The 72,089-nt window shown below is 44.3% G+C and overlaps 1 protein-coding gene across 2 annotated transcripts; it reads right to left on the bottom strand.

The window, feature by feature from the left end:
• Positions 1 to 20,688: 20,688 nt before the first annotated feature.
• On the bottom strand, positions 20,689 to 71,011 carry LOC148501593 (uncharacterized). Of its 2 annotated transcripts, XM_088450281.1 has the most exons (4): positions 70,553 to 71,009; positions 58,048 to 58,559; positions 21,413 to 21,548; positions 20,689 to 20,722 (listed from the first exon to the last, which is right to left on the bottom strand). In XM_088450281.1, the coding sequence occupies exons 2-4, from the start codon at positions 58,551 to 58,553 to the stop codon at positions 20,720 to 20,722; spliced, it is 645 nt and encodes a 214-aa protein (XP_088306407.1). In that variant the 5' UTR covers positions 58,554 to 58,559; positions 70,553 to 71,009; the 3' UTR covers positions 20,689 to 20,719. The 2 variants fall into 2 exon arrangements, with proteins under 2 accessions (XP_088306407.1, XP_088306408.1); XM_088450282.1 differs by lacking the exons at positions 20,689 to 20,722; positions 21,413 to 21,548 and adding an exon at positions 57,570 to 57,740 and having other exon boundaries at positions 70,553 to 71,011.
• Positions 71,012 to 72,089: the final 1,078 nt, after the last annotated feature.

The following is a 72,089-nucleotide window of genomic DNA, read 5'->3' as shown; positions in this document are numbered from 1 at the left end:
GCTCTGGTCTGGTTGGTTTTACCCACTACGGCTGACGTGGGATCCAATATACAATGGCGTTTCCCCTCTCACTTAGCCAATTCTCATAAATATTGGAGCAAGGGGGAAACTTCCTGCCAGGATTATAAGCATGATCTTCTCACCTATTAACTTATTTTGGCAGGCTTTCAAATCAGTAATACACACGAAGATACTAACTCCTATACTGCTCATACCCGGAAAGGAGTTCTAAAACTTTACAAAAAAATTGACCCTACAGGCCCTCACAGATTCTTATCAAACCTATAAAAACTCCCGTACACAGGCCCATAAAACAGATTACATTGCCAAAACATCTAATTTGAGGATGTTTCGACACATATGGGGGATAGTTACTCATTCCAACAGGATTACGAATTCCACAAGTTTGGCAACAAGAACGGCCACCTCCTGTCTAATTTATTAAGTGGAGCTTGTCCCCCCCCACACTCATTAAAGCTAGTCTAACAACTGATCGCTCACACATCATAGACCTTTTTAAATATGTTATGAAAAGCTATATTCCCCAAAACCTACTAACTAGGTTATCAAAATCTTATTTTGGAATGGGTTGTCTATCCCTTGTCTTTCCGACTCCAGCGCTGCCACTCTGATAGAACCCCATCACTAACCAGAATGTGCAGAAAGCCATTAAGTCACTGAAACCTAGTGAAGGTCCTGGCACTGATTGTCTTAGTGGTGGTTACTACAAATTGCAGTCAGCCAGGATCTCTGGCACTATTTTAAAAAACACACCACTTCCTAGTTTTTTTTTTTTTTTTTAAATTCAGCTACTATTCAAATTTTTTATCCAAAAGTAGGGAGGAATATTGAATACCTAAATATTATAGGCCTAAAAACTTTTGAAAACATATACCTTTGTTAGGGGCCCATTTATCAACAAGTTTTATCAATTGCAATGAATGATACAATTTGTTGCGTATGATAAATGGTGCTCAGGCCAATCAGCTCCTAACAGTAATTTTTCAAACAGATGACAGTTGGGAGCTGATTGGCTGGTGCACCATTATCATATGCAACGAGTTTTAAAACTCATTGCGTGTGATAAAACTTGTTGATAAATGGGCCCCTTAGTATGTTAATGTATGAATAGGTCTTTACAGATACTAGGAATTTTGCATTTGGTGGGCCAAATAATTCATCTAACCATCACTTTCAAAACTCTGTAAACATTGGGGTTGGTCTTCTAAATGGCTCATTGACCCTGCTTTAAGAGTGTTGAAACTGAATTGTGAAGAGAAAGTAATCTGACGAGAGTTCAGTTTCTATACCTACTGTGACACAATCACCCCAATTTAAACTTGTTTAGGGTTTTCATGCATGATTGAATGTGTTTTTTTTTTTAATGTTAAAATATATATGGCAACAGACTACTCAAGCAAAGTGAAGTTAGTCTGTTGAATGATTACTAGAAAGTACTACACGCTGCTTAGCCCCTTCACAGTAGTTTGATTTTACCTTAAAAAGGATAACAAACCAGGGTTATGCATCACTGCTATACTTCCTGTGTTAGCCCGGTATGAACAACAAGTTATGTATCCTTTCCCTGGGCCACGGCCCAATCTGTATTTTGTTCCCCGTTATTCCTTTTATCATTTTTATGTGAAACTTTCAATAAAAATAAATAAATGTTGAAAAAAAAAAAAATCCTGGCTGATTAAAAGTGGCTTCATTTGGGTGCTTCATTATGTTGTAAATATTTGCAGGGTTCTTTTAGCGAGTCACTGGCTCCACTCCTCAGGGAATATCGAATTGAATGCCCTTCTTTCCCATGATGCGGAAAAAGCATTTGACCTGATCTTCTGGGACCATCTTTTTGATACACTAGACCACTTTGATTTATAGCTGTACTTTTCTGGCAGAAGTCCAAACTCTACACTCAGATTCTACTTCCCAAGTCTCCTGCAATGGTTAGCTTTCTATGCCACTTGTTATTCAAAGTGGAACTAGGCAAGGCTGCCCTTTGTCTCTATTGCGGTTTGCGCCATTAGAATGATTGGCAATAGCTCTATGTCAGTCCCCTACAATTCAGGGAATTCGGGTGGGTCAGGTTGAAACTGAAATTAGCACTTTTTGCTGATATGTTATTTAGCTCTGACCCTGCCCGTTCGATTTCATCAATGTTGGACATCATTGAATGGTATGGTTCCTTTGCAGGCTACAGTATCAATGTGGACTTATCTGAACTTATGCCTGTCTCTGGTTCTCATATTTCACCCCATCCCTCTCCTCTTTTCGACTGACTATTTTTAAAATTAAATATTTAGGGATTTATGTTACCTCCAAAATAACTAACCTTTACTCTAATCCTTTTAAACCAATCCTAAGTTTGCTCAATAGCTCGAACTCCCTTACCTCTCTCTTTACTGGGAAGAATGGTGTTTCTGAAAAGTATTACCGTTCCAAAACTTTCCTATGTAATGCAAATGTTACCATTATTTCTGTCCAAGACTGACCTTTCCTATTGCTCCAAAACTATTTTTTTTTATTTATAAAGGGAGGGGGGGGGGGGGGGAGAAAACCAAAACTAGGCATGGCTAAATAGACAGTCCTTTTGATGGTGATCTGGGGGTCCTAAATTTAATTTTTTCCAAGGCAATCTTCCAAATTATCTCAGATTGGCTTTTGGGAGATATTTACACCTGCCATTTGCTAGATGAGGATTTACTGACCCCTTATTTCCTTAGTGCCTTGCTACATACCCTACGTTTTTCAATACCCTCCCATATTCTAACTAACACCCTATTCAGGGATGAATATTTTGCCTGGGTAGCAATGAATTATAGACTGGGCCAAAATTTTACGAGCTCTATTTATAAATACCTGCAGGGGGAACCCTACCTTTCGCCTGGCCCTGGACAATATCTGGTTTCTGACATGGATAGATATACATGTACAATCCTGTAGTTTACATTGATATATTTGTAATGTTATTAGTCATCCATCTAATATTTCCTCTCCATGCATTTCTCTGTATGTTTACGTGATTGGGGTTATTACCCCCCCTTTTCTTTTTTTTTTAGCTACGTATGACTATTTAGGAGTTGTCTGACCTATTTTGTTGTCTACATTTACCTTGTTTGTAAATTGTTGAATAATAAAATAAAAAAGATGCCTGAAAAAAACAAAACAACCAACACTAACCCCCAAAAGTGGACATGGACACAAAATAAATATTTGACTTTTAAAATGCAAATTCTAGACTTAAAATGTTTTCTGAATATTTACCACTACAAAATAACAGACTTTAGATGTCTATACAGACAACATACTACAAAAAAGTTATTAGAATATGTACATCTATACAGATATGCCATAACTTTATTGGGGAGAGTGTGAAGTTAAAACAATTTTTCCAGCACATCAAAACAGCACTTCTTTAGCAGCAATTTAAAAACCTGGCAGAAAAGGGATTATTCAGATTTTGCCTTAAAGCCCTGTGCAGATTGCTATAAAAATAGCATGTTGCTACCCGGTGGCTAAATTCAAGGTCACTAAATTTATGTCGAAAGTCACCGAATACATAGCAAAAACCATATGTAATATTTCAAGATTGAGTGCACAGAAACATAAGAAAATGCACCCTATACATGGAAACTGATTTACTTATAGGTCACAGTGGAATTCACTTGCTGTAACACCAAAGGTACAATGTGTTAATAGAATGCTCATTTGAAGACCTCATGAAATTGCAAATATGAAAACGCACGTTTACCTCTTTCATGTGTTTCTTTTACAATATTCATGACAAACCAGAGTTCACAATTATGTGATGTGTCCATTTCACTACGACACAGAAAAGAACATATTTAAGTTCTCCCACCTGCTAGTAGTTTACCACATCTACATATGTATTTGCAGAATTTCTCACAATGGAGAAAGTAGGGAATTAACCTGGACAAAGTTTGGGTCGTTGCATAATTTTTTGTGGCTGGTACAAAACATGCACCATTTTCCTGGTGATCGCTTTACTATGCACGCGCAGCTCCCCAGGAAAATGACACGTGCACAACTTTCCATATGATTTCTGTGGAGCCGACGTGTGCGGTATGGGCTCCCCTGGACCCAGGGCCCATGTCCACTGCACCCTGCTCCAGTTATATATACACGTCACTGGAACAAAACATATACTGCACCACAAGACTGTCGTAAACCAGAAGTATATTGAGCAGGGGGGTTTTTTATGCCTTAAGTTTCCTTTTAACAAGGGGTGCATAAGTCACGGGACGTTTTTGTTACAGCACTTCAACCATGCAAATTATGTACAGTATACGCAATGTCAGGTATTCAAAAAAGAACTTTTGCATATCCACGTAAACTGGACCCGAGTTTCTCAGTAGAATACTAGTTTAGGAACCCATGCTTTAGCACTAAGCTGTGTACAGACAACAGCTGACGTTATACAGTAGATGTGGCGCACACAGTAATCATTACAGTATAGTTTTATTATTTGTCTGTCCATTTTCATGCTATTTTCACATAGTACAGAACCAGATTCACCCTATAAGTGACAGGTTGCACTCAATTTCTTTTTCATGGAATCCTGCGGTCCATGTCCTAATTAGTCTCCTTACCAAATTTGGTAACATTCTAATGGTTAGATCAAGCTACAGACAGCTCTGAATACGGGAAGTTTAATTATAGCTACCCTGTATGAGGAAACCGTGTCATTGATAACAATTGCTGTCAGAAATCGTTAACTGACAATACCCTCAACTTCAAACATTATACTAAAATTATCTGCAACACCTCAGTTTTGCACCTAGCTGGCCCAATGCAGGCTATTTGCATTGCATAATAAGTGCAGTGTTCTATCATAGTCACTGTATATAAAGCTCTTACAAAAAGACTCTCCATAAACCAGAAATAAAAAGGTGCCATTCTGTACTTGTACCTTACAATTCTAATTATTAAATCAGAATGGAGTTTGCAGCTGAGACACTATACCTTTCAACCCATAAAATGTACTTGAAAACAGCAGCAAAACATTCTGTACATTGAATTTTTATACTGAATTATGACAAACTAGAAAAATCTACAAAAGCAAAGCTTCCACTTGACATCATCCAGAACGCGCTTTATGCAGCTGAGTCGAGCATGAAAGTACTTTCTGATGGAAATTAAATGGACCTCGCTTTTCAGTGCAAAAAAATATATTACACAGAATGTGCAACGTAATAGGCAGTATGCAGAATAATCCTTACCGTCAGAAGTATAAACTTATAACTCATTTTGTCACTAGTTTTTAAACAGATTGTGGAGATGCAGCTTAAATCCCGACACCAGTCAGAATCCCGATGCCAGTATTCCCCCCTAACCCCACTACTTACCGTCGGTGGTTGGAAGGTTAGAAACTAAGAGGGGGTTAAGTTTAGGCTGCGGGGTGGGTTAGGTTTAGGGGTATGGTTCTAATACTTACCGGCAGGTGTTGGTATCCTAACCCTGTCAGGATGCCTGAGTCGGGATTCTGATAGCCGGGATCCCAAGTACCGGCACAACCCTGGTTGTGTCTTATGGGAAGACACATTAGGTCAGTGGATGTATAGTGGAATTACCGACAGAAGTGTGGGCACAAACCAAAAACTGCCGTCTTCATTTATATTGCCTGAAATGTACAGGTGTTAGGCGAAAGATTCCTGGGGAAGTTAAACATGTGTGAGAAACGCACCCTAGCAACATGTATGCAAAATTGTACAGGCAGAAATAATGTACAGTGGATTCTGGTTAGTGGTTCTTCTAACAAGCTAACCTGATTATTTTGATAGTACTGAATGCAGAAGTGGATGAGATGCCAAACACCTCCCAGGAACATTTTTTGTTTTCATTATTGCAAAGCGCATAACGAATTATGATAAATAAGGGACTGGAAAAACTTGCTGCTACCTATATAAAATACTAAATTCTTATTACAAAGTGACTTTTAGATTTCTAAGAATAATATAAAAGAATAATGGTGATTTGTCTTTCAAGATGGTACATTGAATATGCAAGTGACAACTTTTTAGGCAAACATTCAATACCAAATCATCACCAAAAAAGTAAACTTTAAAACCAGACCATCTCAGATTTTCGTGAAAATTGGTAGGATGGTAGATGACAAAGTAACTTTCATATGTAAATTGTAGCCCTCAGTGATACACGGTGTTAATGCAAAAGGGTTGCAAATAGGACAACTAAAATTAATCATAACTTTGCTTCTAATTGTGATAGAACTTTCATGTTAGTCTTGTTTTCAAGCAAAGGCACAATTATTTTATAATTAAATATTGACTTCTACATTTGAAGGTCACATGTGACCTTTGACCTTGAATATCTAAAAAAAAAAGTGTATGTTAAATTGTTTTTGTACATAAAGTACGTTATACAGTTAAATATAATCTTTCTTTGATACAAGTTTAATTTTTTATAGGTTTCATTTTGGGAAGCCTTTGGGAACAGGAGTAAATAAAAAAAAATAAAAAAAAAAAAACACCCACATTAAATACAGCAGTTGAACCCTTCTTGCAGAGATCACTGAGGTCAGGGAATTTAAATCACACCACAGCACTCAGGACCTCAAACAGTTCACATTTTCCAGGTCACCCAGCAGGTGCACAGGTGTATTCATCACTCACCGACTTGAGGAGACCTGGAAAACATGCACGGTTTGCGGCCCTGAGGACAGAGTTTTAGAACCCATGAACTACTCAAAGCACAAGTACCTTTTGAAAGAGTAAAACACAAAAAATAAAGACACCCACACACAAAAAATGACTACTTGACTCTACTCCAGAATAATAGCCCTTACAAGAAAACTTAAGAGGCATATGTTCCCTGATTTAGTTTCCATCTTTGTACGTAGGAAATACTGTTTATATTGATGTTCTGTAATCGCTCAAGCAAAGAATAAGAAAATATCTTGTAAACAATTTAATTGGATAATTAAATGATAATGACTTAATGATGTTCTCTATTTTTACATAAAGGCAACATATGAAGACTTCTAAAAATTATTTTAGGTTTTCACTACTTAATTCATGCAGTCAAGAACAAAAAAAATCCAATAAAATTAAATTAGAGACATTACTTTTTTTCTGTTGTATTTGTTTTAACATAGCATAGTGTTCTGTAATGTATTTTACAGCATTGCATATTATGCAGTTGGACTTTCTGTATGTACTGTAAGAGCAGTTTCCAACAGCCCAGTCCAGACACCAATTGCATTTGACGGTGTATTTCTAACTTTTTCCCCAAAAAATATTGTAACAGAGATATTACAAACCCCCTTTATATTATGCATAAACCACAATAAAAAGTAGCCACTTACTGCAAATTACTCTCTACCTGAAAAGTCCAAGCACTTTTCAACTAACAGATAACCTATAGATGGGCACTCGCCATTAAAGGTTTCTGCAGACCTGTGCTGCCCAGTGGTCTGTGCTAGCAGGGAAACCACACAGCTTGTTTTCATTATTGTTAAAATATTGTCCAGTGTGACAAGGTCTAGGCCTGGTGGTTTATACTATTCATGGGGTTATCTTTTTTTTTTTTATTATTACCAGCACAGGCTCTACCTCAAAAGGAAGACCTGTGACTCATTATTGGAAACTCCCATAGGAGACCTTATTATCTGGACAGACTTTTTTTTTTTTAAATCCACCGAAAAACAAAAATTGGTTTCTGGTAAATGATTTTGCTGGTGGTGCAGGAGACATTGTGAGCAGGGAAACTGCTGGCAATTGCTCGGGTTATGAGGAACCCGTAGGCAGGAAAATATAGAGACTCGATTAAGCATAAGGTACTGTTTCGGAATGTATTGCATTACACATTGATAATTTTTGCTTAAATGGCAAAACTAAGCAAGTTGCAATGGGACAGAGCACTTAAATTGTATTGACCACCATGTGTTACATGAAATGCATTCCAATGATATGGTGGTAACATAGGTAGAAGAAAATTGCAAAAATCGCTATCTGAAAATAACAAAAAAAATTTGTGAAGGAGGATTTACTTATCTTATGATTTCTACACCCCTGAGCATGGCGATAAGGAACCTGGGTATGTACAGAGTCAATTCCATGGTAATACAGGGCTCGACAAATCACAGGCACCAGGTCACCTTGGCGACTAAGATTTTAAAACTGGCAACTGGATTGCAGAGACCCCATCAAGTCAGTGATGAGAGTAGTTTTGTTTTGGAAGCGAAACTTCACTCTTTCCACTCAACTGCATGACTATCGCATCCAGCGGTAGTTATGCAAATGAGGATACACCCAGTTTCAATATTTGTGCAGGTCCTGCAGGATGTGCTGCAGCACCAGCTAGAGTAGTGGCCCGTGGGTGATTAACACACAGGACTCACTAACCCAGGAGACACGTGTTAATGTATTGATAGACCCACAGCACCTCAGCTCATTGGTCAGCGGCTGAGAGAACAAAGCATGCCTGGTAGCAAGACAGCACTCCCATTGCATATAGGGAGCCACTGAAGTGCTTCACTGCTCTTAGTTGCTAGCTGCTGGTGAAGTGCTCACAGCCCAGCAGGATAAAGGACATATGGCACATTCCCTCAGGACACAAACAGCCACCCCTACTACCGTTTCTATAAATAGACCCCAGGACTGTGGAGATTAACATGGACGCTGCAGCATCCCATTAATCATCCCAGCTAAAGACACACAGGAGTAACCCTGATTGTGAACACAGTGGTGGACTTACCGGTAAGTGCCACCAGGCAGCAAGGCGTCACACCCGTTATCTATATATATTACGAACACAATGGGGGCCTGCTTTTAGATACATAGTAGCATAAAGGACGTATAGCTAGAGAATTAGTCCAAGCTATACAAGGAAGGTATTCCCTACAAAAAGCTCCTTCATATTAAACTACCCCATAGGTGTTAATGCTTCCACATTGGGACACTTAACAATTTGATCTAGTCCACACTTGTGTAAATGCTTTATCAGGACCATTATAGTGGATATATAATAATCTAATATACAAATCTAGATTTATCTTTATTAGTGTTTACAGTAATACATATGTGTCCACATACATCTATCCTCAGGGCGCTACAAGTCGCGCTACACACCGCGTGATCTCCGTGTGACTCGGTAGCGCCATAAGTCTTTTCGTGTGACTTGTTTACCTTCAAATGAGTCTTTGCACAGAGATGGAAATAGGTAGCACAAGCAGCTTCTGCTGACTAAAAGGATATGCAGCATGCCTATGTTCTGTGTGCGACTGCAGGTGCATCTGGATGAGACATGCTACGTTACAGTGTTACAGCCGCTGACAGCAACGTAGCATTTCGCATGCAGATACACCCGCAGATGAACACTAAATACAGGCATGTTGCATATTTTAATCAGCAGAAGCTGCTTGTGATACCTATTCGCTGTGCGAAGAAGATGCATTTGAAGTTAAATTGTTGCACGAAAAGACACTCAGCGCTACAGAGTCACTACACGACTAGAAGGGCTGTTTAACGCGCAAGGAGGCTGGATTTAGGAAGACATATCTGTGTATACGCATAGTACAGTAAGGTGACAGTGCTTTAACTGATCCATTTAACCTTAAGAGTATTAGACATTTTTTTGGCACTGTGGTGTGGCATATTATGTACTGGATGCACTGTGGTGTGGCATACTATGTACTGGATGCACTGTGGTGTGGCATACTATGTATGGGGACACTGCAATGTCATACTATGACTTGAGTACTGGAGGCTGGCAGTATCCGGGTATGATGGCATGTAGGGAAGCCTGAGGTGCATCAGTGGTGTTCTATAGAAGTTTTCATATATTTAGATTTTTCAAAATTTGTCAAGCCCTGACTTAATGAAATTGCCAAAGCCTAGTAATGGGGTCTTATTCCAGAACCTACCTGAAATGTGGCAGGAGCTTAAATATAAAACCAAATCTCATGTAAACACTATTGCACATTATTCTCTTCAAACAATGTAAAACTGGCTTAAATTTGTAGCCACCATTAAACTCCACAACAGAACCTAGTGTATTGGAGGCTGGTTAGGATTATAAAGAAATCCCAGTATCCCTAGACAAGAGAAGACTGGGTGCACACTAAAGCTGGGTACACACTATACCATGTGTCGCTCTATATATCGTTTAGTCGCGGATCGGAAAGATATATCGTACGGATCGCCCAATGTATAAGCCTGATGCGTCGTTCATTGCATCGGCTGTTATGCACAGCAGACGGGACGATGCAATGAACGACGTCATGCTGCTACATGCAGCAAGAAATACATCAGGCAGTCATACACTGGATCGTGTAGTGTGTTTACGGTGCACACAATGTATTGTTACAGCGCGTTGTTCCGTCGCTGGGTACACACATCGTATAGTGTGTACCCATCTTAACAGTAACAACCTGGGGAATGGTTGCATTGAATGAGGAGTGACAGAGTGCCCTATAAATGGATAATCAATGCATCTACCCTTTGTGAAGGGCAGAGGTAATCTGCGGAGCATCTTGACAAGAGGAACCTGCACACAGAAAAGAAATATTTTGCACAAATTTCAGAAGGCAGCCCATCCCCAATTTTAACTATTCAGTTGCATTTTTGCTCAGAATAAGTTGTGTGACCAGCTAATAAGTACAGTCTTTTCCCCCCACACTATGCAATCAGACAAGAGTTGACCACACATTTCTGAGAATTCAGGTAAGAACTCGAATGAGGAGAATAAATATAGATGGAGACTAACACATGGTCAAATCTTTATAAAATAACTACTATGTTATTGTAAAATATGAGGTAGAGTTTCATTCAAGAATAGTAAAAAGAAAAAATCTATAACCAAGGCGGAGTAAGCACCATGACCATGTTGAGTCTGGCTTCTTGGAAATGGCCTAAGAAAGGACAAAATATGGTACAACAGTAACATGGTGAAGGAAAAAATAATTGCTGCAAGTATAACTGGTTCAAGATGATATGGAGTATACAGTGTTCCAGAAATACTTAAATATAGGCAAAAAAGATGAATACAGTAGCATTTAAACATCATATCTTTCTCTTCAATTGTTATTAATCTACTTGTAGTACCTTGTACTTCAATTTAACATACCATCGCAGTAAGTTGACCTGTTGCCTATGATTTATCAAAGTAAGTTATATTGCTCATTCACTGGTCTTGCATGTTCATTTGCTGCCTTTGTTACAATTATACTACTTTCAGACATACAGCTAAAACCCAGGTTTTTGGACGTGAACGTGTTTTAGCTGTGTGTGAACAGAAACCACCCGGGTCGAAGTCCTGGGTCCATGACCCTGCTCTGTACCAGGGTTTTTCCCAGGGTAGGCTCTAGTGTGAATACATCCAACCCAGGTTTTTAGACGCAGGTTTTAAAAAAACTCGCTCATTGGCTGTTCCATGCACCCTGCAGATGACATCAATTGCTGGCATCCGGACCACATGGCTGGGGAGCAAATACATTTAAGTGTGTATTATTTTATGTTTAGCTTTATGTGAAAATTTTGTCTGCGTCTTTGTATAGACAAAAACTTTATATATATTATGGTCATTACTGTGAACTACAAAAAAAAAAAAAAAAAAAAAAAATAGTCCCCTTTAAATCCACACAAAATTCCAGGGCAGACCCGGGTTCAGTGTGAATGTATCCGACCCTGGTATTTCCTGGGTTTCGGTGTAGTGTGAATGGGGGTCTCAGACTAAGGGGTCTATGTTATCAAAGCTTGATGAGAGAGAAAATTGTGAGATATAAATCACCAACCAATCAGCTACTAACTTACATTTTATAGGCTGTGTTTAGAAAAATTACAGTTAGGAGCCGATTGGTTAATACTTTTTCTCTCAATTTTATCTTTCATCAAGCTTTGATACATAGCCCCCTAAGACCTGGAAATTTCCAGGGTTGATAGATCCAGGTATTTCCCGGGTCTTATGTCTGAAAGGGGTATAACTGGTAATTTCTGAACCCTTTTTGTTTTTTTGGTTGTAAAATTCTGACTATTACTACAATCTTTAAACCACAATTTCTTCAAAGAGTAGATAAAGTAATAATGATGGTACATATCTCAACATTGAATTTATGTTGTATCTGCTACATACACCATCAGCTTAAACAAGACAATCTCCTTAACTGTTCATTCACTGGATGATTCACCCTACTTTATTTTCTTACATTATGGAATAAAAATGTACTCCGAAAAAAAAAAAAAAAAAAAAAAAAACATTATCAAGGCACTATATATGTCCAGTCAAAGCCCAGATGTCAATTCCATTGAAAATGGGTGGCATGAATGCAAAATGGTTGTTCGGCAATGGCCCCATCAATCCCGACAAAACTTAAGAAAATATCAGTGGTCAAGTATTTAAATCTGGTAGAGATGTTCCCAGTTGATTCTAGCAAGAACTGAAATACTGTACTTATGTAATCATTTTGTCTATTCTTTCCATTTAGGAACTATAAAAAAAAAAAAAATGAAGTGAGCGTGCCCCATAGTATGCTCCAGGACGTGGAAAAATAAATTAATCTGAGCAAGGACTTCCAATGTACGTTGTGCAATGAGAATACCCCGAATATATAGGAAAGATTGAAGAAACTATAATAGGAAGCAATTTAAAGGAAATATATGGTGCACCTAGTCACAGCATAACAAGCTACTGCTTCCCCATATGCTAATTAGCATTGATGGAGAGTGAGCGGTGCAGTGCTGGTGGTGACACTAGAATATAGTGTAGTAACGTGGAATGAGCGTGTCATAAGTTGGTGGGGGGCTCTGATGTCAACAGATATTGCAGAGATCTCACCCACCTCAACTTATTGGGAAAACACAAAGTCCACTGAGAGAGTGAAAAAAAAAAGTGTACCTGTCAATGTTTTGATAAGATACATTGAACCATGAAGGCCTGGGTATGACAGAGGTATCCTAGCTCCACTCAGCTAAATTGTGCTATGTTGCCGCTCTCCCTGCGAGACTAAAGCTGACCATCCACTACACAATTTTCTGCCAGATATCTGTCCAATCTGGCTGGTTGGAATGAAAACCTGGTAATGTATGGGAGCAAATGACGATCATATTGTTTTAAACACTGAAAAAAAAGGACAAAAAAAAAAAGTTCTTCAAATTGGTTAAATTTGTGTGTTTTAACCAATTTGTCTGAACAACCATTTTTGGCTATTTTCCAGTGTTTGTGAGCAAATGGGCGACTGTCATTTGCTCCCATACATTACCAGGTTTTCATTCCAACCACCCAGATTGGACAGAGATCTGACAGATAATTGTATAGTGGGTGGCCAGCTTTAGATTTCGGAACCTCCAGTATCAGAGAAGCCGTGACGTGGCCTGGAGGCTTAGCCATATTTTTGCAAATATATGCAACTGAGATCCAATAATCTACCACCATGTAGTTTTTCAAATCTTATCGCTGATATTCTGAGTCCTGGAGGATTACTTTTTGTTGCTTCTGGTTTGATTTAATGACTGATTTACTGTATAAAGTCTACATAAGCGATAACGCTTACTAGATCACTATAGCGGTAACTCCTGCAGATCTAACAGTACAAAGTTATATTTTTATTCAGAAATGTATGACAATCAGCGCAGATTTGTGTCTCATGTATTGGGACTATGCTGGCAGCCTTGTAACGGGAGTATTTGTACTTCTGAAATTAGAATATATTGCCAATAATATTTTTTTACTACTTACTAAACCTAATCTAGAGCTTTATTTGCCAATAATATTTTGTTGCTTCTTACTAAGCCGAATCTAGAGTTTCATTGTTGTTTTTACTCCTGTATGTCTATATGTTGGTATAAATATCCATATATTTTAATAAATTAGATTAAAAACCTAACTTTGAATATATACGAGTACCCCCAAACAAAGTTCTTTTCGTCCCCCTTTTTTTATTATTTGGCAAAAGTCTAGTATATTTATAATTACTTTAACAATAACTGACTATAGTAAAAGTACCTGCATAGTGTGTACTTTATAATTGTCATTTATGTGGCCTTGCACAAGTTTCATGGCTGGAATCATTAAAAAGCATCTTACTGCCTTGACTGTTCCAAAATGTAAAGTGTACTCTATGAGCAAAGAAAAAAAATGACCCAAAAGTCTAATCGCCAGTATAAAAACGCAATGGTTTAAAATATGCAAATAAAAGAAAAAAATTACATCCTCACTAAACACTGCATACGCAGCTGGAAAGTGCGTTAAATACCACACATGCAAGACCTACATTTATATTTAGAGGTCTCTAAGATGCATTGTGAAATGGATGTGCTGTGCTCTCTTACGGGTATACTTACTAAAGTGAGAATTTTGAGAAGTGGAGATGTTGCCCATAGCAACCAGATTCTAGCTATGATCTTTTAGAATGTGCTAGTTTAATGTTAAGTAGAATCTGATTGGTTGCTATGGGCAACATCTCCACTTCTAAAAACTCTCACTTAGTATATATACCCCTTAAAGCCTAAGGCAGAGTGAGCTCATGTGATTGTGCATGCTTTCAGTACATTGGCTGTGAACAAAGGAACTAAATGCTAGCAAAGACAAGCTATGGAGAAATGGGTACCAGAGATTTAAGCTGGGTACGCTCTTAGAGATATATTGCTCATTCTATCGAAGAGCAACATGTCCATGTCCTGCTTTGTATTGTAAGTCACTGGTTACTTATTTGTTCATGTACTTTGTAAGGCGCAGCGGAACACTTGTGGCGCCATATAAAATAGGATTTTGGTACTTACCGATAAATCCCTTTCTCCGATTCCACAGGGGACACTGGAGCCTCAGTACAATAGGGGTATAGGAGTGTGTTAACCGGGAGCTGGCACCTTTAAATAAAAAAACTACTGGTAGCCAGCTCCTCCCCCTCTATACATCCCCCCCCCCCCCCCCCCCCGTCCTGAAGAGGCAGTGGCCACGGCTCGTCTATTAACAGATTCTGTATCTGGGAGTACCACGCTCGTCTGGGCCAATCTGGTGCTATCAGAAGCACCTTGATCCCTTTCCGCTTGATTCTTTGAAGAAGGCGCGGAATGAGCGGAAACGGAGGGAATAGGTAAATGTAATGAAACTTCCACAGAGTGCGTCCACTGCAGCTGCCCGTGGATCCCTTGTTCTGGAGTAGTAAACTGGTAGTAGGTGGTTTAATCTTGAGGACAGCCCCACCTCAGAGTTAGTTGCTGGAACACCTGAGGATTGAGTGACCATTCCCCTGGATGAACGTCCTGCTGACTGAGGTTGTCGGCCTCCCAGTTTTCTACTCATGGCATGAAGATCGCAGAAAGCGCTACTGTGAATTCCTCTGCCCAAAGCAGAATCCTGGTTACCTCCCTCATGGCGGCTCTGCTTTTTGTGCCGCCCTGCTTGTTTATATACGCCACTGCAGTGGCGTTGTCCGACTGGACTCTGATTGCCTGCCCCTCCAGCAGCGGATGCGCCAGCTGGAGAGCATAAAATACCGCTCTCAACTCTAGGATACTTATGGGCAATCTGGCTTTCTGCTGCGTCCAGTGCCCCTGAAAATGCTTTCCCAGAGTCACTGCTCCCCAGCCCCTCAGACTTGCGTCCGTGGTGAGGAGGGTCCAATCCCACACCGCAAACCTCTTCCCCGTCAGCAAGTGGGAAGGGTTCAGCCACCAAATGAGAGATGTTCGAGTCTGAGGCGCCAGGAGAACTCTCTGATGGAGAAAAAGGTGGGATCCTGACCACTGGGAGAGGAGATCCAATTGAAAAGGACGGGCATGAAATAGTGCATACTGAATCGCCTCGAAGGTCGCCACCATCTTCCCCAGAAGGCGGATACAGAGATGCACAGACACTCGGCGATGTTGTAAGACCAGGCGCACCATATGCTGAATGGAGGCAGCCTCGTCTTGAGGCAGGAAAACTCTTTGCTGCACTGTGTCCAGTATCATTCCCAGGAATAGTAAACGCTGTGTGGGGATCAGGGAGGACTTTTTGAAATTTAGTATCCAACCGTGTTGTAGGAGGATGCTCTGAGTTAAGCGAATGTACCTTAACAGCCGAGCTTACGAAGAAGCCTTTATCAATAGATCGTCTAAGTATGGAACAATGACGACCCCCTGACCATGCAGTAGGGCCATCATTGCCGCCATAACTTTTGTGAAGACTCCGAAAGGTAGGGCCTGGAATTGAAAATGCGACTCTAGGACCGCAAAATGAAGAAAGGCCTGATGGGGGGGCCAGATGGGGCTGTGGAGATAAGCGTTCTTTATGTCTAAGGACACCAGAAACTCGTTCCTGTTGAGACCCGCTATAACGGATTGGAGAAATTCCATCTTGAATTTGAAAACTCGAAGATGAGGGTTTAAATCCTTGAGATTGAGTATGGGTCTCATGGAGCCGTCCGGCTTGGGCATCACAAACAGGCTGGCATAAAACCCTTGACCTCTCTGATGAGTCGGAACATTCACTATTACCTGGGACAATAACAGTTTTTGTATTGCCCCTAGAATTTCTCGTTTTTCTGCAACCAGAGGTAAACCGGTTTTGAAAAAACGAGAAGGAGGATGGGCCCTGAAGTCCAATTTCAGGCCGTGAATAATGATGTCCCTGACCCAGGCATCCTGGCAACACTGGATCCAAATGTCCTTGAAACGTAAAAGGCGCGCCCCAACCCTGGGATCCCCCAAATGAGAAGGAAGGACGTCATGCGGCAGGCTTGGCAGCTGCCTTGTCCTGCTGAGTATTGGAGGCGGCTGATGCTGAAGCTCTACCTCGGCCTCTGGAACCTCTGGAAAAGGCCGGACCTCCTCTGGAACGCCCCCTAAATCTTCCAGAGGCACGAAAGGATCGAAAGGAGGGACCTGCCAAAGATCTTCTAGTAGGAGGAGGAGCTGCAGATGGTAGGTAAGTGGATTTCCCACCTGTAGCTTGTGAGATCCACTTACCTAATTCCGATCCGAAAAGTACCTCCCCAGTAAAGGGAAGGGCCTCTACCGCTCTCTTGGACTCTGCATCTGCCTACCATTGACGCAGCCACAGAGCCCTCAGATATAGCTAATGCTGAAGATCTGGCGGATAGATTACAAATGTCCTTAGACGCTTCTCCGAGGAAAGCAGCCGACTCTGCGATCTGTTAGGCTAACTGAATTAAGTTGTCAGATTGCGTACCGGTCTTAATCCCCTCAGCCAGCTGCAGCGCCCAGGCTTCAATGGCCTTATTCACCCAACAACTGACTAGTGCTGGACGCATCAAAACCCCTGCAACTGTATACAAGGATTTCAATGTGTGTTCCATCTTCCTATCCGAGGTTTCCTTTAGGGAAACCGCGCCAGGCACCGGAAGCACAGTTTTCTTGGAAAGACGGGCTACTGACGGGTCCACTGCTGGAGGAGTTTCACATAATCTCCTACTGTCAGATATTTCTTAGAAATGTGAAATTTTTTGTCTGGGTGTTTCCATGCGGAAAAAATAATCTCATCCAGCTCTTCAGATGCTGGAAAGGTAACAGACTGGTTTAAATCTTTTACCAAAAATCGATGGTTTTTCAGTAACCTCTAAATCCTCTACATGCAACACCTGGCGTACTGCTGAAATTAAAGCATCTACGCCCTGAGATGCAGGTTCGGGGTCTTCAAGACGGTAAGTTTCCTCTTCCTGAACCTCGCCCTCTTCAGTGTCCTGCAACTCCTCATCTGACTCATCCCAGTGTAAGGGATTATGAATCAATCTCTTACTAAGGACTTGAGCAGGAGAAGAAGAAGCAGGTGGGGCCTGGGACATTACTTTTGTAAGTCCCTCCACAGATCTGGCCAGAGAGCAAGCCCAATCTGGTTCAGCTGCTGTTTGTGTCTCCCTGTCCTTACGAGCTGATTCCAGCTCTGATTACAGATTTGATATAACTGCAGTCAATTGTTCAGACCACCTAGGCTGTACTTCAAGATTAGTATCCTGAGGTAAAGACACACATTTATCACACAGTAAGGAAGCATTAGATTGTCCCTGTGTGAATTTTTCACCACAAGTCTTGCATGAAAAAGACTTCTGTGCTGCTTTAGACCCCTTGGTAGACTTACAGACACCACACCCACACAGAGAAAAGGACAGTAATGCAATAACAGATTTTTCAATCACACCACACAGAGACCTGAAAGGGACACAGAGGGAGATAAACTATAATGCTTACAGCGCTAAGCGAATAGTGCTGATAACAAGAATAAAAAATGCAATTGCTGATACAGAGAGTACTAGCCTGACTCCTGCACAGCTCTCTCTCCACCCTGCAGTGCGCGTGCCTTGTGCTTAAAATGTCCACCAGCGTCCTTATGAAAGCGCTGATGCTGCTGGGAGGCAGGAGCAAAAGGGAAACTTAGGCTCCGCCCCCCCCCGCTATGGCGCTCTCAGCACTAAGAGAGCGCACTGTGAATGCCCGCCTAAATATATGTCCTGGCTCCTCTGCTAACCAGGGAGCCAGGAAACACTAACCTTAACCCTGCCTGTGCTGCCGGCGGCGGGCATATACTACTGGGTCCCGCGACGTGCACTGCATGCAGCGCGTCTTTGGGAACCCTAGAGACAGGTCTCTGTAGCAGGAGACTTCAGCGCAAACCGCATGCAGCAGCGGTGAGGATCTCCCCGGCAGCTCCCTCGTCGCAGACAGACAGGGGCAGTAGGCTGCCTGTCTGTCCTCAATGCTTGAGTATTTTTACGGAGCCCTAAGGAGGCTTACGTCCAGCTCCCAGGGCACATTTTTTAGACTGGCCTGGGGGGGTATAGAGGGGGAGGAGCTAGCTACCAGTAGTTTTTTATTTAAAGGTGCCAGCTCCCGGGTAACACACTCCTATACCCCTATTGTACTGAGGCTCCAGTGTCCCCTGGTGGATGAAGGAGAAATAAATTATAATATCGTGAGTGCATTGGCGGGTGTGTACACCCAATAAGTCTGAACAACATCGTTCATAGACATATCAGGTCGGCCCTGCAGCACAGCAGATGCCGATATATCAGTGATGGTAACGAGGCTCCGCCTTGAGCAGTGCTCACATAATCAATATGACAACTGCATACCACAGAATACATAGTTTCATTTTGACGCAAAAAAGTTGACAGTAGTCAGATCACCAGCACATAGTAGAGGTAGCATTTGAATTAAGAATAAACTTCAGGTTATTGTGACATATTAGATAGAAAATAAAAAATAAAGAAAATCTGGACTGAAGCAAACAAACATATTGTGGGCTCATCAGGTTCTAGAACAGAGGTCATAGGGAATAGCAAATTGATTACAGAAAACTACAGTGAAGTGTCGAGGAAGTATGCAAGAAAACAAATGATGGAACAGCAACTACTCACAGGCATTAAAAAACACAAATAAATTGGAACAGAACGCACTTACTGGACTTTTCAACATCAAAAGTGAAAATCGAATGTCCATTTGAAGTTGCATTTCACATCAAAGAACCTTTATGTTTACAGTAAGTAACAAGTTTAAATATCCACACTTCGTGAAAATAAAGCTGTAAGTGGCACTCATGACCAGCACAGGGCTAATAAAACAGCAATACCGCCAGACAAAGTGTGTGCCACTTCAAACCAATAGATGGATAACACAAAAGAAATAAAAATTGTAACATTTACTAATATAAGAGATGATTAGCTATAAACCATTAAAGGGTTTTCCAAGTACACAGAGCAACTAGAAACCCCTCTGTACGCATGCTGAGCTCACAGTGTACGATTGCAGTTATTTTGAAATGACGCAAGTTTCATACATTCAGAAAGCCACGCTGCCACAGGCACATTATTTTTTTGCCAATTGAAACCTGTTAGATTAGAACTGCTAAATCCTGGGTTGGAGCACTGTAGTGTTTGGCGTGCTATCTTTTTCATCTAATTCAGGTGATGTCTGCATGATCTGCTGCTTGTGTTTGACTGTAGCTCTGAATGACCGTTTCACATACTCCCTAAGTACTAGAGACAGACTGTTGGGGAAACCTAATAATCTGCGAGATGCAGGCTTCAGTGAGATCCCATCAAGTCTGCCTGTTTCTCTTTTAAAGCGACAATAATTTAGAAGGCAAAACCAGGTTGCGTTTGCTATTTAAATTATTGTCCCTTCTTGCAGGCTATTCTATTACATTTTCCCCTGTGTGCGTCTTGGTCCAGATTGATATGATAGCATCACGTAGTTGCTGTAGATTTGTCATCTGCACATTCATGCTGCCAATCTCAGGTTCCACTACATCCCAAACATGTTCTATTGGATTGAGATCTGATGAGCGTAGGGGCCACTGGAGTAAACTAAACTTATCTTCACAGTACCAGTTCACATGACGTGCACTTTGTGACATGCTGTGTTATCCTGCTGGAAGAAGCCATTAAAAGATTGGTAGACTGTGGCAATAAAGGTATCACATTGGCCAGCAAGTAGGCTCGGTCATTCCTACAGTTGGAATTAAGTGGCCTAATGTGCAACAAGAAAACATTCCCCACACTATTATACCACCAGTATGAACTGTTGACACATGACAGGTTGGATCCATATTTTTTATACCAAATTCTGACTACCATCTGTATGTTGCAGCAGAAATTGAGATTTGTCAGACAAGTCACTGTTTTAATTATCTTCAACTGTCCAATTTGGGTAGCCTGTGCCCACTGTAGCCTCAGATTCTTTAGCTGACAGGAGTGCAGCCTGGAGTGGTCTTCTGCTGCTGGAGACCATCCACTTCACCTTTCAGCTCACTATGGGGGAGATGTATTATCAGTGGATAAGCGACAAATGCGCTAGATCCAGCATAATTTAAACACTTCTATCGTTATCCAACATGTATTAAGACTGTTCTCGTAAAAGAAAATAATTTCTCTACGCAGCTCTTACTTAAAAAAAAAACCAAAAAACTCACTTGCGGATATTGTTTTTTTTGACACATCAGCAGGATTACTTGCTGGTATGTACACTGTCCAGAGGCGTCCGTCTGCGCATGAGATCTTGCAGGATTTGCGAGATCCCATGCATGCGCATTGGGGCCAGCCATAAGGCATGATGTAGCAATACATGGTGGAGTCATTGCTTCATCTCAATAAAAGGCAATACAGAAAGATAGCGACGATAATACATCTCTCCTCAAGTGTTCAGAGATGCTCTTCTGCATACAACTATTGTAATGAATGGTTCCTTGCCTTTTACTGCATATCCTCAGCAGTGAGTGAGTGAGTGTGTGTGTTGAGTATCTGCTTGTAAATGCAAATAACTTGTCTGCCACTCATTCGCCTCCCTATCGATCTAGCTCTGAGGATATTTTGTAAAACCCTTTTATATGTAAAAAGATTTTAATTTCCTCTCATGCATCTTGAAATGACCAGCTAAATAGCTGGAACCAAAAATAATGATGTATTGCTTGTTTATATATAAAAATAAGTTAATTTACTCACATTTACAAGAAGTTCCCCTTTGGTTTTCAAAGGCACAAAATTGTTTTCTGGTGGCTCCTCTTCATCTACTTGGAGAATTGAAATCAGGGAAGAGGAAGACGACGAGGTAGAGGATGACGAATCCGATTCAGTTTCACTATAAAACAAAAGCAGACAGTTACAAGTTTTACAATAATTTTGCACAAAAACAAGTGATTTGCACTTGCATTTAGTGTTTACCACTAACTGTATCAGCTAACAGTATCACAATCAGGTATGTTAAACTTGAACATCATCATATGCATTACCCCTGTTTATGCAACTTATTTTGCAGGGAGGAAGATGCATAAACATGGATTAATGAATGTGCTACAATTAAAGCTTATAACCACGTCTGGGCAAATTCCATAGCAATTTGCATAGTTGTATTAATGGCAACTTACGGACATACCAGGCGGCCCCCAAGAGCTGCTGTCAGTGTGAATGGATGCTGAGCGCATGCACCCAGCGGCATCCATTCACCGGCGGTACACTGTGACCCGAGGATGGGGACAGCACCCGCAGGCTGTTTCAGCGGGTGCCACGCTGGAAGACGGGGTGTTTTTTGCCCTTTAGCAATAGGGCAGGGTGTCGCGACCCGCTACCACAGCCTACTGGGAACGCTATTCTTATACAGCAGGCTTCAATATGTCATATGGTACAAGATGCCCGGCGAGACTGAGCCGCGTCGAGTGGTGTGGCGCAGCAACTCTAAATTTGAGTCTTATTCTTATCGGAGACGCAGAGAAACACCACTACCAAAGAAGAATGTAGATATTTTTGGCTCTTAGCATTAAATCTCTTTCTCAGAGTCCATCTGGGGGACACCTCATAACCATGGGGTGTAGGGAGGGTTGAGGAGCCAGCACTTACTATGTTAACTTTTTCTAGTTTATAAGCTTCTACCCTCCAATCCCTTCCTTAGTTTGAACTTAAAAATCCCCAAGGATAGGTTAAAGAAAAATAAAAGGACAGACTCGCATCCTGCTCATGTATACAACCAAATAAGGGAGAGTTAGTGTCCCCCCGATGGACTCGGAGATAAGATTATTGGTTTTCTCTCTATTGGAGTTTGTATATTCTCCCTGTGCTTGCGTGGGTTTCCTCCGGGTACTCCGGTTTCCTCCCACACTCCAAAAATATACTGGTAGGTTAATTGGCTCCTAACAAAATTACCCCTAGTGTGTATGTGTGTGTGCATGTGATAGGGAATATAGATTGTAAGCTCCACTGGGGCAGGGACTGATGTGAATGGCCAAATATTCTCTGTAAAAGCGCTGCGGAATATGTGTGCGCTATATAAATAACTGGTAATAAATAATAAATAAATCTGGGAGACACTTCTCGACCATGGGGATGTACAAAAGCTGCCTCTAGTGGAAGAGATGCTCAGCCTTGGCTGAACAAAATACGTTCAATCCAAAAGAAGCATCCCTGAAGTCATGTATGCTGTAAAATTTGGTAAATGTATGAACTGAGGTCAATGTAGTTGCTCTACATTTATTTAATTATTTATTACCAGTTATTTATATAGCGCACACATATTCCGCAGCACTTTACATAACTACATAACTGCGCTGTGGAAGCTCCATGCCGTGTCACCCACGAAGTCCCAACCGAGAGTGTTGAATGAGCAGAGAACCTAGCTGGAATAAATAGTTCATCTCCCTGATATGCCTGCTGAATTGTGGCCCTAAGCCACCTGGTTTTAGTCTGTTTGGACGCTGGCCAACCTCTTTTCTTAAGTGTCATTAAGGATAAGTAAACTTTGTTTACTTTATACTGGCTTTCCTTTCCAGATAAATTCTTAACACTCTTAAGGGGCCTATCCATTAGCAGATCTTTTCAAAAGATGAAAGACAAAAGACTTGTCTTTTGAAAATTCCTTGGGCTGTTGTGACATCTCTCATGTACATGACAGATTTTTTTCAAACGATGAACGATTTTGCATGACATCATTCTGGGAGTGGATTTTTTTTCTGTTTCTATTCATTTGCATTAAAAAACAAAAAAGTCGGTTGTTTACAGCGACAGATATTTCTAATATCTGTCAACGATAAACGAAAATTGACCAACATGTTGGAAAGACAAAAGACCAAATTTGTCCGCCTACGGGAGTGCGCATTTTGATCGTTCAGAGCCTAACCATTAGCGGATAAATTGAACGACTGAACGATAAATCGTTCAAATTTATCTGCTAATGGATAGGCCCCTTTACTACATCTAACAACCAAGACTGATTCAATGTTTCAATTTGATTTAGAAAAAAAAGTCTATACTACAATTTCTTGGTTAAGATGAAATGCAGATACCCCTTTAGATTGAAAAGGCTGTAGTGTAGATAACACTGCACTATCTTCATGAATCACCAGAGGTCTACAAGATAAAGCTCCTAATTCAGAAACTCTTCTAGCAGATGATATAGCTAAAACTTATTTTTAAAAAGTTACCCACTTCAAGTCCACCTCCTGAAGCACCAGATTTAGGTCCCAAGGCTCTATGGGATGCCTACATGGTTGGCTGGTTTAAATCACCTTAGATTAAACCAAATGTTTTTGTTTTGTTTTTAAACAAACCTTGTAATTATTCTGTGACTACAGGCATGGTGCAGTGACTTCTTAAAAAAAAAAAAAAAATTTATTATAAGGGTCCCCCTGGTATTATTCCACATTCTTGTTGCAAAGTGGTCTTCATTTGAGTGAGCTGAACCAATACAATAAATTCACAGACAGCAGAAAAATAGGCAGGGTGCACCAGATCAGGGAAGTGTCAAATCTGCCAAGCATCAGCACAAATTCCTCATCTAACAATCCGCTACTAACATTCGCAATCTTAAAGGGTAAACAACTTCAAAACATTAGAGGGAATGCACAGAGAAACACAGCATGGTTTAATCTCCTTCAAGCTTATTTCAATTCCAAACCTGTAGTAGTACAGAGAAGAGTGGAAGGAAAAAATAATGCATAATTTGGCTCTCTTTTGACAAGATAAATAATCCTAACTACTTTGAATTGTTAATGTTAGAAAGCATTAAAACATGGTTAATGAAGATTTCTGATACATAACAAAATTTCACAGTATTAATATAAGCAGGATTATTATTTTATTCATTTAAAACTTTAATGCAAAGAGAGTGGGGGTGTGGCTTAGCAGTCAGCAGAGGTGAACGCAGCTTCTGTAACCTCCCCAGGCTGACATTCATCTACACCACTACCTGGCACCTTATTGTGGGCTCTTGCGATTCCTTTAGGCGACTAGTCTTCTCATCATAACCCAGGACTTTACTGGAAACTGGTCTGCGGAGCCAGGGGCCACATCCGGTGGCTTTGCAGGTTGCAGCCAATTTAGGCCAAGGTCTAACGGCCCTTCTACTCTCCAGTCAGCGCCCGCCGGATGCCCTACTAATCCTCTGGATCACATTGGCTCAGTCTGAGAAGGGCGGCTCCTACTCCTGTCTCCGACGCACCCGTGAGTTCGCCTAGTTGGCATCCGGACAGCTTCCAGTTACTGCTGTCTTGTTTGGAGGGCCTCTTCCCCCTCCTCCTGGAGCAACCCCACCCTGGCTGTCCCCTGAACGCTGGGGCAGTAGACAGGTACGCACCCAGTGCCTTTAACAGTGCTTTGCTGGCCACTATTTTGAACGCCAAGCACCCACTTCTGCAACACCAGGCTGGTCTGTGGTGAGTCTCATTACCCTGCAGAGGGCTCTCCACCAGCTCCTAATAAAGCCTTACTGCCCCGCATTAGCTACGATTTCTCGCTTCTTTTGACTCTGCCTACCCACTAACTCCACTCAGAGTCACTCATTATTGGAGTGGGCAATATTTCACCCTCCCCATACGTCCTCCAAGATCCCTTGCCTTCTTCCTAATCCAGTGACTTGACAAAATGTCCTAGAGGGTAACTCCTGCTTCCCCTGGGTGTCCCTCCTTCTACTGTTATTTATAACCTGATCTACAGTGCATCCGGAAAGTATTCACAACACTTCACTTTTTCCACATTTTGTTATGTTACAGCCTTATTCCAAAATGGAATAAATTAATTTTTGTCCTCAAAATTCTACACACAATACCCCATAATGACAATGTGTAAAAGGATTTTTGCAAATTTTATATAAAAAAAAAAAGAAGTATTCACAACCTTTGCGCATGTTGATGCACCTTTGCAGCAATTACAGCCTGAAGCCTTTTTGAATATGATGCCACAAGCTTGGCACACATCTTTGGGCAGTTTTGCCTATTCCTCTTTGCAGCACCTCTCAAGCTCCATCAGGTTGGATGGGAAGCTTCGGTGCACAGCAATTTTCAGATCTCTCCAGAGATGTTCAATTATATTCAAGTCTGGGCTCTGGCTGGGCCACTTAAGGACATTCACAGAGTTGTCCTGAAGCCACTCCTTTGATATCTTGGCTGTATGCTTAGGGTCGTTGTCCTGCTGAAAGATGAACAGTCGCCCCAGTCTGAGGTCAAGAGCGTCTGGAGCAGGTTTTCATCCAGGATGTCTCTGTACATTGCTGCATTAATCTTTCCCTCTATCCTGACTAGTTTCCCAGTTCCTGCCGCTGAAAAACGTCCCCACAGCATGATGCTGCTGCCACCACCATGCTTCACTGTAGGGGGGGTATTGGCCTGGTGATGAGCGGAGCGTGGTTTGCCCCAAACATAACGCCTGGCATTCACGCCAAAGAGTTCAATCCTTGTCTCTCATGGTCTGAGTCCTTCAGGTGCATTTTGGCTAACTACAGGTGGGCTGCCATGTGCTTTTTACTAAAGGAGTGGCTTCCGTGTGGCCACTACCATACAGGCCTGATTGGTGGATTGCTGCAAAGATGGTTGCCCTGCTGGAAGATTCTCCTCTCGCCACAGAGGAATGCTGTAACTCTGACAGAGTGACCATCGGGTTCTTGGTCACCTCACTGATTAGGTCCCTTTTCCCCCAATCTCTCAGTTTAGACAGCTGGCCAACTCTAGGAAGAGTCCTGGTGGTTCCGAACTTCTTCCACTTACAGATGATGGAGGCCACTGTGCTCATTGGGACCTTCAAAGCAGCAGATATTTTTCTGCACCCTTCCCCAGATTTGTGCCTCGAGACAATCCTGTCTCGGAGGTCTACAGACAATTCCTTGGACTTCATGGTTGGTTTGTGCTCTGACATGCGCTGTCAAGTGTGGGACCTTGTATAGACAGGTGTATGCCTTTCAAAATCATGTCCAATTAACTGAATTTACCACAGCTGGACTCCAATTAAGCTGTAGGAACATCTCAAGGATGATCAGTGGAAACAGGATGCACCTGAGCTCAATTTTGAGCTTCATGACAAAGGCCGTGCATACTTATGTACATGTGATTTCTTAGTGGTCATTTTTTTTTAAATAAAATTAGCAAAAATCTCAAAACAACATTTTACACGTGGTCATTATGGGGTATTGCATGTAGAATTTTTAGGACAAAAATGAATTTATTCCATTTTGGAATAAGACTAACATAAAATGTGGAAAAAGTGAAGCGTTGTGAATACTTTCCGGATACACTGTATTTGTGCTGTCTGACCATATATAAGCTCACCTTATTTTACTTGAGAAATCGCCACTCCCATACGAGCTCCGTTCTCTCTGTTGGCTTTCATTGTGATCCCCTCCACATGCATGCGGCCACTGCCAAAACTCCTTAACAAGGAGGCGGCGATATCTCCCACTACTTTTTACTAGGTAGACTTGACGCCTCTGATAGAGGGCTACCCTCCCCCACCCTTTACCATTGATAAAGATGGCCCTCCATCCCCCGCCCCACCTACTATGGAGGACGCTTATAAAGCAGTTGCCTCCATTAAATCTGATATCTAGACTTTAGCCACAATAACCTCCAAGCTAGAGACCCACTAAGAAACTCTCTAGAAGGCTATTAACGACACTGGCAGAGACCTAGACCATATCATAACCAAGCTCTCAGACCTTGGCACCAAAAACGATGCCCTAGAAAGTAGAGAACGCAGAAACATCTGCATCCGTAAATTCCAGAATCCGTTACCCCAGAGGCCTTGGAACCCTACCCCCACAATCTGTTCCTTCCAGATCTTGGCTCACAGAAGCTCCAGCTGGAATGGGCACATAGCGCTCTTCGACCTAAACCTAGGAATAACGTGATGTGGTGAAGCGCTTTCTTAGCTTCAAGGATAAGGAACTCATCCTTGCCCCCACCCGGGGTAAGCCCTACATTTACTACACTGTCAAGCTACAGTTCTACAAAGATCTTACTCCCCTGACTATTGCCAGACCCTGGGAATTTTGAGACAACCCAGGACCTCTGTGAGAGGAATTTGTTATCGCTGGGGCTTCCCCTTCAAGTTAATCACTGAACTTAATGGTAAATCCGTATTGATCAGAGATCTCAGAGAAAGTAAGGACTTATGGTGCATACACACTTGGCAATTTTACTGAGAAAATGCACGATTACAACATCATAATCGTGCAATCGCTCAGTAATCTCACACTATAATGCGCGCACTATAATGTCGACAACGACCAGCGATGTGCGCTCCCGCTGGTCATTTCTGACATTACCTTGCAAATTCAGGCGATAGACAATCTGCCGATAACGACAGATTGGCCATGTACAAGAATGATGGAGTGTGCCTGCACTGAACGACTGGTCGTTCAGTGTAGGCACTACAGGAAATCAGGAACGAATGTATGATTACGATGTCGTAATCGTACTCTTTCCTAATCGCCCAGTGTGTATGCACCATTACTCATCTAGAAGAATTCGGTCCCTCTCCTGGAGAGGTCAGCTTGCCGTGAATGTGTGCCCCCTCTTATTATCGCCAAGGTTGTTTCCCCTCCATGGTTTTCTGCTTTACTTGCGTGTTGTGCCTTAGTTGTGGAGTTTAACTGTTAACCCACCCAGTGACATGTGTTTAATATTTTAGTTCAATAACGTGCTACTGGTTATATGTACAATTTTGCTCCTGAAAATGACCACCCACCTCTAAGTTGAAAACCTTATGATGTTCATATTTTCCTCTGCTCTAGGTTTTATGCTCATTTACCCATAGCATGGTTACTTCCCCACTATGTAAATGTTGTTGTTATTGAGGTGTATCGTATTACCATTTAGTGCGGATGCCGTGAGGGATCCCAGCTTGAGCTACCCTTTCACATAGTGTCTTCTCCCCAGAGCCATCCTCTTCATTTGTGGACTCCTACGCTGCTCGCACTGGGTCCCCCAATTTCCCCTTGAACTCTCCCCAGCAGCTCCCCGGCAGTCGTGGGCACGATTTGGTGTTAAAAACTGTCCAAGGTGACAAACGATCTATCGTGCCTCCTAACTATTCCAGTGCATCATGACTGAGATTGTCAGATCTGCCCTACAGCACAGCAGATCTGAAGATGCGGGGACACGCATCGTGAGTGGACACTCACGATTTGGGCATATTTTACATGATTTGTCGTCATGATGCATCGGAATAGGGAAAAACGTGTGAAACATCGCTAAGTGTGGAGGCACCTTTAGTTCAAGCATTTTCAGATTTTACTTGACTAATCAATATTTTATTGTGGGTTCCTATTTTTTTATTTTTTTTCTTAGTTAAGCTCTACCTCACTCCTACCCTTTTTCATTAGCCTTATGTATTTATCTTTGATCGCTTCCTATTGCTCCTCCATTCCTGATCCCTACCTCCCTTTTCCGCACCCCCTTGCTCCCCGCACCCATGGATGTACTTGCTCCCTTCTATACTTCATCATTCTCTTAAGAGTTTAGTTTAATCCACCCCTTGGTGTTGCTGTTAATTGCAATCCTTACCCTTTCACTTTGCTCTTTTTCCCCACAGTGATTTTGGCTGCTTAGCCTTTACCTTTTCGGGCCACTGAGCCCTACAATTTTGAGTGCACTTTTCCTCGTATTTCTGGACCCCTCTCCTTTCTTTTCTCTTCATAGTAGGGGTTCCCAGCACCATGTCCTTCCTTACATTCACCCCTTTTTCTGCTCTTTTTTACTTCGCCAACCCCCCCCCCCCCCCTTCAAAACTAAACTTTCTTCCCATATTTCCACTGTCTTTCCTTATGCCTCCTACTAGCGAGTCAGGGGAGCTTGTCCTTTTTTCTCTGCCGTCACTCCCCCCACTTTACAGAATGCCTTTCACCATTGCCTCTATGAATGTCAGGGGCCTTAATTTCCCCCCAAAACGGTCTCATTTATTTATTAAACTCCACAAATTGCAGGTGGACGTTGTACTGCTACAAAACTAAATTTTTGTGACCCTGCTCAACCCTTTTTTTCAGCACTCTCCACAACCGTCTCAAAGGCTCTCTTTTCCTTGGCAGGGTTTTTGACTGTTTTAAATCTGGCGTTGGATAAATCTGCCTCCCATGCCTACCCTGGGGTTTGCCCCAGAGGAATTGCCTCCCAGTTGATCCTTCACCAAACACACCACAGAAGCCAAACCTTTAGATACTTGGTTCTAAATCCTTCCTCAAGAGATGTTACCTTCTACTCTCCCCCTCGCCGTTCATCCTCCAGGATCAATCTTCTCTGTGGCTCCTCCGCCTAAAAGCACCAACAATTATTCCCAATACCTAGTCAGACCACTTTGTCACTTTTTTCCATCTCTTGGATACCCCGATTACTGGGCCTCCTTGGCGCCTTAATGAGACGCTCTTGAAAAATTCCTCAATTCAAATAGATCATCAAGGTCCTGAAGGACCATTTCTCTCAACTTTTCAGAGCTTGGTTGTTCTCCTAAAGTCGGGGAGCCCATAAATCTGTTCTCTGGGGTCATACTAATTATGCCTCTTAAAGAAACAGAGCAGAAAGAACTCACGTTCTCTCACGGAGCAGGTAAATCAGCTGGAATCTCTCCATAAACATACCCTCACTGATGCAATCTACAAACAACTGACCTCAGCAAAATCTGCCCTTAATGCACTTCTCTGAATTTAAAAAAAAAAAAAAAAAAAATCTTTCTAGCCCAACATTTCTACGAGAAAAGTAATAATGCAGATTTCCTTCTCGCCAACCATCTCAAAACTAGGACAGCCTGCTCAGCCATACCAGCACTTAAGAACTCTGCCGACTCCCTTCATTACAACTCCTCGGAACACCGGCCATCCTCTTAAATACCTGGCATAGCAGGGGCTGTGTGCGATCATGCAGAATGGGTCCTGCGCACGTGCAGATTCCCAGGAATCTGCGTTCAGCATTGCACATATGTGCAATACTGAATTAGCCACTTGGTTGGTAGCCTGGCACTCCCCATGAGGCACTAAGCAATGGGTCGACTTGGAAAGTGACATGGCTGGGGTGGCATCTATTTCCAATTTCCCCTGGCTCCTTCTTAAACATAGGCCTCTTTATGCCTTATAATTTCCTCCTACCCCTAAGTCTCTCTATTTGGGACGCGCTCGCCAAATACACCACCTTCACCTACCCAAAAACTCCCTTGTGGCACCACCACTCTCCCCCCCCCCCCTGGCTTCACTCTGGTCAGCTGCTGGATGTACCCGCATTCAACATGTCCTTGACAGATTTGCCGCACAAACTTTTGCAGATATCCATGAAAAAACTTCTTTACCACGTTCTTATTTCTTCCAATATCTCCAAATGCGTAATTTTGTTTGTTCTACCCTTCTCGCCCCTTACTCACCTCGTAACCCCACGGCAATGGAGTGCCTTTTTAACTTCCTTCCCACGGATTGAGGCTTAATCTCCCAGCTATACCATTGTATTTTAACTTGGATCACCCTACTCTGGACAATCATGACATTTCTTAGGAATCGGACCTGGGCACTTCCTTGGGGGAGGATAACAGAGCATTTTGATGTTTAGATAAATGCGTCTATTAGTGTTTCCACCAAGGAGAACTCTTGTAAGGTATATACTCGCCGGTATCTTGTTCTGGAATGCCTTCACCACATATATCTCAACACCTCTAACCTATGTTGGAGGTCAATGTGACCAAGTAGGATCTTGTTTCCATACATGGTTGACTTGCCAACATATTGCAACTTTTTGAAAGATGATGCAATCAATCAATCATAGCATCTGTTGCCTCCTTAAGCTCTCCTCTTATCCCGGCCTCATTACTTTTTTGTGCCCCAGTCAGTTACCTAAACACTGATCCTACATATATCCTGTGCAGCCAAGTACCAAATTGATCAGGTCTGGAAACAACCCTCCCGTCCACCAAGAGCTAAATCAACAGAATCTGGTTTGTAGCTAAAATGGAGTATAGAACGAGTTTCCAAAACAATTCAGTGGAAAAAGGACCACGCTGTTTGGTCTCCCTGATATTTGATGCATAATGCGACTCTCCCTGGCCTTGTTTAATTATATATCCTCTGTTTCCACTATTCTCACCATGCCTCCCTACTGCCAACCTTCCTCTCCCCCTGTCCCCTGACTCGCTACCTTCTCCTGGTTCCTACCCCTCTCCCTCTTCTACCGTTCTCCATCTTTACTCCAACCCCATCTAACCTCTCCCTCTTTTCACTAATCCCATATCATTCACCTCCACCACCGATTACTGAACATATGTACATAAGCTTTTCTATCTACAATATTTTAAGTATTAATAGTATTTCTTGTATCACTCAATTTTTACATCATGTATTTAGGGATCCTATCCCCCTTGCCCCAGCCTTTTTTTTCCTTTTTCCCTACTTGCCAGCACACCAGGCTCCCCCCCACTCCATCATTCCCTTATTAATTTACATGTTGAATATCTTGAACGCCTCTTGTTTATCATCCATATTTCTAATGTATGGAACATCCTTCTCTATATTGTCAGTAAAATTATACAATTCATAAATAAAAACAATGCAAAAAACCTGGTTTAAACCAAACAAAAACGTTGTAAACCAAAAAGTTTTAAAATATAAAATAAAATTTTGGTTTACAAGAAAAAAAAAAAAAAATTCCAACCATGGATGCCTATATGTTGTAAGTTGGCTGTATATGAAATACATCTTAAAATAAGGTTCTCACTCCTGGGGTCAGAGACAACTTTTTTTTTTTTTTTAAATAAATTGACAAAAGTAGATATTTGTACCTTAGGGGAACCTAAACGAAGACCCAACTCTAGGGAGCATATTCAATTGAGGGCGAGGTTTAGCGAGGTAAAAAACCTTGTGCGCCTTGACCCAATTTTAGATTACAGCTGGTATGCGTGCTCCCGATACCCGCAGTATCCAATTTTAAAAAAGTGATTGTGGAGTTTTCAGAGCTGAAAACCCAGCAGCACCTAATCAAAATAAAAACAGTTATACTCAACGGACTGGGGGTCTCCACTGCTCCCGGTGGCCTCCCCTTCATCTTGTCACTGGGGAGACTCTAGTACTGTTGGGAGATATAGTTCTCCCAGTGCTGGCTACAAGGATGAAAAGACCTACACAGAGGGGGAGCGGGCGGGAGATGGATGTCTCTCACACACACTCACTTCTGCAGTAGACCCGGCTCCAGACGCTGGAGGAAGAAGACACCACTTCGGAAGGTGAGTAATTAAGGACTAATTGAGCTAATTGGGAACTACCAATTGCTTAGTCATTAGGTGGGGTGTCACTGTGGTCCCAGGGCATTTCCCAACCATTATTCCTAAAAAGGGTTTTTTAGGAAAAATTGGTTGTGCTCTGAAGGTTCCCAAATAAAAACCTCCCGGGAAATCAAAAACTGAAAAACCCAGCACCTAATTGAATAGCAAAGATCCCGCACCTGCAGGAGTACCCCACAGGTTCGGGATTTTTGCTATTCTCGCACCTAACTGAATAAACCCCCCTCAGGCTTGTCTGAAGAAAAGGAACCCATAGCAAGTAATAAAAAAAAAATAATAAAAAAAAAAGGGATGGGGGAAGAAGCAGCTCTGTCTGTATTACACTATGCCAGAGATTCCCAAACACAGTCCTCAAAGAGCCCTGCATTTTAGCACCATGGCAACGGCAGCACGCACCCTTCACAGGTAATTCACTTGACCCCTAAAACTGAAAAGCCTCTTTAATTCTTGGCTTTGAGAGCCACATCCTCGCATTTAACCGATGAATGTACCGACAGACTATCAGCCCAAAACAACAAGTCCTTTCAAAGTGCAAGTCTAATCCCAGGATCCCACACCCATGCTTAGGACCTCTAAACCACCACACTCCCCTTGGCCAATCTGGTGCTACTAAGATTACTGGAATTTTTTACTTCCTGAGAACTCAAGGAAGAATGGGTGTCAGTGGAAAAATGTAACCTAAATGAAATCTCCAAGGGACAACAATAGAATCTATTAGAAAGGCTGATGGGTACCTAATTTAGCAAAAAAACTGCCAGGGAACCCATTGGATCCATCTTTTTCTGCCACCAGCACTTTACCAGACTTTTGGCTGCAGAGACCATTCCCTTGGAAGAATAGACTGGCGACTCAGAAAGTCCATCTTCTATTTCTCTATTCCTGGTATGAAGACTGCAGATATCGCCAGAAAATTAATCAGTTCCCATGATAGGTTCTGAAAAGATTCCCTCATCGCCATGGAACTTTTTGTCCCTCGCTGTTGAATTAGGTATGCTACTGCTGGATTCTTATAGGTTTTTCCTGAATAAGAGATTGTGCTTTGTTCAATGTGTTTGGAACTATTCTTCATTCCAAAACATTGATTGGATAAATGTTGTTTCCATTCTGGACCAGAGTCCCTCAAGATGCTGGTTCTGAATAACTGCTCCCTACCTGGATACTGGCATCTATCAGGGTTACTAACAAATCCTGGATGAGGAAACTCTTGCCTTTGTTCAAGTTTTCTGACCTGGTCCACCACCTGAGAGAGTCTTGTCTCTGGTGCAGAATTGTGCTGATAATCAATAATGGTACACAAACACCTTGTTAGAATGCTTAATGGAAACATCCTGGGATGCAGGCTTGCATACTGTACTGCTTCTAATAAGAACACCATATGAGCAACTTCATACAACTGATGGACTTCTGACCATCAAAAATTTCAGAACCAGAATTTGAATGCTCTGCTCTTTTCTATTCTATTGGCAAAGACACCCTGGTTAATTGTGTAGTTAGCATTCCCGCTAGGCTGTTCTTACCGTCCTGACAGATTTGAAAATTGGCAGAATGAACCCTGCCCTTTTGGTGGCGTCCCGCTAAAACATGCCCGGTGACGTCCTCATCCGTGGGCCACTGTATCCCATGTGTGGAAAAATAGCGGTGTAGCAATCACCACCGGTGAATAGATGTAGTGTGCATGCGCACGGCATCTATTCACAGATGGGAGAGCTTGGGGGCAGCCCGGCATGTCCGTAAGTGGCAAGCACCCCCTCAACCCCCAAAGACTTTTCCTCCTTTTTCAAACGCAAACTAGCGTGCCCTCTCTAAGGTCCGGCGCCAGACCTTAGAGAGGGCACTCTAGCATGAAGGCTAGCAGTGAAGACCAGGGCTAAAAACTTCATGTACTGCATGGTAAATCAACCTGGACTTATGCCAGTTGATAACCCAGAAATAGGACACTTAAGACTTCCACTGTCCTTAGCAGACCTATTTGAACAGCATTTTTTTAATCTGTTTTAAAAATGAGATTGTCTACATATGGAACAATCCTTATTCAAATAGATCCTAGAAGGCTTGACATGACTTTTGTGGAAATGAGAGCTGTGGCATAAGGAAGAGCCCTGAATTGGAAAGTTTTTTCCTCGGGTGTAAATCTTAAGACATGGTAGCCCTTCCCAAATGTGGAGGTAGGAATCTCTGAAGTCTATACATTCTAAAAAGCAGTTTACCTCCAGTTTTTTAATGTTCATCCTGAACTTGTCTACCTCACCTACAGCACCTGGAATTTACAGGTAGCCTCCCATCCAGGTACAAAACAGGTCCCAAAAGCATAGTTTCCTAAATCAAATGAGATTGGGCATGTTAAGTGAAGTATGGTTGTAGGTTGCAGACCTGTCTTTTTAATTTAAGATGGGTATGTGACTCCCATCTTGTTTATGGACTAAAATTCCCATGTCCAGAAGGGGATTAATTGATTGATCTAAGGCTCAACATACTGTCACTTTGTAACCTTGCTGAATAGCACCTTCTTGGAGGACTCAAAAGACAGAGCACGTAACCTCTTTCCGTTAAACCTGCTACCCATTTCTCTGAAGAGGACCTTTTACACTAGTTCCTGAATGACAGAAGATGGGCACCCGCCGCAGACTCCTCATGGTGCATGCCCTTCTCATCATGCCTACATACCCAGAAGCTTAAGGACTTCATGTTTCCCTGGCTTCTGCATGCTCGCCTTAGTTTATCTCCTCTAAGTGCAAAACACTCAGAACAAGGGTGACTGTCCCTTGACCTGAAATGAAGTAGATGACTGCCTCTGTCTAAAGTGTGGACTTTTACCTCACTTGATCTCTGAGATTCGCTTATCTAGTTCCGGGCCAAGCAAAATATTACCTTCAAAAAGGATAAGCCCTCCAAATATCTCTGTTTCGAATACCGCATTCAATGACTTTACCATAGAATGCCTGTTTCCACAACTGCTAGCCCATAAATTCTTTCATAACTAAAGCTATGGATGGAGCCAAAGACCAAGCAAGTTCTTCACCAAAGCCTGAGGGAACATCCACAACCAATTGCAGATCACGAGCTTCCTCACACCTGCGTATGGGAGCTGCATAAAACTCATAATCAGGCCACAAGTGTGAAGTTTGTACATTTTTCCTGTATCCTTGTGGGCTTACTCTGCTCCAGTTTCCTCCCAAAGCAAGGGAGGGAGTTTTGGAGAAGAAAATATTCTCTGAAATGCTGTATTAGGTGTTGGCACTATATAAAAGGATAATAGAACACTTGATGAAAATCATGTTTATAATACTTTCATCTTGATCTATTATTGAGCAGATACTACTCAAAGAAAAGCCATAGGCAATTTTCTCTAGGATTGAGACATTTACACAGGGGAGACTCTGAAAAACAGGATGAGCCTGTAATAAGCTACACACTTCCCAGGACTTACTGCAGAATGGAATTCATCAAGCAACACAAATATTTTGTATTTTATTGTAGGTCACCCAATTTCATGATCAAGCAAATGATCTATGTAAATCAACAATGCCAATAATAATTAGAATAAACACAAAGAAGATGTACTGAAATATGTTCTCCATTTTAAATATAGTTCTATTAGTTAGTAGTGCCCTAAACAATGACCAAGAGAATCTAAATAGAATAAGCGACGCAAAAGTAATTGCATTTTTTTGTCAAAGCAGTACTAATAATCACATGCAGGTTTGTGTTCATGTCGAAAAGTTTTTACAATATCCTTATCAGAGCATCAGGCTTACAAAGTAAATAGAGCATAACTGAAAGGCAAGCTACGCTCTCTGGTTAAAGGTTCATCCGAAAAGAAATTCCCTGAAGAGGCTTGACACTTAAAATGCAGTATACCATACAGGGTTCTACAGATTTAAATCTACTAGCACCTGCAAGCTTTTTTTTTTTTTTACACACACATTTAAATTTAATTATAAGCAAAAATAACATGTTTTTCCATGGACTTTTACAAGCAGGTGCTCAAAATGTGGGAGATACATCAAAAGTATTTTTAGGGATGGAGTGATATGCCATATTTTCGCAATTTTTTTCAACTAGGGCAGTGGTTTCCAAACTGTGTGCCGTGGCACCCTGGGGTGCCTCAGGACACTTGAAAGGGTGCCTCAGGTTGGTGGTCCAGCACCAAATCAAATTTTTTATGGTCAATGTAATGTAAATATGTGAATAAACAGAAGCGCAAACCTGTCCTCATCACATAACTGAACCTAAGGATGACAGGTAAGCACAATTTACTTCACTTTACTAAACTTTTCTGAATTTCTCAACAACAAAACTTTTGGCTTAGGAGTGCCGTGAAAACAATGCTGATACTCTAGGGCATGGGTTCCCAACCAAGGCCCTCAAGGCACACTAAAAGCTGGCCACACACTAGACCAACTTGCATCCAACTAGCCAACTAGTTGATTGGTTGGAATGAAAAACTGGTAATGGATGGGAGTAACAGATGATCAGCAATTTGCTCCTAAATGCCAGAAAAAAGATTAAAACGGTCATTCAGACAAGTTTTTAAAATGTTTGATATAAACAATTTGTTCAAACAGTAGTTTTGGTCCATTTTCCAGTGTTTGGGATCAAATTGTGATTGTCATTTGCTTTCATACCTTACCAGATTTTCATTCCAGCCAATCAACTAGTTGGCTGGTTGGACAGAATCTTTAGATGTGTGGCCAGCTCAACAGTCCAAGTTTTAAGGATAGCCACACTTAGGGCTCTATTTACTACAATCCGCATATTGAATGCGGATTGTAGTGCGATATTACCGAGTGAATTCGCATTGCGAATTCAGGCAATATCACAGGGATTTACTATAAATCCCTTGCAGGGACAGAGCTTGCGATAAAGCTCTGTCCCTGCGGATCCCATCCGCACTCTAGTCGCGGTATTTTCAGAAAAAATACCGCGACTAAGAGCCCGCGCATGCGCCGCCCCACCGTCGCTGCTGCCCCCCCACCGGCGCTAAGCCCTGCCCCCCGGCGCTAAGCCCCACCCCCCGCGATCGCGGACCCCCCTCCCCTTCCTCCCTTCATTACACTTACCTGCATCCTCCTGGCCTCCGGTGATCTTCTCTGGGCTTCCCGACCAGGTGATCTCCCATACTGCACTGGGGCCCGATCACCTGATGACCGGGCAGCAGTGCACTGTGGGAGACCAGCTGACCGGAGAGGAGCCATCACCGGAGGTCCGATCACCGGTCCCTGGAGTCAGGTAAGTAAAAAAAAAAAAAAAAAAAAAGTTTCATTTTTTTTTTCACAGCAATCAGCTTGCGGTCTATTTAGACCACATAGCTGATTACTGGTACCGGCTCCCGGCTCTGCTCTCCCCGTTAGAGCAGAGTGGGAGCCCGGTAACCGGGGGAGACCCTGGATAACGCCACCTCCAGGTGGCGTTATTATCACAGGGCTTCCCCCGGTATTTTTTTACAATTTATTTTTAGTAACTATGGTCGGATCACATTTCACATTACAATTATGGGAAATGCGATCTGCTTTACTAAAAATAAGTGATACTAGGGGTTGGAGTAGAATTTTACTAATTCTACTCCAATTGCCCTATAGTAACTACAGGTGAACCTAAAATAATGTGAAAAGGGTGTGAAAACACCCTTTTTCACTTTATTTTAGTAAAAATAATGTTAATAAATAGAGCTCTTAAGCACAGATGACTTAATTAGTACCTTAGTTATTTTGATTTAACGACCTGTGTTCAAGCATGGATATTACTAAAACCAGGACTGTAAAGCTGGCCACACATCTGAAGATTATCTGTCCAACCAGCCAACTAGTTGATTGGTTGGAATGAAAATCTGGTAAGGTATGAAAGCAAATGACAATCAGCAATTAAATCCCAAACGCTGGAAAATGTACAAAAACTGTTTGAACAAATTGTTTAGATCAAACATTTAACAAACTTGTCTGAACGACCATTTTCATCTGTTTTCTGGCATTTAGGAGCAAATTGCTGATCATGATTTACTCCCATATGTTACCAGATTTTCATTCCAACCAATCAACTAGTTTGCTGGTTGGATGTAAATTGGTCTAGTGTGTGGCCAGCTTTAGTGTGCCTTGAGGACAGAGGTTGGGAATCACTGCTCTAGGGTGCTGTGGTAAAAAAAAAAAAAGTTTGGGAACCACTGAACTAGGGCAATCCTTGTTCTTTCTAAATGAAAGTTTTAGATCGCAAGTAGTGTTCACTCTAGCTCCGGCAGCAGGCAGGGCGCCGGTGCTAGAGAGGGCACTTCCGTGCGCGCGCCTGAAAAGGGGGTGTGGCTATTGAAAAGGGGGAGTGTCTAAGATGCGTCCCCTTTTCGTCACTCTTGGGGGCGTGCCCGACACTTACGGACAGACCGGGTAGCCCCCAAGCGCTGCCGACAGGGAGAATAGATGCCGGGCGCGTCTATCCTCCGGCGGTGACCAGGTCACCGCACATTTCCCCACCCGCAGGACACTGCGACCCGCGGGTGGAGACTGCACCCGCAGGCTGTGAGGGCAGGGCGCTAAAACAGCCTAGCAGGAACGCTAGCAAGCAAACTTTTGCTGTGTATGCATTTTGGATTTACAGAGAAAGTGGAAAAACCATGAAAAAAGGTGATGAAACTAAAATACGTACATTTTCTATGCTTTTAGCAGAGTGTACTAAATGCCCTCCATGTGTCTACCTTTGTTTTAGATCTTGGTATAATCAAGTATTTTGCAGACATTAGTAACAGAGCTGCATCCCCAGATAACCATTTATGCATTATGGAAGAATTTAATTTTAATAATTCAGCTACAACTTTTGATAAAGCGCTTCTTAAGCTGGCCACACACTAGACCAACTTACATCCAACCAGCCAACTTGATTGGTTGGAATGAAAACCTGGTAACGTATGGGAATAAATGATGATCAGCAATTTTCTCCTAAATGCCAGAAAACAGATGAAAATGGTCGTTAGACAAGTTTGTTGTTTGAACAAATAGTTTAGATCAAACATTTAACAGTTTTGGTCCATTTTCCAGCGTTTGGGAGCAATTTGCTGATTGTATTCCTTACCAGATTTTCATTCCAACCAATCAACTAGTTGGCTGGTTGGACAGATAATCTTTAGATGTGTGGCCAGCTTTAGTCTTTACTAGAGAAATTGGTCAGTTGGATAATGGGGTTTGCAGATCTCTATCTGGGTTGGGGAAGATTTTAGTCAAGGCACTACTGAAATGAAGAAGGGAATCTTTGGAAAGGTCATTGTAAAAACAAGTTATTGGCTCAATTATTTGGAGTCTCATGTCGGATGATAGGGCGTATAACAATTTTCAAAACTTTGATCAATTGCAGAACCTCCTGAGATGATTAGTTGGCGTAGGGCATCAATTTGTAGTTGGGTGATATGAGGGAAAGACAGAATTTGCACTTCTAATAATCACCTTGAGCATATGATTTCTGGAATGTTTGAAGTACAGAGCTCACCTTTCCTTTATGTCGGACAGTGTTAAGAGGAATCTTTCAAAGCATTAATATAGGGTTCAGAACCAGAGGATGATATTCACTATGTCCACAGAGTATGTGAATCTGGACAATGGCAGCGCCAGGATCCCGACATGTATAATGCTACTTGCAATGTAACAGGTGTGGATTGAAAGATCTACAGTAAAAAATATGAGATATGGTAAGAACTTACCTTTGTTATCTCTATTTCAACAAAGTCCATAAGGTTCCACAGGATATCTTGGGGTATAGGTGATGACGTCAGGCATCGGGCACCATAGAGTTAAGTTTTCAGCCTCCCAGGATGCACTAGGGTCCCCCTCCTATACCCCGCCCCCGAGCCAAGGCATCTCAGTCACGTACCAAGCCATAGGCCGGAGGAGAAGGAAGAGAGAGAAAAAAGATCTGGGCACACACAAGAAACACATTCTCACCAGAGGGAGACGGAAAAACCGGTGACCAGAGTAAAGCCCATCTGCAGCACAGGTGCGACAGGGTGGGAGTCCTGTGGAACCCTATGGACTTCGTAGAAATAGAGATAACAAAGGTAAGTTCTCACCATATCTCATTTTCTACATCAGGGTCCATAGGATATCCACAGGATACCTTGGGGATGTCTCAAAGCAGTATCCTTAAAGGGTGGGGACGCTCCTGTGCCGAAAGGAGAATCCGCCGCCCGAAGGAAGCATCCTGAGAGGCAAAGGTGTCAAACGCGTAATACCTCACAAAGGTATGGACAGAGGACCACGTGGCAGCCTTGCAGATCTGGAATGCAGAGGCACCACATCGAGTTGCCCACGAAGGACCCACAGACCTAGTGGAATGAGCCCTCACAGAGGATGGAACCGGAAGGCCCTCATGAAGATAAGCTTCTGAAATTGCCATCCGAATCCAACCTGCCAAAGTTTGCTTTGAAGCAGGCCAACCCTTTTTACGGAAGCCATAGAGGACAAACAAGGCGTCCGACTTCCGAAACAAGGAAGTGCGGTCAACATAAATTCTTAAGGCCCGCACAACGTCCAAAGTGGCCTCACCCACTGACAGGTCGGGTGAGTTAAAAGCAGTCACAACAATTTCCTCGTTGATATGGAAACGTGAAACAACTTTGGGAAGAAAATCAGGACGAGTGCACAGCACTGCCCTGTTCCCATGAAAAATCAGAAAAGGGGGTCTACAGTATAGAGCCCTTAAGTCAGAAACACGTCTGGCCGAAGCGATGGCCAGAAGGAAAATTGTTTTAGCTGTCAGCCATTTAAGGTCCACTGAGCCCAGTGGTTCAAACGGCGGTCCCTGGAGAGCCCTCAAGACCACAGCTAAATCCCAAGGCGCCACCGGTGGAACAAATGGCGGCTGAAATCGAAGAACACCTTGCATAAAGGTGCGCACATCAGGGATTGTAGCAATCCTACGATGGAACCAGACAGACAGGGCAGACACCTGCACCTTCAGAGAAGCAAGGCGAAGCCAATGGTCTAGTGCCGCCTGTAGGAAAGCCAACACTCTAGACAGACGGAACTCCCGAGGTGCATAACCTCTCAGCCGACACCACTGGAAGAACGTATGCCACACACGATGGTATATTCTTGCAGAAGGCTTCCGAGCTCTTAGCATAGTTCGTACTACAGAGCTGGAAAACCTCCTGGACCTTAACATGGCCGTCTCAACAGTCACGCCGTCAATGACAGCAGAGTCAGGTCCGGGTGAAGACAAGGACCCTGAGACAGTAGGTCCGGTCGCAGCGGCAACCGTAGAGGACTGTCCACGGACAGACCCTGAAGGTCTGAGAACCAGTGTCTCCTGGGCCACGCGGTAGCTATCAACAGGAGCATTCCTCCTTCCTGTTTGAATTTCCGGATTACCCGAGGAAGAAGGGAAAATGGAGGAAATAGATAAGCAAACTGGAACGTCCACTGGACAGACAGAGCATGCACCAGAGACGCCTTTTCGTCTCTTGTGCGAGACCCGTACACCAGCAACTTGTTGTTGTGCCGAGACGCCATGAGGTCGATCTCTGGAAGACTCCACCTGTCCACCAGAAGTTGAAAGATGTCCTGGTGCAGGGACCACTCCCTGGCGACTGAGAAAGTCCGCCTCCCAGTTGAGAACTCCCGGGATGAATACTGCTGATATGGCCGGGAGATTGCGCTCCACCCAGACCAGAATGCGGGACACCTCTACGAGTGCCGCCCGACTTCGGGTTCCTCCTTGACGATTTATGTAGGCCACGGTGGTGGCGTTGTCCGACTGGACCTGCACGGGGTGACCTTGGAGAACCAGCTGTGCCTGCTGGAGAGCATTGAAAACGGCGCGGAGTTCCAAGATGTTTATTGGAAGCTCAGTTTCCGCCTGAGTCCATCTGCCCTGGAACAAGTGTGGACCCGTGACCGCTCCCCAGCCCCGAAGGCTGGCGTCCGTTGTCAATAGGACCAAGTTCTCCACCCAAAACGGACGACCCTTGTTGAGATGGGTCGTCTGCAACCACCAGGCAAGGAACAGGCGAACCTCTGGAGTGAGCAGCATCGTCTGGGTTTTTAGACTCTGAGGCAGTCCATTCCACTTGGACAGGATCAATTGCTGCAGAGGTCTGGAGTGAAACTGGGCATATTCCACCATGTCGAATACTGACACCATGTAACCTCATCGCCGAGTGTAGAGACATGGCGACTCTGCAGACAACTGCGCACCCTCAAATGCAAGGCAGAGATCTTTTCCCCCGTCACAAAGATACTCTGCTGACTGGAGTCCAATAAGCTCCGAGATGCAGAATCCTCTGAGACGGGATCAGGGTGGACTATGTAATCCCCAGGTTCCAGCGCCAGAATAATGGACCGTAGGGTCTCCATCCGAAACCGCGGCACCCGCAAGGACTTGTTGAGGGCCTTGAGGTTGAGAATCAGACGGTACGACCCATTGGGTTTCTGCACCAAAAATAGATTGGAATAGAAACCCTGGCCCCTCTGGGAGAATGGAACAGGCACTATAACTCCAGCCTGGAGCATAGTGTGCAAAACCTTCCGCAGGTCCATGGCTTTGGTCTGGTCTAATGGAAGACCCAGGGTGAAGAATCGGGATGGGGGCCTCTGCCGAAAGGAGAGGGCGTACCCATGAGAAACCACCTCGTAAACCCAAGTGTCTGTCGTAGCTGCTGACCAATACTGGGCGAACTGCAGCAGGCGGCCTCCCACTTTGGGATCCCCCAAAGGGAGGCCCAGACAGTCAGGCCGCATGCTTGTCATCAGACTTAGGGGCCGGACGTCTGGCACTCAAGGCCTGTTTCCTGGGCTTGGCCGATTTCTTGGGCCCAGCCTGTCTGGGAAAGGACTGTGCCTTAGGCCTACCCTGGGCCCTATAAGGCCGAAAGGACGACGTACCCGAACTGGAAGGGACCGCAGCAGACGGGAGACATGCAGACTTGGCTGCCGCCAGCGTGGCTACAATTTTGTCCAGATCCGGACCAAAGAGGACTTCTCCATTAAATGGCAAAGCTTCCAATCCCTTTTTGGAATCAGCGTCCGCCTTCCAGGATCGCAACCATAAGGTGCGACGAGTAGCCACAGCTGCCGAGGAAATGCGAGAAGTGAGGGTACTAATATCCAAGGCCGCTTCATTGATGTAAGTGGCCGAATCCCGGAGATTGCCTATCAACTCGGACTGTTCAGCTGAACAGTCGGAATCCAAAGACGCCTCCAAACTATCGGCCCAGCGCTCCATAGCTCTGGCTACCCAACATACGGCCATAGCCGGTCTGGATGCCCCCCCCCCCGCAAGGGAAAAAATGGACTTCAGGCAGATCTCCACCTTACGGTCCGTAGCATCCTTCAAGGAGGACATGGAGGGCATGGGCAATGTGGCACTTCGGACTAGGCGTGTCACATGAGAATCCACCTGAGGGGATTCCCACTTAAGAGAAATAATTGTCCGCAAATGGATAAGCCACCGCTAAACGTCTTTGAGGCTGATACCGTTTGCAAGGATGTTTCCACGCCTCCTCTAAATGGTCTACTAACTGACCCGAAAGAGGAAACACTGTAACGTCACCCTTAATATCCTTGAAAAAGGCATATTTGGACTTTGACACCGGAGGATCATCATCCTCAATAACTAAAGCTGTGCGGACTGCACGAATAAGGCTAGGAATATAAACCTTAGACTTAGCGTCCAACTCTTTAGTACGGGGAGGTTCTTGGTCAGAAAGATCCAGAATCTCCCCATCATCGGACATCCCATCGTTATCCTCATAAGGAGCAGACAGAGACGTCACCGGCCGCTTGTGAGGCCGCAACACAGACTCCCCTTGTAACACGTCCGACAAATGCTGTACAGAGCATGTCAGCGAATTAACCCACGCAGGCTCCTGAGAGGAGGGAAATAGGGAGACTGTGGGGTACCATCAGTTGTCTCGTGAACCCCTGCATGGGTGACGACACCACCGACTGCTGGGACAATCCCATCTGAGAGAACGCAGGTTGCGGTGCTAACTGGCCCACTAGGGTTGTATGCGCTTTGGCAAAACAAGCCCAGGGCGGCTCCTGTACCGGAGCCATGACAGTAATTGGTCGCGCCAATAAAAAACACTGCCGACATAGCCCCTCCGCGCTACCCTAACCCTCCACTATAGGTACCTTGCACGTAGTACACAGAAGCTGGAGAGGAAATCACTCTCAGACATGATGGCAAGTATGTGACCACTCTCACTGATACTCGTTAGTATAGTGGTAGAACCACCCTGCAATCACCGCACCGCAAGGGCTTTAACAGAAGAAGAGCAGGGACAGTGAAAAGGCTGACAGTAGAAAGTGAAAGTACAGGCAGCAGACGCTAGCAGCAGCCACATACAATGAAAATAAATTAATCCCTGCATTATCAGCGCTGATCCTCAACTACACAGAGTCTGGTAGGACTCAGACACAGATCTGTTCCAACAGAGGAGAAGTATGCCGGGGGACCCAGTCCACGATGCCACCGATCAGCATGCTTCTGTAAAGAAAGCCACCGAGGAGCAGAGAGGAGGCCGGCTTGGGTGAGGAGCGTTGCTACAGGGCCAATCGGCAGGTGCAAAGAGGGCTGTGTGTAGCGGGGGAGGCGCAGGCTGTGTACAAGGAAGGCGCACTCCCCTGGCATGCAATTAACCCCTGGGACGCCGCAGCGCTACCGCGCAGCTGCGGTCCGCTGTCCCAGGGGGGGTAGTGGAAGAGCAGGTGTGTTACCTGGCTCCATGCTGCAGCCAGTCCCCAGGGAGCCCCCTGCCTGGGGACTCAGGACCATGTTTCAGCGGGGACCCACCGCGGGACCCCGCTGCTTACCTGCTGCCCCCCTTGAATCCGGCCATGGTCCAAAACATCTGGGGTCACCGGATCAGTACCGGCGTTCTGGGACCGGCAGGGGTGTAGGGAAGACTGCATGGACGTCAGTAGTGACTGTCCATGCTGTACTTCCAGATGGGCAGCCACAGCTGCCTTGAAGAAAACTTCAGGGGCTATCCTTAGCCCTCCTCTAAACAGGTGCTCCGACTCAGAGCCGGGCACCAACGAAACTGGGATGCCTTGGCTCGGGGGCAGGGTATAGGAGGGGGACCCCAGTGCATCCTGGGAGGCTGAAAACTTAACTCTATGGTGCCCGATGCCTGACGTCATCACCTATACCCCAAGGTATCCTGTGGATACCCTATAGACCCTGATGTAGAAAGTTAGACAATGTCTAGATCAGCGATTCCCAACCTCGGTCCTCAAGGCACACTAACAGTCCTGGTTTTAGTGATATCCATGATTGAGCACAGATGGTTAAATCAAAATAACTGAGGTACTAATTAAGTCACTTGTGCTCAAGTATGGCTATCCCTAAAACCTGGACAGTTAGTGTGCCTTGAGGACCGTGGTTGGGAACCCCTGGTCTAGATAGACACCAGGGGAATCGGTATGAAACCCGGGAGGGGGGGGGGCGAAGGGGGGGGGGGAGGGTTAGGCACCCCCGGGGAGGACGGTGCCTAACCCTAAGTCCCCCCCGGGTGCCCTAAACCCAACCCTCCCCCCGCGGCTGTCAGCTTACGGCGCCCCGGCATCCCTTCGATCGGGATGCCGGTCTCCCGGCGTCGGGGAAATGTCAGGCGTCTTACATCTAGACACCCGGCATTTCACCCTCGCCGGGATATGACAGTCGGGAAGCCGGCTGTCGGTATTAAGGCAGCCGGGTTCCAGATTGTATACCACACCAGGGGCCAAATGTAATAGGGTGAGAGTTTAGCAGTAATCTCTCACATTGGTCGAGTTTTATCTTCAAAATGGAAAAACATCCGAATGAGATTTTAAAATCGTGAGTGTTTTTGAGTCTGAAAAACATGAGAGTTTGCTCTGTTCCTTTGTTCTCGGACTCGAACATTGGCAGAGTTTAAAAAGTCTGAGAACTCACTATTTCTAAACTCTCGCCCTATTACATTTGGCCCCAGATGTTAGTCAATAGGCCCTCTAGCGCAAGTATACACTGCCCCCAGTGTATACTCGACGGCTGCAGGGAGGAGCAGTCGCAGGGCAAATAGACAGACAGCAGTGCTTCTGTCCCGCCAGTGTGTATCGATTAGTTATGCATATGTTTTTTATTTAAACATTTGAAATAACTATATACAAAGTCGATGTATCGCATGTGGAACGATCATGCCACTGTTATATAGCATTCTCGGACCGGCTCTCAGAGCAATAACCCCCGGACATCATGTAGACTACAATCACGCAGCAATAATCATCAATAGTTTGTGATGGGTATATCATACCGATCAAAAATATCCATAAGGGATTGGCGAATAGTGGTGACCAATTTATATAAGTCAAAGCAGTTTGAAAGTGTTAAAGTTCAACCTTTGAAAAAATATATACTGTATATTTTTATGGTATACAGTGAATAATCTTGACCTAATTCAATCAGTTTTTGGAAAAAATATTAGCTAGTTAAGTGGTTAAAAGTTCCACAGGTGGAGCCATTTCATTTGTGATACTGAGGAGATCTTTAATATAGGCACTGTTAGGGGTCCAGAGGACTGGCGTTGGGAAACACTGGAGAAGACACTTACCTGCATTCAAATATTTGTTTACTTTTTGTGTTACAACCTGATCAAAGTATTTTTGCTCTCTGTATTTAGTTTTATTTGCTGAAGTTGGGAATTGTTTTATGGCTTATAAAGCAGCAGCAGCAATGTATGCTGATGATTGATCCTTTATATATTGCTTAACAAAGTAAATATCTCCCTAGAGTATCCTTTAGATGTTTGCAAGAATCATTAGTGCAAAATAAATTAACTAAGCTGGTAGGGATTTGCTATGGAGTACGCTCACACAGGACATGATGTCCCTGTACTCTTACCCATATTAGTGCTTGGTCAGAATTGCTGATGGTTTAGGTAAATGTTTCAAATTTTATAGAACGCAAAAAGCAATAAGTCACCAATATGGGAAAAGGAGTAATGTGTCTAAAGCTGGGTACATGCGTAAAGATTTTCTGTCCAACCATCCAACTAGTTGATTGGTTGGAATGAAAATCTGGTAACGTATGGGAGTAACTGATTATCAGCAATTTGCTCCTAAATGCCAGAAAACAGATGAAAATGGTCAGACAAGTTTGTTAAATGTTTGATCTAAACAATTTGTTCAAACAACAGTTTTTGTCCAATTTCTGGCGTTTGGTAGCAAATTACTGATTGTCATTTGCTTTCATACCTTACCAGATTTTCATTCCAACCAATCAACTAGTTGGATGGTTGAACATAAAATCTTTACGTATGTATGCACCTTTAGAGAAGCATGTATAATCCAACTCCACTGGATAGTGTGTTATCTGTATGACCAAGAGTGATGCTGGGTACACACTTAATGATGCGTACCCAGCATGATGTTGTCCGTGGTGGGTCCTGGCATCGGCAAGTGCGTACACACTTGCCGATGCCGGCAGCGATGGAACAGCAGGGGCCATTCTGCATTCAGCAGCATGGCTCCCGCTATCGCCCTTCGGACCTGCATGGTCAGCGACACAGGGGGTACAGCACGTACAACATATAGTCTAGTACAGGCATGTCAAACTCAAAATCCTAACCTGGCCAAATATTCAAGGTCTAAGAGTGTTTGGGTCACAAGGGGAAAAAAAAGAAAAAAAGTCATATGCAATTTTGAAAGGTTTATTACCAAGAATAATCTCTTCTATATCTCCCCTATATAACACCACATATTGTGAGCTGAGATGTGTTTTATTTCCCCTCATATAATACTGTATGGTCCCCTCCTCCAGTCCAACCACATGCCCAGTGTCCCCCCTTCCAGTTTACCTTCTTCCTAATTATTCACAGCCATCTGCTCCACTTCCAGCTCCTGCTCTTCGCGGGCAGCTGGCACTCACTAAGGGCGCGGACGTCTTCAGTGCTACCGAGCAGGCGGGATGTGGCGAAGGGGCAGAATCAGAACAACCAAGGCAGCCGGGTATGCGCCAAGGATGTTTTCCCATCTCTGCCATAATGCGCATGTGCAGAACGGTGAATGCTGCCTGATCGGAGCTGAGCTCCGTTCGCGGCAGCCGGAACTCACCTGGCGGGCCACATTGCCCTTCACTAGTACAGCTAAAGCGGGCAGCAAAAACATGCAATAGGGGCCACATTCGGCCCTCGATTTTGACACGTCTGTTCTAGTGTGTACCCGGCTTAAGGTGTTGTAGAAGATAGGAAATACCTAAATTGTAGCTATGTCTGAGGGGTTGTATTTCTACAAAGGTAAGAGGGGAATGTCGAATGTGTTACAACACGGACGGGGGATGGACGTGTGTTTCTACAGAGGGGAGGGAAATTTAAAAACAAATTATGCTATGCGTGGTTCTGTCTCTTTAAGAGAGGACCCATACTCATGGAAGAAGCACAATATGTATTTAAAATCTGTGTGACAGCTGGAGCCAAATGTGGCAGAGCAATACTCATATATACAAGAGTCAGTGTAGGGACTGACCAGAGAGGGAGAACTTGACGTGGTTGGCCAGCTGGACAAATGTTTGCAATATTTTGGAAACCAACAGTCCCTGTATTTAAAATAATTACAGTTTAAAAAGTGAGCGAGTGCAGAGTTTGTAAGAATTTTTTTTTTTTTATGTAAATGGTGTGGTCACATACCAAAAGGCACCCCAGATGGTTGAGTGCCGTGGATTAAGCCAGTTTGTCTAATAAATAAAAAAAAGTTGAAAATTATATATATATATATATATATATATATATATATATATATATATATATATATATATATATATATATATATATATATATATTCACGCTAATCCACGACACTCAACCTACTGGGGTGCCTTTTGGTCTGTGACCACACCATCTACATAAAAAAAACGTCATACAAACTCGGCACTCACATGCTTTTCAAACTGCAACTCTTTGAACATAGGGAATGTTGGTTCCAAAATATTGCAATAATTTGTTAAGCTGACCACCGCTTCACGGTCATTCCCATCTGGCCAGTCCCTACACTGATTATCAGATAAATGAACTTGATCTGCCACCTTTGAAAACTGGGTCCTGCCTTAAAGAGACAAGACCACATACATACTATACACAGTGCCTTGCAAAATGTAATGTATTTATTTTTCTTATCTGAATTTTGTGTGGTGGATCTGCACAAAATAGTCTAATTTGGTGAATTGAGGTGAGATTATAAAAAAGAATCTTTATAAATAAAATTCTGAAAATTGTCATGTGCATATGTAATCATCCCTTTGCTATGAAGCCCCTCAAAAGTTCTGGTGCAAACAATTACCTTGAGAAGTCTCATAATTTGTGAAATGAAATCCACCTGTGTGAAATCCAAGTGTCACATGATCTGTAAGTATAAACACACCTTTTCTGAAAGGCCCCACATGCTGCAACACCACTAAGCAAGAGGCATCACACCATGAAGACCAAGGAGCTCTCCAAACAAGTCAGGGACAAAGTACAATTCTGGGATGAGTTACAAAAAAAAAAAAAAAAATCTTTGATGATCCCCCAGAGCACCATCAAATCCATCATCATCAAATGGAAAGAACATGGTATCACAACAAACCTGCCAAGAGAGGGCCGCCCACCAAAACTCAGACTGGGCAAGGAAGGCATTAATCAGAGAGGCAGCAGAGAGACCAAAAGGTAACCCTGAAGGAGCTGCAGAGTTCCATAGCAGAGACTGGTGTATCTGTGCCTGTGACCACAATAAAGGCCCCCATACATCAGAGATTGATTGCAGCAATCGTGCAATTTGCAATCGATTATGTATAAAAATCTTTCCCTTTTTCAATCGATTGCAGAATTGCCACAATCGATTGAAAAAGGGAAAGATTTTTATACACAATCGATTGCAAATTGCACGATTGCTGCAATCAGTCTCTGATGTATGGGGGCCTTAAGCCGTACACTCCATAGAGCAGGGCTTTATGGAAGAGTGGCCAGAAAAAAGCCATTACTTAGTGATAAAAAGAAGAAGAAACGATTTTAGTTTGCCAAAAGGCATGTGGGAGACTCCCCAAATGTATGGAGGAAGGTGCTCTGGTCAGATGAGACTAAAATTTAACTTTTCGGCCACCGAGGAAAACGCCATTTCTGGCGCAAACCCAACACATCCCATCACCCCAAGAACACCATCCCCACAGTGAAACATGGTGGTGGTGGCAGCATCATGCTGTGGAGATGTTTTTCAGCAGCAGGGACTAGGAAACTGATTTGAGTCGAGGGAAAGATGGATGGTGCTAAATACAGGGATATTCTTGAGCAAAACCTGTTTCACTCTGCCTGTGATTTGAGACTGGGACGGAGGTTCACCTTCCAGCAGGACAATGACCCAAAGCATACTGCTATAGTAACACTCGAGTGGTTTAAAGGGAAACATTTAAATGTGTTGGAATGGCCTAGTCAAAGCCCAGATCTCAATCCAATTGAGACTTGACTTGAAGATTGCTGTTCACAAGTGGAAACCATCCGACATGAAGGAGCTGGAGCAGTTTTGCCTTGAGGAACGGGCCAAAATCCAAGGGGCAAGCTCATAGAGACTTACCCAAAGCAACTTGCAGCTGTAATTGCCACAAAAGGTAACTCGACAAAGTACTGATTTTAGGGGGCTGAATAGTTATGCAAGCTGAAGTATTCTGTTATGTTGTCCTAAATGTTTGATTCACAATCTAAAAAAAAAAACCACAAGTTCACAGTTGTAGGCATGTTCGGCGAATGAAATGATGCACACCTTCAAACAATCCATTTTAATTCCAGATAGCAAGGCAACACCACATAAAAAATGCATAGGGGGGTGAATACATTAGCAAGGCACACACATATGTAGTATGATGGGGTGGAGGGTGCGCTCGCCCTATGGGTGTAATGCTGGAGTAATAGTGTGTTGTGGTCTTTTGTGTTGGCTCCTGTCTCACACACATCACCGGTCCGTAACATGAACACACACCTGCCCCCTACCCCCCCCCCCCCCCACACACACATCTCTGCCTCTATAGTGACCACACCACCCCAAGACGGCACCCCTTCCCTCCCCTTCTCCACAACAAGACCATTTACACACTACTGCACCAAACACATTCCACACACTAAGAACCTATTAGTCAACCCACCAATCTTACTCCTCCTCGCCACACGTTAACACACACTGCCCCGTGTCAGTCGATTTAACCACTTGGCCACACCACATATGTACTTACACAACCCTGGCATTCCACACATCATACAGGTTAGCGATACTAACCACTACACCCACCCTCCCACCACACGCGGCCATCATCTAGACACCATTATACACATAACAGGAATGTCCACTACAGCACTGCCAGCTTGACACATGCCACACGCACCAGTTTTATTCCATCTCCCCCTGCCCGATCACCTAGCCACCATCCCCGGAGAGTTGCCCAGCCACACCTCCCCGGCCCCCTGCGGTCACCCGAGCCACCAACCATCACCCTCATAATCACCCCCACACACACCCAGCCTATCACAGCGCATGTTTGGCCACCTGCACCACGGGACTAAACTACCATGACAATGCGGTTTCACATCCCCACCTCCACAATAATTGCCTTACACACCCCGGTGCCCCTGACCCCCACCCTACTCGCCACATGCCCCTGACCCCCACCCTACTCGCCACATGCCCCTGCCCGCTCATTAAATCCCCCACACAGCACAAAACACTCCGCATACCTCCTCCGCCCAACGCACGCCAGAGCCAGTTGTCCTCTTAACCCATGTAAACATACGGAAACCCTAGCACAAGATTGGCTGCCAGCACCACGTGACCACCTCCAACCAACCGCACCCGGTCTCGATCCCCATAGCAGCTGCATAATGCATTAAAGCACACCAGCCCCAGCATACACACCCACACCAGCAGAGCACACGATTGGCTGCCGACACCATATGACCGCTGCTGACCATTCACAGCCGGTCACAATCCCCATAGCAGCCACATATGCACCCAGACACGAGCCCCAGCTAACACACCCACAGCAGCACAGCACACCATTGGCTGCCCAAACCACGTGACGTTATCACCCAACCACAGGCTTAGCCTCGCACAATCACCCACGACCTATCAGATACATGGGCCACACCCACTCTTAGCCCTGATTGGTCATCTCCACCACCTGACAAATACAGAACCCGGAAGTTCCACATTTAAACCTCACACATGCATAGCCACACTTCTTACCTCCTTGAAGAAGGCAGAGCCTCTGCCGAAACGCGTCGGAGACCCCCTACATTCTGACACCACAGCCAGCTTACACCAGAGCTCTTCATTCCCATGGAGAACTCGGTCGAGCCTTGCTGCTTCCAGAACCCTCTCTACCCACCACCCGCAGGGCCGCACTGGGCATCACACCTAGCAAAGCCCTGCGCATCCCTCTTGATCACCAGTCCACCGGCTAGACCCAGGCGACCACGCACCGCCCCCTGGGAGCAACCAACACCAGCTCCACTCACAACTGTACATCCAGCAGCAATCCCTAAGCGATCCACACCAGCAGGCACCCACCAGGCAGCGGGAACAGAACGCCAGCAACGTGGTGCACCAAGCCCCACAGTGCACCAGCAAGCCACTACCACACACAGAGCTTCCTCCAACTGCTGACACCGCAGCAGCCATCCAACACCGCATCTGCAAAAGGAAACTAACACCAGCTACCAGCAGCCCAAGCCTTTTTCACCAACAAATCCTACCGGTAGGTAAGTGACTCCGAGACTTATACCCCTGCGCGGGACGCCGCCAGGGTGTACATCCACAACCGCCAGACCCGCTGCCAACCCACCACTCCCCTCCCCCCGAGACATCCCAAGACTGTTGACCAAAGGTCCAGCAGGGGTAATGTGCCGGTCTATTGAACTGCACGGAAAGGAGCCCCCTAAAAGGGTCCACTCACCTCCCCAGTCTCCACCCACACACACCCCTAAGTAGATCGCTCACCCCACCTGGGTGCCTGGGACCGAACAGGATTAGTACAGTTTTTTATCCAATGAACCCTTTGGCCCCCATTTCTGCCTCTGTCTTCATTTCCTCACCCACCACCTCCAGTCCATTAGACCCCCTTCCCTCCCTACACCCCATCACTCCACACAACATCAAACACAAAAGACCACAACACACTATTACTCCAGCATTACACCCATAGGGCGAGCGCACCCTCCGCACCCTCTACCCCATTCTATCGTTACACAGGACCCGGTACTCCTGCTTTTAAGAAGGTGCAGCACCCCGACACAAACAATACATCTCACATCCCATCTGCCCATACAGCAGAGCGCAGTTCTAACCCATCATTTCCACATATGTAGTATGATGTAGATCGATATATATCTATCCTCACTTTTTTGGGGAAAAAAAAAAAAGCAAAAAAGAGCCAGCACACATTTAGTAGATTTATTCTGAAGGTCACAGCATCCAATAGTCAGCAGCAGAAGCCCGACGGCCGTTTCAACCAAATACTAATTGGTTTTCCTCAGGGGCTAGGATTTGGTTGAAACGGTTGTCGGGCGGGCTGCTGCCGACTATTGGATGCTGTATTTTTTCCAAAAAAAAAAAAAAGGGACTGCATATATGTATTTTGTATGACCCAAGTACTGCATCTTTAAAGGAAGTCCAACGTGCTTCAGTCCGAATCAAAGCTTTACCCCTATCAACCCCACTTGGGGACTCTGGTACATGATCAATTTTTATGTACCGTAAGGCTGAAAGGGTATGTCCCTTCTCCTTAAAATGCCGGGCAACTGGCTGGTCAAAATCTCTGCCTGATAATGACAGATTGATAGCCTCTCTCGGAACTTCCGGGTAGTCATAGTAAAAGGCCACGAGGACACAGAATAATTATATACTACACGAGTAGTATTACATGTCAAGATATGGCTAATCTCGTACGTTTTTTCATTTTGAGGATGTTTAAAAGATCTCCCCGATGATAGAAATTTACATGTGGTGCAACTATAGCACCCTGGTGGTTTAGTATAAACAATGGGCGGCTTTGGAATACCTCTCCCAGTAATGTCTGTAACCATTAAGCGATCCTTACGTTTACAGCCTTTTCTAAATGCAGCTACCGGTCTTATTTCTTTAAACACTGGCAAATCTGGTTCAGATGACACCATGGGCCACAGAGCTTTAGTGGCATGTTTAATAACGGGACTGGCTACTGTGAAACTACTAGACCAAGGCAAAATGTTATCTTGTTCCTTGGGTCTAGATTGTAAAGTCTGGGATCTGAACATCTGTAACACTCTCTGCTTTTATTGTTTTAACAACTTGTGATCATAACCTCTCGCTAAAAATGTTTGAATGAGCTCCTCTAACCGTGCAGGAATCTGAGAATGATCAATCATCAACCTCGCTACTCTAATCATCAGGGATAAGGGTAAAACCTTTTTTACGAACTAATGGATGATGGCTAGAAGCTAAAAGGAAAGTATTGCGATCCACGACCTTTGAAAACATCTGTCACAATCTGGCCATCCACAATATTAATTATTACATCCAGAAAGCTAGCTGACTCTGGGTTACAGAAATAGGTACATTTTATGCTAGAATCCATCGCATTAATTTCCTCCATTATCAAAATAAACAATTCGAGACAACCAGTCCATATTACTATTACAAATAAGTCATCAATATAGCGGGTACATAATTTAATATATTGATTAATGTCTGGGTGGTTCAAAAACATATTGTCCACTTGATCGAACATATACACATTCGCATAAGAGGGTGCCACCGATGACTCCACGGCACAACCTCGAAGCTGGAGGTAAAAGTGACCATCATACAAGAAATAATTTCTCAGAATAAAGACATGGATAGATCATGATCAAACACAGACATAGGTAGATGTGCAGACAGGAACTTTCGCATAGCTATTAGACCCCCAGTAGGAGGAATAGAGGTGTACAAATTGCACACGTCTAAACAACACAGAGAACCCTCCGGTACCTCACCCAAATCAAGGAGAAGTTTAAAAAAAAACTAGTGGTGTCCTTCAAAGAGGAACTTTGTAATGGGAGCAGGTTGTAACGAAGTTCAACAACTGGGCAATAGGCTGATATGAGTCATGTGCTGAAGTAATCGGGCGGCTTCTCTTTATACTCATGTAACTTCGGCAAGGAGTATAATGCCAGAACCTTTGGATAATCCAGCAAGATTGTTTTAGCTAATTTGGATGAGATCTTATTCTTTTCCACGGATGTATCCAGGATATGCTTTAGTTCCAGTAGATACCGTCTTGTACGACCACCACTAAAACACATATACTTCATTGTCAGCCAGCTGTCTAGATATTTCTGAGCGATAATCTTGTATATCCTGGATAACGGATTGCTCCGCCTTTGTCGGCCGGCCTGATAATATCCTGGTATGAGCTCAAGTCCTGCAATGCTATCATTTCAGCTTTAGATAAATTCTTTGGACTTTACCTGGAGCTGCCACATGCCTTGTTAATGCCCAATCTAAGAATCTATTAAAAGGTCTTTGAGGCATTAGTCGACATTGGATCATAATTAGATCTGGAACATTTTTTAAGAAACTGATCGAAGATAGAGGATTCGGTGGCCGTACCTTGATGCTGGTAATGTTATTTAAGTCGCATATTTCTTGCCAACCTGTGATTCTCTTTGTTCCAAGTAAATTCATCATGAAAGCTCGTCGGCACGAAGGAAAGACCCTTATTAAGGACTTCTATCTCCATGTCATCTAGCGTTCTTTTAGATGGAAGAAACGTTAATTTTCAATCTATGACGTTTTTTTTCTGCCGCCTCTGCCCCTGCCCACCCCTGCGGGTGGCAGGTCTTCTAAAGAGCTATTGCTCTCTAAAGGGGCTTGCCCTAAAGGGATACTTTGGGTTGCAGACGCATCATCCGATTTGGATATTACAAACTTGCTGTCACTGTTGTAATACGGTGTCTGTTTACGGCTGCGACTCTCAAATGCCATGGTTTACGTTTTGGTACAAAAGACTGGGTGCACCCCTTGCTGTTGCCCCCAGTCAACCAGCGATACACATTCTCCTCGTAGTCCATGTCCACTGTATATTTTTTGTTTTTTTTAAATTTCATCAGTGTTTTTTTTTTTTTTTTATAGTGGTCGCATTGTTGCTCCAACTGTCCATCCATGTCCGATTAGCCACATCCTCCATAATTTTCTTATGTTCAGCTTCAAAGGCAATAATTTTAGTCCTGGTATGCTGTAACTCACGTCCAGCTTCATCGATAACCAGGACCATGGGATCGAGGGCACACTTGTTTGGGATGCCCAACCATTTTCTCAAACAGACTAGGTTGTGACAGCCAATAGTTGGCACATTTTTTACTCTAAACCTGCGTGGTATTTTCTCGGATCTCACATAGGCGGACAAATTAATTCTACGTAACAAATAGTCCATTTCACGCCTTTTCAGCTTGAATAATTGATGATGCAAATCATCCAAATTCTGCCTGGGGTCAGTAATGGTTAATACATCCTTAAATAAAATCCCCTCAATTTCTGCTGCTGAGTAGCCAACTGTTTCTCCAGCTGGTACATTGAAACTACTATTTGCCACGTCTACGGTTTCTGCGGTGGTTCGCAAGCCGGCTGGTTGCTTAAAAACGGCCTGGCCTGCTGGTCCCGGAAGTGCGTCATAGACGGGAGTCCGGGCTGGGAGACACAAGCGTGAGGATGCAGACACTGAGGGTTATATATGGCAGGTAAATGTACCTTGTTATTTGTATGTGTGTGTCCTGACGAAAGGGCGGGTACCCTGAAGCGTTGACCTATATGGTTCAATAAATGCACTTGGTGTGTGACATCATAATTGGAGCACTTGGAGTGCTGTGTCGTGTTTTGGATGAGAGAGATAGATGTATGTATTTATATATATATATATATATATATATACATATACACACACACACACACATAATGGTTTTGAAACGTCAGCAAATGGATTTGTATCAACACAAAAATTTTGAAAAAGTGCATATCTTATTTCTATTAGCAAAATTTGCAGCTCTTAATCTTGGATACACCTCAAAGCAAATCGGTTTAGTGGGGTATATTAATGTTGGTTCAGTAACCTACCTGTCAGAAGACGACTCTCCCGAAGAACATACAATTTCACCAGAGAACTTAGTATCCGCTGTAATACAAGACACAGGGCATATGGTTTCTCCAACACTTCCATTAAGGTCATCCACGGTCTGGTTTTTAAAGTGCATGCCTCCTAGTTGTTCATCGACTTCCATTACTTCTGCCTGTAAATCACATGAGAGAGACTGAGCTGTGACAGCTGCTTTCTCACTTTCAGAGACTGTGGAAAGTAACTGTATTCCAGTATTATTATTATTAACAGTTGTTATATCAAGTGCAGAAGCTGCTTCTTCAGATACATCCTGGTTATCATTGTACATTTGTTTTCTTGATCTGCAGTGTACAAAATCATTACTGCATTCAGACAATGGACTTTTGTCATAAGAGTTTGAATCTGTTACAGACGTTTTTTCTTCTTGACACACATAGAGGTTGACATTGTTTTGAAGAATACTGGCAGCTTCGCCAGCTAAAGGAATTTCCTCCTGTTTCTCCATGGTATTCTACACGAGAAAAAAAAAAATGAAAAAGATAAGATTACTATACACACTCCACTGTTTCACCCAAATTACATGTACAACAAACATGTAAGTGCTGTATATATTTTCCAGTGGAAGAAGAAAAAAAAAAAAAAACTTAGGGGTAGATATACCAAGAGGCTCTTTGTCAAAGTTGCTCAACACCAGTAGCTTTGACCGATAGTAATAGGAACAAATGCAATACCAGGCTGATTGACAAACTGCACCTTAGTAAATACACCCTTAATCTATAGGAGGCTTTATCTTTCATATAACACTTCTGACAAAACATTCGCATATGGATCAGTGACAAATGGGGAGAGGGACATGGCTGGTTCCCATAAAATAGGTGGTGCTGCTGATACAAAATTGACCTTGCAAACAATTTGTTTAATGGATTATGAGGTTAATTCAATTGTATGTGATGTCTGGCTGCAGATATATCAATTTGTTACGGTAGTGCCGACTTCGCGATGCCGGTAGGCACGTTGTGCTGTTCTGAATGGCAAATTGCAGATAATTGAATTCCCTATATATTTAATTTTTTTTATTCTCGTCTTACCTTGGACTAAGTTCTAGCAGCCGCATTAGGTGGCTAGATATCCATGAGGATGAGTATATTACTTAGGGGTCATATCCATAATAAGGTGTATATTACAATATATAATATTTAAGGGTCAAATTCATGATGCTAGATGTATTACATTATATAATACTGAGGGGTCTTGTCAATCAGACTGATATTACAATACAAAATACTGAGGGGGTCATATCCCTGAGGTTGGGTATATTACATTATACAATACTGAGGGTTCATGTCAATGAGATTGATATTACAATAGAGAATACTGAGGGGGTCATATCCATGAGGCTGGGCATACTAAAATTTACAAAGGATGAGGGGTCATGTCCACGAGACTGAGCATAATATAATATACTATCCTGAGGGGAGGGGCTATGTCCATGAGGCTTTTTACAAAATATGAAAACAAAGAAAGAAATGAGTCATTTGGTGCACACATTATATATAATCTTATTTTTTTTTTTATATAAAAAAAAAAAAAGAAGAACATATACCTTCTAGAAAAAAAAAAAATAAAATAATATTTTATTTAAATAATGATGTCTCCAAATATTACATTAAGGAGAACAAAGATGTTATTCTAGACAGTTATAGTACATTTACTCATCTACAGGATATCACTTCATACAGTCAGGGGTATACTGTGGTCAGGCAACTGAACTCCAGATAAATTACCCTTGTTCAAGTGTTACAGATGTGTACTCGTACATATAGCCTCAATACGCCATGCAGCATGACTTGCCTGGCATGAGTAAGCCGCCAGGCCGCATGCTACCCTGCTAGCGTTTCATCCAAGTAGCAATGTGATGTAGCTAGGACGCACCAGCATACTGTGCTAATTTGATTCATTTGTTATGCGACACATCTGTGTGCATCTGAGTCTATATGAAGCACAATGGAACATGGAATGAAAAGCTGCGGCTGCTACATTGTAGCACTGCGTATACAGATATACAAGTGTCGCATATCAAATTATTCAGCGTGATTTCATGGTGCATCCTAGTCGTGGTCAAAGTAGTGAGCTGGATGCTGCACGCCTGTCAAAAGGAGGAATGCATGCCCTCCACAATTAATCCTGTGGCTCGTCCCTTCTGCCAGCAAGATCATAGATGCCACCAATACTGGGTGTCTACTATCTGGAGTCCGACCTTGGTCCTTCTCCCTGCAGTACTGCCAGCAGCTAGGAGTAACCGCGGGGAGGCGCATCACTAGCGAAGCAGAGAAGAGTCACCACAAGGGAGCTGCAACACTGCCAGAGGCGAAGATGGTGCCTGCAGGAAGGTGCATCACTACCAACATGGAGGAGGAGAGTGACCACAGGGAGCTGCATCACTAACGGCATGGAGAGGAGTGATCATCGGGTAGCTGGAGCACTGCCAGTGGTGCAAATGCATTTTTGGCTATTTATGTTTTTTTACACGAAGGGGGGCATGGCCAATCATCCTGTGATTAGGCCACGCCCCCCCAAAATTACTGGCGCTCGGCCCAGCTCTCTATGTGCCTGGTTGGAGTAGAAGAGTTTGTCCTCCGGGGAGCTGTACAAGCCTGTTGAGTGTTTGGTTTCATTAGAATGACCTCCAGGTTTTATATTGTTATTAATTTGAGGCACTCCTGTGTGGCACATTGAATTGTGGTCACCCATGTGTGCCTCAGCCCATCCCCCATGTGTGTGTCCGCCCACCATGTGTGCTTCTGCCTGCCCCCTTCTGTCACTCTACTCATCCTCCCCTTATATGCCTCTTCCCACCCAGCCTTTGTGAGCATCTGCCCGCTTCCCCCTATCTGTGCGCCTGACTGGGGAACTCTACTTGTTTAATTTCTACTGTACCCGACAATTTGTGTCTGCACCCACCATGCTGCATCATTGTAGCCTGGCAGCGCTGGACTTATCCAGGTGGCTCAGGCGCAGTCTGAATCCAGAGACAGGGATGCATCAAGATGACGTCATGTAGCTGCATGCCACCTCCCGCCACAGTGATACAGTAACACAGCAGGGCAGGCTGCAGTGCAATGAATTTGAATCAATGTGTTCAATTTTTTTCCTGTAAGGGACAATATATTTTTTTTTCTGTGGGGGGCCAGTGTTTGGTTTTGTACTACCAGGGTCAATGTGTGTGTTTTTCTTCATGTGGGGGCCAATGTTTGTTTGTTTTTTCCTATCAGGCAAATGTGTTTGGTGTTTTTCTTTCCTGTCAGGGTCAAATTGTTTTATTTTTTTCCTGTGGGAGCCAAATTGTCTTATTTTTATCATCCTATCGGGGTCAATGTGTGTTTTTCTACATGTGTGGGCCAATTTGTTTGTTTTTATTCCTATCGATGCCAATGTCATCTTCTACATGCTTCATGGGCTGTAGCTGCGAAGTTGTTAGATTTACAGAAAACTGTAATTTAGAAAGGACCCAGAAAGACCCCAATATTTTAAAGTGAGGGGTCCCTGGGACCCAAATTTTTTTGGTCTCAGCGCAATCACTGTTGCATACTATGAATTTGTGGCATACTGTGTTGCATATTATGAATTTGGGGCATATTGTGTTGCATGCTATGATTTGGGGGCATGAGTGACATTTTGAATTAGGGGCAGGAATAATCATCATCATCCTTAATTTATTTAGCGCCACAAGGGTTCCGCAACGCCTTACACAGTACATAAACAAATAAGCACACAAGAAAAGAGATATTAACAGTACGAACAATGCAGGACAGATACATGATTTATACATAGCTGCATTACACTTAGATAAGCAGCATGGTGTCTGTAACCAAGGGTTGGGTGCTGTTGTAAATTTGAGTATAATTAAGTGAAGGAGAAGCACATGAGGCAAGAGGGCCCTGCTCGTGAGAGCTTACATTCTAAAAGGGGAGGGGGCAGAAAAACATGGGTGACACAGATGGGCAGGATACAAGGGTCACAGTAATCTAACATCAATGGAAAGGTTAGTCTAAACTTAAAAAAAACAATGTGTTCAGCAAAATTGCACCAAGCCTCATGATTTGGGGGCCACAACCAAGGACCATTAGAGAGGTCATCTTGCTGCGTTGTTCGGTAAGGCATAGTTGGAGTGGATAAGCAGATTGCATGGGGAGATCAGGAGGGATGTGGGCAGCATTGATGATCCAGGTGCAGGCACAATCCACAGGCATGATGGAAGTGTGGTGGTAGATAAAAGCAGTCCTTAATAGCAGAAATTGCTGATTTGTTAAAATCTCCTTCTGTTCTCCTCCTGTTTAACTCCTGAATAACTCCAGCTTTAACTTAAATGTTCTATTTACACTTAAAACTAAGCACTGTTTTTGAAGCAGCCCAGCTATGGCAGCCTAATAGTGACAAATATGAGATATGGTAAGAACTTACCTTTGTTATCTCTATTTCTACGAAGTCCATAGGGTTCCACAGGATACCTTGGGGTATAGGCGATGGCGGCAGACATCCAGGCACCACAGAGTTAAATTTTCAGCCTCCCAGGATGCACTGGAGTCCCTCTCCTATACCCCGCCCCCGAGCCTCAGGCCACTCAGTTTCGTAACAAGCCATAGGCCGGAGCAGGAGCAAAAAAGAGAAGAAAGTCTGGAACACACAAGAATCACATTCTCACCAGAAGGAGACGGAGAAACCGGTGACCAGATCAAAGCCCATCTGCAGTACAGGTGCGACAGGGCGGGAGTCCTGTGGAACCCTATGGACTTCGTAGAAATAGAGATAACAAGGGTAAGTTCTTACCATATCTCATATTTTCTACTTCAGGGTCCATAGGGTATCCACAGGATACCTTGGGGATGTTCCAAAGCAGTATCCTTTAAGGGTGGGGACGCTCCTGTGCTGTAAGGAGAATCCGCCGCCCGAAGGAAGCATCCTGAGAGGCGAAGGTATCAAAAACATAATACCTTACAAAAATATGGACAGATGACCACGTGGCTGCCAATCACCGCTGAAGCGCCACGTCAAGCTGCCCACGAAGGACCCACAGACCTAGTGGAAGAGCTTTAAAAGAGGATGGAACAGGGAGACCTGTGAATCCATCCTGCCAAAGTTAACGCAGTGGCAGGCCAACCAATTTTATGGAAACCAGAAAGGACAAAACCGAGAGTCTGATTTCTTAAATGGACTGGTACGGTCAACTTAAATTCTTAGAGCCCGTACCACATCCAAAGAGGCCTCACCAGCAGAAAGGACTGGGGAAGTAAAGGCAGGTACTATAATTTCCTCATTGATGTGGAAACTAGACACCACCGTAGGTACAAAACCAGGGCAAGTGCGAAGCACTGCCCTGTTCCTAGGAAAGATGAGAAAGAGGGAGGTCTACATGACAGAGCCCCCCATTCTGAGATCCTACCGGCCAAATCAACGGCGAGAAGGAATACATTCCTAGCCATAAGCCATTTGAAGTCCACTGAGCCCAGTGGATCAAATGGCGGTCCTCAGAGAGCCCTAAAGACCACAGCCAAATCCCAAGGAGCCACAGGAGGAACAAAGGGATGCTGAATATAATGTATACCCTGCAAAAAAGGTGCGGACATCAGAAAGAGTAGCAATCCTACGATGAAACCAACAGGGCAGAAACCTGCACCTTCAGGTAAGCAAGGCAAAGACCGTCATCTAAGCCCACCTGTAGGAAAGCCAACACTCTGGATATCCGGAATACCCGAGGAGCAGAGCCTGTAGGGCGACACAACTGAAAGAAAGTATGCCATACCTGATGGTAAATTCTTGCAGATAAAATCTTCCGAGCTCTTAGCATGGACATAGACCCTGTTAACTATAGAGCTGGAAAAACTCCTAGACCTTAATAGGGCAGTCTCCACCGCCACACCGGCAAGGACAGACAACCCAGGTCTGGGTATCAGCCAGGATCCTGAGACAACAGGTCTGGTCGTAGAGGTAACAGCTTCAGAGTGTTAACTGAAACACTCCAAAGATCTGAGTAATAGTGCCGTCTGGCCCACGCACGAGCTATCAGCAGGAGCGCGCCTCCTTCTTGCTATTACTGGAGGAAGGGATAACGGAGGAACGAGGTCCACAACTTAGAAGGTCCACTGGACCAACATACGTCTACCATAAGAGTCTCATCTCTGAAAGGCTCCACTTGTTCACCAGAAGATTGAACACCTCCTGATGAAGAGGACATTTCCCTGAATGCACGTCCTGATGGCTGGGAAAGCCTGCTTTCCACCTGAGGATTTCTGAATGAACACTGCCGATGACGGCAGGGATATAGCCTTCCACCCTAGCCAGAATTCGAGACACCACTGTTAGTGTTGCCCGACTTCGGGAACCACCTAGGTGGTTTACATAAGCCATCATGATGACGTTGTCAGACCGTACCTGCACGGTATTTCCGTGGAGGACCTGTCCTGCATGCTGGAGAACCGTGAATACTGCTCAGAGTTCTCAGATGTTTATGGAAAGCGAAAAAACTACTGGAGTCCACCTGCCCTGGAACAAGTGTGGACCCATCACTGCTACCCAGCCACGGATACTGGCGTCCGTTGTCAGAAGGACCCGGTACGCAATCCCAAAGGGGGTGCCCCTTGTTTAGGTAAGCTTTCCGCAGCCACCAGGCCAGAGAGAGACAAACCTTCGGGGAAAGCACTATTGACTTTATCCTATGGGGCAAACCATCCCATCCGGAGAGGATCAATTTTTCTAGAGTGACACTGGGTACTCTCCACCATGTCGAACAGCGACACCCTGGAACCCAGGAACCACATTGCCGAGTGAATAGACACTCGGCGACTCTGCAGGCAACTGTGTACCTTTGCCTGTAATGCAGAGATCTTTTCCTCAATCACAAAGATCCTCAGATGTTGGGATATGGAGCATCCTCTGAAGAATCAGAGAGGACCATTTCCAGTGTATCAGTCAGCCCTAACGTAGCAACACAGATATTGTCCGTTGCAGATGGCACTGAAGTATCTCTGGAGACTCTGGTAATACCAGGAGGTCGCCCGGATTGGGTAACAAGCGGACCCCCTGCATCTGCAGATGGGCTGCCATAACCCTGGTAAAACTGGAAATGCTTATCGACCACTGCAAACCTGAGGAAAAACACTGGTGTTCGAAGAAAACAGGGACATTCAGGTAGTCACCCTGAATATATCCAACGACACCACAAAATTCCCAGGCTCCATTGAATGATGGAATGCAGGGTCCCCCTCCTGAACCAAGGAACCCTTAAGAATTTGTTGAAGGATACGAGGTTGAGGATGTCCAGGTAAGACCCATTGGGTTTCCGTACCAGAAAGAGGATTGAGTAATACCACGTTCCCCTTTGGGGCAACGGAATAGGTACTTTAACTCCTGCCTGTAGCATAGAGTGTAACACCCTCAAAAATTACAGGGCCTTGTCTTGAATTGACAGAAGACCTGCAATGAAAAACTGTCTGAGAGGCTTTTACCGGGAGGAGAGGACATACATTCAAGAAAATACTTCTCTTACCCCAGTGTCCGTGGAGGTCAGACACCAGCACTGGGCGAACTGGAGAAGCCGGCCTCCAACTCTGGGGTCCCCCGAGAGGAGGCCCGTCCCGTGAGGCTGAATGCTTATAGTCCAACTTGGGAGTAGGACGTCTGGTAATCCAAGCCTGTTCTTATGGCTGAGCAGATTTCCTGGCTACTGACTGTCTTGGAAAGCTATATTTTAGACTTACCCTGGCCTCACAGGGCCGAAAAGACAAAACCCCAGACCCCGATGGGACTGTAGCCGATGGCAGACAGGCAGACGTAGCTGCTGCCTGCGGGGCCACAATTGTGTCCAGATGAGGGCCAAACAGGACCTGTCCCGTAAAAGGCAAAGCATACCAATTGGAATCTGCGTCCGCTTTCCAAGAGCGCAACTACAGGGAGCGGCGAGCCGCTACTGCTGCCGAGGAGATTCTGGAAAGGAGTAGGCTATATGTAAGACTGTCTCATTATGAACGTGGCTAAGTCTCTGAGAATTTGCCACTATCCACCTGCTCTGCTGGAGAGTCAGTGTGCAGAGATCCAGTTACCTACCCAGCGCTCCATGAATCTGGCCCCCCAGCACACGGTCATAGCCGGCCTGGAAGCCCCTCCAGCAAGGGAATAATTGGCTTTTAGATATATTTGCACCTTGCAATGTGTAACCTCCTTCAAGGAGGACCTGGAGGGCATGGGCCACGTAACACTCCTCACTAGGCATGCAACATGAGAATCTACCCGTAAAGGTAACTCCCATTCGGAAAAATTATTATCCGCAAAGGGGTATGCAAAAGGTCAACCGTTTTTGAGGCTGGAACCGCTTACCCGGATTTTCCACGCCTCCTCTAAATGATCCACCTGACCAGATAGAGGAATTACAGTGGCAACACCCTTATCCTTAAAGAAGGCATAGTTGGATTAAGCCACGGGGGATATGTAATAACCAAAGCCGCACGGACTGCCCGTTTAAGGCCAGGTATATAGACTTTAGACCCAGACTACGCCTCCTTTGCACTAAGGGGCTCGTGTCTGAAAAAGTCAATAATGTCACAGTCATCAGACGTCATGTCCTTACCCGTCTGAGACCCGAAAGGCCGTTTAGAAGGCCGAAATGGTGACTCCCCCTGCAAAACGTCCAACAGGTGCTATACCATTTGGACAATAAATTCACCCACACAGGCTCCTGCGAGACCTGGGGGGGCGAAAAACAGGATACACTGGGGTACCATCAACTGCCCAGGGACCCCTGCATGTGATGAGACCACCACTCTCTGCGATAACCCCTATGGGGAAACGCAGGGTGCGTTGCCCCCAAGGGCTGTAAGCATCTTAGCCAGCCGAGGGCGGTCCCTTTTTGTGCAGGCACAGTGACAGAAATGGGGCGTGATATATAATACAACATGCCCTCCATAAATCCTCAGCGTCTACATATCCCTCCGCTAACTGCACATGATATCAGTACATTATAGCTGGAAGAGGATATCCTCGTTCACTTTCAGACATGAGGATTGTGAACGGAGCGTATGTGACCTCCCACACAGAAAAACCACGTTTACTGTGAGGTAATAAACACCCTGCGACACCGCACCGCAAGGGCTGTAGCAGAAGAACAGGGATAGGAAAAAAGGCTGACAGTCAGAAATGAAAGTACAGGCAAACAGCGCTAGCATTTAAGTCACATACAATGCACAGATAACATCCTGCATTACAAGCACTACGATCAACTACACAGACCAGAGCCTGGTAGGAAACAGTGCTGCATACACTGACCTTATTGAAGGAGAGGTATGCGGGGGACCCGGACCGCAATGGCACCTGTAACAGCTTCCAGCAGCGTTTGTCATTCCCAGCACATGTAGTGAGAAAATGGCCACCGAGGAGCAGAGAGGAGGCGGGCCCGGGGGGGGGGGGGAGCGCTGACACAGCCCGCTCAGACCGCTGTGGAATGGCACTGTGCAGCGGGGGAGACGCCGGCTGTGAGACAGGGAAGGCGTTCTCCCCTGGCCTGCTATTAACCCCTGGGACGCGGCGCTGTACCGCACATGCTGCGGTCCGCTGTCCCTGGTGGTCTAGTGGAAGACGCAGGATCAGTACCGGGCCCCACGCGCAGCCGGTCCCCAGGGAGCCCCCTGCCTGGGGACCAAAAAGGACTGTTACCGGCGGGTGCCCACCGCGGGACCCCGCCGCTTACCTTGTCCCCCGTGCATCCGGCCACAGTCCAGGTAGCCGGGGTCACCGCTAGCTGTGACCCCAGCTACCAACCAGCATCCCCGGATCGGTACCGGCGGGGTGTAGGAGTGACAGCATGGACGTCAATACTGACTGTCCTATTCTGGAGCACTCTAGTTGTGCAGCCACAGCTGCGAAGAAATCTTCAGGGGCCTTGAAAAGTCCCCCCTCTGTACGGTGCGACTGGTCCGGCCAGGCACCGACGAAAACTGAGTGGCCTGAGGCTCGGGGGCGGGGTATAGGAGTGGGACCCCAGTGCATCCTGGGAGGCTGAAAATTTAACTCTGTGGTGCCTGGATGTCTGCCGCCATCGCCTATACCCCAAGGTATCCTGTGGATACCCTATGGACCCTGAAGTAGAAAAGTACGACTCAAACCAGGTGTCCACACTCACACTGATTCCACCCCCACCCCTAACACAACAAAGGGTCAGCAGTAAAATAAACAAATTGTGAGAGGGCAATATACCAACACACATACAGAGTAATTTCCTGCCTTGATACAGATTTTAAAATAATATGAAATACTGTTTCATCAGTATGTTGGGTGCAGTAGTTAATTACCTAACAGGAATGGCCATGTCGCAGATCTTAAGACGAATGATGAGGCATACGTGATGGTATGTGGGAAGTTTGAGATACAGTGAAGGGGCATGTATGGAGGGCTATACAAGTTTTCAAATATTTTGGTCATGGACGATGCTCTGGCTCCTAAACTTTTAAGCTGGCACCTAGATTTTACAGAAATTTGTTGAGCCCTGCCATATCCATGAAGCTGGGCAGATTACAATATATTAAACAGAGGGAGTCATAGCCATAGAGCTGGTTATAATACAATATAAAATATGTGTAGTTTGTACACACCTTGCGCTTGTGTGTGTTTCCCCCGGATACTCCAGTTTCCTCCCACACTCAAACTATAGTAATAGGTTAATTGGCTAGTAAAAAAAAAACCTAGTGTGTGTACATGTGGTAGGGACTATAGAGTGTAAGCTGCACTGAGGAAGGGACTGATGTGAATGGACAAATATTCTCTGTAAAGTGCTGCAGAATATGTGTGCGCTATATAAATAACTGGTCATAAATAATACTGAAGGGGTCATATCCATGAGCCTGGGTATATTACACTATATAATACTATGCAGTCATATCTATGAGTCTGGGTAAATTACAATACAGGTTGAGTCTCCCATATCCAAAATGCTTGGGACCAAGGGTATTTTGGATGTCGGAATATTCCGTATTTTGGAATATTTGTATACCATACTGAAATGTCTTAGGAATAGGGCCCAAATCTAAACACAGAATGTGTATATGAATCATAAATGCCTTAGACACAGCCTGAAAGTAATTTTTCACAATATTTTCAATAATTTTGTGGTTCAAACAAAATTTGTGTAAATACATGAAATGAATATGTTTCATATACACATTATATAGCATATCTAGGAGACTGGGTATATTACACTATAGAATGCTATGGAGTCATATCTATGAGACTGGGTATATTACACTATAGAATGCTATGGAGTCATATCTATGAGACTGGGTATATTACACTATAGAATGCTATGGAGTCATATCTATGAGACTGGGTATATTACACTATAGAATGCTATGGAGTCATATCTATGAGACTGGGTATATTACACTATAGAATGCTATGGAGTCATATATATGAGTCTGGGTATATTACACTATAGAATGCTGGGGTCATATCTATGAGACTGGGTATATTACACTATATAATGCTATGGAGTCATATATAGGAGTCTGGGTATATTACAATATAGAATGCTGGGGGACATATCTATGAGTCTGGGTATATTACACTATATAATGCTGGGGGCATATCTACGAGTCTGGGTATATTACAGGAATCGGTTTGAAATACCGCCGGCCGCATGGCCAGCGGTTCGATTCCCGGCAGCGCCTGGCCGACCACAGCAGAGTTCCCGGCTGCGGAAGCCCAGCAGCGCTGGAAATCCTGATCGCCGATAGGAAAGTATTGACTAACCTAACCCTCCTTAGGGGTGCCTATCCCTAATCTCCCCCCCAAGTGCCTAACCCTTCCCAGCTGCCTAAACCTAAGACCCCCGGCGGGGGTGCCTAACCCTAAATCCCCCAAATCTAACCCTTCCCAAACCCCACCACGCGCACAGCTGTCCGCTCACGGCGCCCAACATCCCTTCGATCGGGATGCCGGGCGCCGGTCTCCCGGCGTCGGGGAAGTGTCAGGCGTCTACATCTAGACGCCCAGCATTTCACCCTCGCCGGGAAGCCGGCTGCCGGTGGTAAGGCAGCCGGCTTCCCAATTGTATACCATATAACAATATATAATGCTATGCAGTTATATCTATGAGTGAGTAGATTACACTATAGAATGCTATGGAGTCATATCTATGAGTCTGGGTATATTAAAATATAGAATGCTGTGGAGTCATATCTATGAGTCTGGGTATATTACAATATAGAATGCTGGGGGACATATCTATGAGTCTGGTTATATTACAATATAGAATGCTGGGGTCATAGCTATGAGGCTGGGTATATTACACTACTACAGCAGACAGTAACTGATGACAATCATGCAGGTATATGTAACGGTACAAGTAAAAACACAGATGATTAAAGCAATGTGTCGGAGTACTACAGATTATAAGAACTAGTACTGCCAATGCCATAGTTGCCCCATGTGGCGGGTAAGTTGCGGCTGTAGGGCGGTACTCACCCCGGTGTGCTCCGGTACCCGCAGCCTCACATACCCCGCAACGGCGGCAGCAGCGGTGGGTGAACTAATTGCACGAGGGCAAAACACACACGCGGCACAGCTTTGCGTTCCAAGTCTCGCTCTAGCCCACGCCGCATCCTGTGTCTTTCCATTGGCTCCCTGTTCTTCAAGCGATTTGTTCTCTCAAATGTTGCCCCGCCTCCTGCCGCGGGCACGCTGGTGACGTCAACTACACATTTGCTGCCAGTGTCTGTCGGGTGATGCATTAATCTGTCGCTTGCTGACACGATCACGAGTACTACAGTAGTGCACAGCCAGCTACCTCCATAAGAGTCTACAGAACGTTACCTATCTGCCTCATGCAGGTCTGCCACAGCAGAGCTCACGTGTTGGAGATTCAAGCAGAATTGTATTTTGTCATGTCATGTGATCAATCCAATTACCCGCGAAGTGGGCGAGTTGCCGTTGCAATAGGAATGGCCATCGGTATGGTTTCCATCGATGGCAAAATATAAAGTGGCCATCGATGGTAATCAGCTATGCAATGAATGACAATCGATTGCCTCACCAACCGATGGTCATCACTGTTCAATGACTGACTGGCCCGTGGGCCAATCAAAACTGGGGGGAGGCGTGGCTTCGCTGATTCCCAACGGCAGAGCTGAGCTCCCTGTCCCATCACCTTGAAAAAATAAACTATTCGGTTATGTTCTTCCATCGATGGAGGGACACCATCTGGTTCTCCCCCATCGATGGGAAAAACATTCGACTGGTCATTAACCATCGATGATTATGAATCGTCGATGGCCATCCCTACGTTGCAACGGTGTACAAACGTCAGCAATGGAGTCTGAGCTCGCGCCCTTCATGGCCCCTTCACGTGCTGGACTTGCACATTTTTGTAGGCAAAAATCTGTGAGCCCGGTGGAACCATAAGTGCAGGTAATTCGATCGACTCCTATGGGGGAATTCAATCGGATGTGATGTGCCATTCCATAACACATTGCGCCAGCTGGCATTGCAAGTTTTCCCTCGCATCACATAGAAGTCAGCACTAAAGCAACTGGTTGACGTGTGTAGCCAGGCATCCCGGCACATTGTTTACACAGGGGCGTCTGAACGATGTTATGTTAAGGGACATAGGCGTCAGAACAGTGAGAGCGAGGGGGCGGCTTGCCTCCCCCCCAAAAAAAAATATTTAAAAGGAGCAGCGGCCACGGACTCCCAGGGCTTTGCAGCTGTATAGTAATAGCTACACAGCCCCTGCACCGCATGGAGGAGGAGGTGTAATGTACTGTCTTTAAGTTAAAACACTGCACATTACACTTCCTCCTCTGTGCAGCCTATGACTATAAAGCACAGCCCCTGCCAGTCTGCGGCCAGAAATGTTTGGGGGGTCGTTCCGATGCACATGTGCTTATAAATGAATTTTCCACCGTATTAGGCTCTAGTTGGGGGTCTATTTATAAAGCAGAGAACAGCCAAATTTCTGTCAGACACACCTTCTCAACGCTTCTTTCAATTCAACAAAAGTATA

The sequence above is a fragment of the Taudactylus pleione genome, unplaced genomic scaffold (assembly GCF_031769625.1).
Source record: "Taudactylus pleione unplaced genomic scaffold, aTauple2 ptg000513l, whole genome shotgun sequence".
Classification (NCBI taxonomy): domain Eukaryota; kingdom Metazoa; phylum Chordata; class Amphibia; order Anura; family Myobatrachidae; genus Taudactylus; species Taudactylus pleione.
Note: the sequence above shows the minus strand (reverse complement) of the source record. Positions and strands in the feature narration are given on the sequence as shown.

Excerpts from the sequence above, each read along its gene's own strand:
- LOC148501593 (XM_088450281.1), bottom strand. The coding sequence starts at position 58,553 with ATGGAGAAACAGGAGGAAATTCCTTTAGCTGGCGAAGCTGCCAGTATT. Across the intron at positions 21,549-58,047 it reads GGAGAGTCGTCTTCTGACAG|TGAAACTGAATCGGATTCGT; the intron begins GTAGGTTACTGA and ends TTTGTTTTATAG.